General features: G+C 24.4%; 5 protein-coding genes and 1 non-coding gene across 10 annotated transcripts; 5 read left to right on the plus strand and 1 right to left on the minus strand.

Annotated features, from left to right (window-relative positions):
• Positions 1-13,476: 13,476 nt before the first annotated feature.
• TRNAN-GUU (transfer RNA asparagine (anticodon GUU)) lies at positions 13,477-13,550 on the minus strand. Its single transcript has one exon. It is a non-coding gene; the product is annotated as a tRNA-Asn (tRNA).
• A 5,628-nt stretch (positions 13,551-19,178) lies between these two features.
• On the plus strand, positions 19,179-22,973 carry LOC116414636 (uncharacterized). Its single transcript, XM_086913161.1, has 9 exons — positions 19,179-19,325; positions 19,851-19,970; positions 20,052-20,169; positions 20,408-20,669; positions 21,129-21,245; positions 21,336-21,426; positions 22,404-22,549; positions 22,625-22,757; positions 22,826-22,973. The coding sequence occupies exons 1-9, from the start codon at positions 19,185-19,187 to the stop codon at positions 22,874-22,876; spliced, it is 1,179 nt and encodes a 392-aa protein (XP_086769287.1). The 5' UTR covers positions 19,179-19,184; the 3' UTR covers positions 22,877-22,973.
• A 2,272-nt stretch (positions 22,974-25,245) lies between these two features.
• Positions 25,246-29,580, plus strand: LOC100864051 (uncharacterized). 2 transcript variants are annotated; one of them, XM_031917433.2, is made up of 9 exons: positions 25,246-25,420; positions 26,197-26,316; positions 26,395-26,512; positions 26,771-27,032; positions 27,771-27,887; positions 27,985-28,075; positions 29,066-29,211; positions 29,285-29,417; positions 29,478-29,580. In XM_031917433.2, exons 1-9 carry the CDS (start codon positions 25,280-25,282, stop codon positions 29,526-29,528), a joined length of 1,179 nt encoding a protein of 392 aa, XP_031773293.2. In that variant the 5' UTR covers positions 25,246-25,279; the 3' UTR covers positions 29,529-29,580. The 2 variants fall into 2 exon arrangements, with proteins under 2 accessions (XP_031773293.2, XP_086769312.1); XM_086913186.1 differs by lacking the exon at positions 27,985-28,075 and having other exon boundaries at positions 27,771-27,891.
• A 2,301-nt stretch (positions 29,581-31,881) lies between these two features.
• Positions 31,882-36,372, plus strand: LOC100863934 (uncharacterized). Of its 3 annotated transcripts, none has more exons than XM_086913211.1 (9): positions 31,882-32,105; positions 32,939-33,058; positions 33,139-33,256; positions 33,533-33,794; positions 34,483-34,599; positions 34,697-34,791; positions 35,799-35,940; positions 36,015-36,147; positions 36,212-36,372. In XM_086913211.1, the coding sequence occupies exons 1-9, from the start codon at positions 31,899-31,901 to the stop codon at positions 36,260-36,262; spliced, it is 1,245 nt and encodes a 414-aa protein (XP_086769337.1). In that variant the 5' UTR covers positions 31,882-31,898; the 3' UTR covers positions 36,263-36,372. The 3 variants fall into 3 exon arrangements, with proteins under 3 accessions (XP_086769337.1, XP_086769330.1, XP_086769342.1); XM_086913204.1 differs by having other exon boundaries at positions 34,697-34,787; positions 35,795-35,940; XM_086913216.1 differs by lacking the exon at positions 34,697-34,791 and having other exon boundaries at positions 34,483-34,603; positions 35,795-35,940.
• Positions 36,373-39,044: 2,672 nt separating this feature from the next.
• Positions 39,045-43,578, plus strand: LOC100869353 (uncharacterized). 2 transcript variants are annotated; one of them, XM_086913181.1, is made up of 9 exons: positions 39,045-39,185; positions 39,994-40,113; positions 40,194-40,311; positions 40,603-40,864; positions 41,637-41,753; positions 41,851-41,941; positions 42,939-43,084; positions 43,158-43,290; positions 43,355-43,578. In XM_086913181.1, exons 1-9 carry the CDS (start codon positions 39,045-39,047, stop codon positions 43,403-43,405), a joined length of 1,179 nt encoding a protein of 392 aa, XP_086769307.1. In that variant the 3' UTR covers positions 43,406-43,578. The 2 variants fall into 2 exon arrangements, with proteins under 2 accessions (XP_086769307.1, XP_086769298.1); XM_086913172.1 differs by having other exon boundaries at positions 43,158-43,578.
• A 2,595-nt stretch (positions 43,579-46,173) lies between these two features.
• On the plus strand, positions 46,174-49,884 carry LOC100863813 (uncharacterized). The gene is made up of 9 exons (XM_086912498.1): positions 46,174-46,314; positions 46,993-47,112; positions 47,198-47,315; positions 47,660-47,921; positions 48,616-48,732; positions 48,824-48,918; positions 49,414-49,555; positions 49,633-49,765; positions 49,834-49,884. Exons 1-9 carry the CDS (start codon positions 46,174-46,176, stop codon positions 49,882-49,884), a joined length of 1,179 nt encoding a protein of 392 aa, XP_086768624.1.
• Positions 49,885-54,508: the final 4,624 nt, after the last annotated feature.

Raw genomic sequence — 54,508 nt, forward strand, 5'->3', positions numbered from 1 at the left:
TTATTTTTAATTATTTAATTTAACATTTTATTCAATTTCTGTATTTATATCTTTTTCTCTTTTTTATATTTTTATATCTTAATCTATTTTTATTTAATTTAATAACTTAATAATAATATTCAAATTTAATATTGATATAGTGTTTAAATTTCAATGTTTAAAGTTAGTGTTATTTTATTAAATTAAATTAGTATAATATGTTGTCGCATAAAAAAGAACAAACAATGCATTATGAAGCATGAAATAAGCATGCAAATTATAAATGAACGAAGCCAGAAATGGTGTTTTTCTTCATCCTTTATTGCAATCAAATAATAGGATTGTTAATTATAGGATTGCCAATTTCTCAGAATCATAAATAAAATCTGCAAAATGAATTCAGATTCTAATGAATCTATAATTTCTAGGAAAGAAAAAATCTTGATACACTGAAAAAAAATTCATTGTTTTGAGCAACAAACAAATAATAGGAGATATTAGTAGTAGAATTTTGTACAGAAAAGAAATTATGTGATCAAATAATAATTCGAGAAGAAAAATCGTTTCCATGGAAACGATTTAAATTATATATTTCATTAAATAGATTTCTAATAGAGGAGGGCTAATAATCTGTGAAGAATTTTTATTGAAAAACTAAATATAACGATAAAAAAAAAAAAAGGATTTAAAAATCATTCAATATCATAGAAAAGATGAAATATAATATATCGATGAGATGTAGATGGATAATAATCTAACTTTTTGGATAATGTTGGTAAATTGGCATATTGCAAAATATTATATAAGTTTTTTCTCTATCGACCGATAATTTATTCACGTCGATAAAAAAAACGAATTTATAGAAAATGCAAATTTAATTTAAAACTAAACAACATAAATTAATATGGACTTTGCAAAAAAAAAAAAAAAAACAAGAAAAATGAAAAATGAAGAAAAGAAAAATTAATATTGAATATCATTGGTAATAATTAGTAGATAGTAAAATAATCATATCATATAGTTCAAGTTAGTTCAAAAGAATTCTAATAAATATTCCAAAAAGTAATGATTGCTAATTAATAATAAAATGCTATCAGAATTATGAATTAATAGAGGCAAATAAGCCTCAAAAAGAATGAATAAAATTTGATAAAATTTTAACTCATATGTTCAAATATTAAGACTACCATAAAGTGACAAATAAAGAATGAATTTTGTCTCTTCATTTGTTCAGAAGAGAAAGAATAGCTTCATACTTTCAAAGAATTTTTTATTTCTTTTTGAGTTTTAATTATGAAATTGATGAGACTTTTTCTATATAAATTTTGTTATTATGAGAATTATGTGAAAATTTTACACATTATAAATACAATAAATTTTGTCTTCAGAAAAGCGAGAAATAATATTAATAATAATGATAATAATAATGATATGAACAGTAATAATAAATGATAATAATTTTTAAAATACTATTTCAAATCAAAAATTATTTGCGTCAAAATATTGTACAAGAATTCAGCTTTAAAAAGAAAGTGTATATCATCAATTATCTATTCATTATAACAAACAACAAAATAAAATTCAAAAATAAGTGGGAAAGTATTCTTACTCTATTTATGATTTAAATATATCTTAATAGGGTAATATTTTTAATAAAAGATTCAGATATTAAATTATTTGATTATGATTATATTTTGTTTTCTGACATCATTTTATAATGCAACATAATGATGAAAAGTGAAAAAATACATTTAAATAAAATAAATTTCAAAGTTAGAAGAAAGAAATTTAATAATTAAATTACACAAAAATGATAAAGATCATTCTTCAGAGAAATTGATGAAATTGTGCATAAACTTCAATTAATACATTGTTAATAGATCTAAAAAGACAAAATCTATTATATTAATGATTCATAACGAAATGGAGGACATGGTTATTGGAATAAATTTAAATATGCTTCAATCACATCATGTCGATCGACCATTTTTGCATAAATTAATTTTAAATGATAAACGTTATCAATTATTCATAGCTAATATAGAAAAAAATTTGTACTGCAATTTAAATTAATAATCATCTTCAATAATAAATAAAGTTACTGCATTGAACATTTTCAAGATATATTTCTTATATTTCTCATATATTTTTTGCATGTTGTTATATTTCTCTATATATTCATATACTATATTTTTATATTTTTATATGTGTTATTTTCAATATATTTTAAAGCATAAACATCCGCAGTCTATTAATGAACATTGGTCTGGTAAACCATTGAAATTAAGTGGAAAGCATGAAAAACAGAAAATAAAAAATAACCAGTTTGAAAAAGCTTTTAATATTATAAAACAACTGAATGAAATATATGCAAATAAGATATCATCAAAGACTATTATTAATTTCCAGTTTTGATAAAAGCAAATTTAAGATATGAAAATCAGATGGATTAATGTGCATAAAAAAAAAAAATCAAAAGAATGTTTTTCTAATATGCATAGCAGTTTGTAAAATAAGAAGCTTATATAATAGGAGCATTATTATAAAATATTTTAACAAGATTAATGATCTGATATCCAAATCTTGATTAATTAAAGAATGATTATGTTAGAAATATGGCATATCAATTATTGCATTAATCTAATAAAATATGTATAATTTCAGAATTAAATGAAGAAGAGAATTAAAAAATATAAATTTTTAAATAAAAATGAATTAGAAAATACGTTGATGAAATCGACGATTCAGATTAAAATATATTAACAAACAGGTGCTCAATGAAATATTAATTATTTATTATATTTTATATTTGTTATAAATTTTATTAATTAGTAATACACTTTTTAAAAAAAACTAAATTCTTGTACAATACTTTATCATAAACATTTTCAATTTAAAATCATATTTCAAAAATTATCATCATTTAAAATCAATACAGTTGATCAATGATGTATAGATATACTTTTTTATCTCGTTATATGTATAAAAGAGGCAGAAACTATTTTTCTAGGAAATAGAAATATGTGCAATAAATTCTTATATATCATAGAAAAATAAGAAATTATCAATGAAAAATTCCTTTGTTTCATTTGAAGTTTGTATGAAAATGTTAGTAGATCAATGAATTGGCAGTTTTCGTGGCGGAAAATTAACACTTGTCAAACCTTTTGAAAGACCACTTACTTTACATTGACAGGTTGAATAGGTTGAAAATATACACGTGGTTCAGAAAATTACATACCATGTTCCAACCGTAAAAAAGAATGGAAACACAGCCTGTTATTATTCACTTATATACTCACAAATCAGAATTAAAGAGATATCATATTTTCAAATATTACAAAAAATGATATTATGATTCAATATCAAAATGGCATTAAAATAATTAAAAGAATTACTATTTTATGTTAGTATATCTTACTCTTTTGATCGAAATCAATTCTAGAAATCAAATATAAAATTTGGTATGCAAAAATTTACAAATCTCGATTAAGATTTATTTTTCAATTGAACTAAAGTTACAATTGAAGACAGAAAAAGAGTGGGATCGTTTTGTCTCCACTCTCCATTACATCATTGTAACGCAAATTTAAATTAGTTATAAATTAATAAATAAGATTCGATCGATATTTTTTTTTCTTAAGCTTCAGAATTGATTCTTTGATAATATTCTACGAATACATTAATATTCTTTTTTAGAGACATTCAGATAATTGTTTTGATACAAAGATAAAATCATAAAAATAACGAAAATTCTCATTTTCAAAGCAATATATAAATATCTATGAAATGCAATTTAATTATTATTTTAAACTTAAAATATATTTTACTTTATTAACTTTTACTTTATTCTGATAATTTTTATTGGTTATTTTAAAGTAAATCGAGTCTTAGGGATGATACAGAAATATATTTTAAAGAAATTTTATTTTAAAATTTCATTGAATCTGAAATTGTTTCTCAGCGATATCATAAGATAAAAGAAACGATTTATTCTCTTCCTTTTTTTTTTTTTTTACAATTTTCCTTTATTTTATTTCATCAATTCGACAGTTTTAAATAATATATATTCATTATTATCTTGGAAATTATAATTTCGAAAAAGTTAAATTTTAATTGAGATAATATTCAATCTATAAATTATTTTATTAAAAAAAAAAAAATAGTAAAAGCAATACAGGTGTTTAAAGAAAAATTATTTATTCATAATTGATTGCAAAATAAAGTAGTCAATTTTTTTTTACTAAATTTACTTTATATGTAAAAAAAATTGAAAGTCTGAATGGAAAGATTGAGAGAATTAATTGAACAGTGATGGAGAGAAGCAAACTATGTATCTGTTGAATAAATCATCCACAAGATAATTATCAATAGTTTGAATATTTGAAAGTATATGCAAAGAAATTGAAACTAAAAACATTCTAGAAACAGCTATAGAATTCCTGAAAATAGAAAATTGTAGTTGCAAAAAGATGTAAACTTCTTATCCAACTCAAGAAACATCGAGACTGAAGAAAACAAAAAAGGATGGATTGGACTTGAGTTTCAAATTTTAAAGAAACGAATAAGAATAAGAATAACGAAAAAAAAAAAACAAATGAAGAAAAAGCAGATGAAATTTCACGATAGCAAAACATTGAATCGTTGAATTCTTTTAAATGTATCATAAAAAAATCCTTTGAATTGAATTTATCGAAATAGAATTCGAAATAGCAAATAGGACAAATCTTTTCGTTATTAAAGTTACAAAACAAAAGAATTTTATATTTAATAAATAACTTCGTGTTAATTTTTTGCACTCCAATATTCATTATTAAAATAATATTGTTGGAGTACAATATGAAATTAATTGATAGATATGATAAATAATATATCAATGATAATTATTGATCAAATGATAGTTAGAAAAGAATTAAGGCACTGCAACGAAAATAAAAAAGATCGAAAATAAATAAAAATAAAATGAAAATATTATTTATGAGATTTAAAACTTCATGTTTTGTAAAGTCGAATAATATTCTTTCTAAGAGTGAGAAATTGATTATTTGAAAATTAATACTTTGTGCATCTTGAAAAAATTAATCTAACGTTAGAATCCGCGAAGAGAATAAAAATTTAATGCTACTTTTGTTCAATTTTCTTTATTTATTTAAATCTACATAAAATAGATTATTATAAAGACTATTGTAAAATTTTCTATTATAAACTTTATTATTAATAAACTTCTCATTAGTCTACATTGAATATTACATTTATGTTATTATCTATAATCTTGAACATTATAATTTATTCATTGTTATAATTCGATATAATTTTTTATCGATAAAAATATTTATTATATTCAACACTCCTTCTTCGACATCTTTTTCTGTAGTCAACGCTACCAACGCAGTTCTCCTAGCTTACTCGCTTCGTGATTGGCCAGTATTTTTTGTTAATAATTCGTTAACAAAGCTGTAACGAAAATTTTTGCAAAGAAAAATGTTGCTTAAAATTAAAACTTCTATTAACCTTTGTTTTCTATATTTTTTGAAACACTCTGTATAATTTATGTATATTGTTACGAAGCATAAGATCATAAAATCAATTCTATAATAAATCTTTCGAATTATGTAAGCAACGATTGCCTTTTGCAGCTACGGGATAAGCAATAATTTTATAACATATTTTTCTTAAAAATGATTAACAAATTACACGTGTCTTCACAACGAAGATCACCATCCTTCTTTCGCCATCTCTCTAACTTGAAATTTTAATGATTTTATCGATCATAAAAATGCCCTAATTTTCAAGCTCCTTCGTTTTTAATTTTATTATTAAATATAACAAGGCAGAAATTAATCTGATAATTAATGGCAACAGAAAAATAAAAATTCCGTTAAATAACTTATAAAGTCATGCGACATTAATATATTAATGTATTATATTAATATTATTATTATTTTATATATATGGTATGATATATTATATAATATAAAATAAAATAACATAGAGTAATATTGTTAGGAATATTGACAATCATAGTGTGGTATGTCATGGCAGTGGTATAGGAAATTATAACATCAATATCAGAAATATTGATTAAACGAAGTATCGCGTTTCTCTCTACTCTTCGAACGAATATCGCTTAGTAAAGTATAATGTAAACAATTAATAAGTAAATCAGTTATAAAAAAAAATCTGTAAATAAAGAAACATTACGAAAGAATGTCGAATGCAGCAATATAAAATAATATAAAAGTATAGTATAATATGATATAATATAATATATAAATTGTTATATCAATATAAAATAATATAATATCATAAAAATTCATAAAAAAAGTATTCCTTGCATTATATTTGAATACTTTATTATATTTACACATTGGACACAAGTCATTATAATATATAATTATAAAACAAAAGTTTACTGGATTTTTAAATTCTTCTTATATTATCTATTGATGATATAATTAAATTTTTATATTGTAATATTAACAATTAATTATGTGTGATATTAAGTATTTAAAAAATATTTAAAATTGTATATAATAATATGAAGAATTGTATTTTATCTCTAATATTTCATTCTGGCTAAAATGCAATATAATCTTGAGATCTGGAATGACATTCTCTAATTATAACAACTTCAATGGCAACCAATATCAATATTTTTTGTAAACGTTCTTATACTTATCCCGATGGAAATTTTACCGATGTCTTCTTTTTTCTGCTTCCTGGTCTCGCTATGTTTTTTTAGATTAGCTAATATAACTTGTCTCGAAGCAGATGACTAATTGCTTGGCCAAATTTTCTGATAAATTGAAAAGATTATAGAATAAAACTTCGTCTGATATTAGAAATAAATAGAAAGATCTTAAAAAATTACAAAATACAAAAATTCGTAACATAGATATAATATGTTTGGTTTCATTTCATTAAATTAACAAAATCTTTAATAAAAAAGTTAATAAGAAATTTTACAATATTCGTCTATTTTATATTATTATAATTTTTAAACAAATAGATATTTTAAAATAGTTCAATACACAATTATATTTTCTTTTTTAAAACAAATAGTTCCTATTTACAGCATATTTTTGCTATGAAGAATTTTCAAGCTATTGAAAAAAATTCTTTTTTCAACTTCGAAGGCTATTTTCATTCTTCAAATATGGATGATTGCCAATAAAAAAAAGTACAAGTCAAATATATTTTCGAAAATATACTTTCTTTAAATTTCAATCAAAGAATCTTTTTGATAACAGAATATCTCATCCTATCTATTTCCTGACATTCGTCGTTACAACAAATAGGTCAATTTTATTCTAAATTAGGCATCAATTTTTGGTGCAACATGCGGATATCCGTTGGGAAGCCACTTGCACCCTTAATAGTAGCACTATTATATTCTTCTTCTATTCTGATAGCCAGTCTCTAACAATTTTGCCTTGCGCCATACTCTCCTGTCTTCCTCTTTTAATTTTGATCTTCAAAAAATTAACAAACAAGACCGATGCATCTTTCTCCTTCTCACTAAACTCTAGATGAACGAATGATTCTTGCCTGGCTTTTCTTCTTAATTCTCTGCATTCTTGGATGACCAGTAACAAAATGTGCCTCATGGAGATTCTGTAGCCATCTCCTCTTCCCGTCTTATCTCTCTTCTCGTTATTATTTTTGTTTTTCTAAAAAAAGAGCATCCATGTTCGTTGCCACGAGTCGAGAAGTCAACTAAATAGAGCCATCATCGAACAGGACTGGTTACACTGACGAGATGGCGCTCGTGACTCGTGCACTTATCGATCCATCTTGCTATCGATTAGAGAATGTCCTCTTCGCTGCGCGCCATTGTTTGGGGTTAAGAACTTTTTATAGAGATTGTCATCCTCGCGATACGATCGGTTAAGGCAAAACCTTCTGTAAAACGTGATCACAACATTTTCGTAGCGGTTTTTGGCCAACTCGAGTGTGCTAGACCCGCAATCAATAACGATTGCAACCTTTGAGAGAGTTTTTTCCATGCGATTTTTTTTTAATTTGCATTATTTTTTGATGACACGTTCTTCGAACTTGTTGCTTTTTGCAATAATTATCGTTGAGAACGGTGTGTTATACCAATTTTTTTCATTCTCGAATACTTTTAAATATATGTGGAAATGCATAGAATATTTATTTATCAATTTATTGATCTTCAATGGCGCAAGCTTCGATTTCAATTTGAGATTTTTCCTCGAAAGAAAAAAGTTTTTTCATTATGTCGATGGATGCTCCTTGTTCTTTTCTTAATTTTCTTCTTTTTTTTTAATTTTTCCATTAATATATTTTTCTGATATACTATGTACTCGAACCTTTTATTTTTAAATCGAGAGTGCAGTAATATCGCAACATTTATTGTCTCATTCGTTGCGAGAGTGAAAAATTTCATACTTCGTAAGAGAAATTGGTTCTCTTATATCCAATTTTCACCTTACTGTTAAAATACATGGTAGCAAAGTAGCTTCTCAGTAGCTATTGCGATTGGTGACATATGTTTTAAACGTTCTTCACACGACACATTATGTCGTTTTAAGTCGAGAACTTTATGTGTAATTCAGTTATATTTTCTTTGCACGATATAGAAATTATACATACATTTGTTCTTCTTGTTGCCTTCTACAATGGGTTACATTTTTTTCATTACATTATTATATATTTGGAAAAGTATTTTATTTGTTTGGATGTGTTGCGTTCCAAGTTCAATAAATTTTTTTTTTGTAAGATGATCAAAATGAAGATATCATGGAAGAAGGAGATTGAGAAATGTTTTCTCTTTTTCTTCATTCTTTAAAGATTCTTCTATTTTTTAGTTGACTTTGATACGTCGTGTATTTCAAATATTTTTTTTCGAATGTCTTCGAGAAATTAATCGCATCATCAGTAATAGTAGCGATAGTTTTTTGTGAATTTTAATAAAATTTCGCTTTGTAATAATTCCCCAATTCCATTGAAGGAGTGCCTACAAAGCGATGATATGCAAGGAATCATGTGAAATCCAGTGTGCTATTTTCATATTTTCAAGAAGTTTCGTTTCCAACCTATCATATTTTAAATGTCTGTTGTGTAAAGTTAAGAAGAAAGAGAGGAGGAAAGTTGAATTCTTTTTGAATTGCTTTTTAAATTTTAATTATCATTTATACGGATTATTGAATTATTAGAAAGTTGGAGTTAATAAGAGAGAAAGAGAAAATTAAATTTTTGAAGATGTCAACCCATTCAAAGTTTTGATAGATATTGATCAAGAAAAAATCTAAGTGGAAGAAAAACAAGTTGCACAATTGAAATTTGTCAAATAGTCATCCAAGACTTTACCATTTCTATTAATTCAATCAGAGTGTTTCAATCAGCATTCAGATCAATGTCAATAAGATCAGGATGAGAAAAACTATGAATAATTTCAAGACCAAGGCCATTATTATTATTATTATTATTTTTGTGTTAGATTCCATGAAGGCAAGCAGCTCTCTCGTCCCAACTCATCTTTGCATTCGTCTCTTAGGAGGTCTCTTTATTATTGGCTCAGTCACAACTCGGTTATCACGCTGCAGCACGAGGACTTTCGTCAAAATTCTTTTTCCTTGGCTTCATTCTACAATTGCTCATTATCTCCCTTTTGTGATCAAAAAACCCTTTTTGCCTGTTAGATCCCCGATTAGAGATCAATTTGACAGATACTCTTTTTGTCCTTAAGGCATGGCATGCTGTTCTGTTGTCGGGCTAAGTTCCAAAAAAGACATCTCCGAAATTTTTTCTAGTTTGTCATTTTTGCGTTCCATCTGAGGATTTCACCACGTTACGAATTTGACAGATGCTCTTTTCGTTCTTAAGGCATCATTGTATACGCTGATGACATAATCTTGCAGGATTGCTACGCTCAGGAGAGTTCACAATTCCAGGAAACATCTCCGAAATTCATTCCAGTTTGCTATCGTTGCGTTACATCCGAGGATTTCATCCACCGCGTTACCAATTTGACATGTGTGCTTTTTTTGTCCTTAAGGCATGGTTGTTGATCTGTTGTTGGACTAAATTGCGAGAGATATCTCCGAAATTTTTTCCAGTTTGTCATTATTGCGTTCCATCTGAGGATTTCACCGCGTTATCAATTTGTCGTGTGCTTTTTTCGTGCTTGGGGCATGGTTGTATGTGCTGATGGTGTAATCTTGCAGGAATTTACTTGCGTTACATCTGAGGATTCCATCCACCGCGTTACCAATTTGACAGGTGTTCTTTTTGTTCTTAAGGCACGGTTGTTGATCTGTTATTGGACTAAGTTCCAAGAGATATCTCCGAAATTTTTTGTCATTTCTGAGGATTTCATCCACCACGTTACCAATTTGATATGTGTGCTCTTTTCGTCCTTAGGGCACGGTTGCATAACTCTGTGATCCTGCAAGGCTGAATTCTCCGGAATTTTTTCCCTCTTTCCGTTCCATCTGAGAAATCGCCGATGGGCTTTTTTTTCAGCTTTATCTTTATTCTTTCTTATTATGTTTTCAAGATGAACTTCGATGAAATTCTAAAAATACAATTATCATTTATAAAATTGAATAATATATTTTAATGCCAGGAAATCATTTTATCAAAAATTTTAAATATTTAAACATAAATATCGAATCTTTTCTTTACCCAATCGTCGAGAGGCGATGGTTAATTTCAGAAGCTGTTTGACTTCTTTTCTCAGCCGTTATGAACAGTATAGTTCTGATAGCGTTCGCTACGAGTAAAAGATTTCTATATGCATGCGTTTGACTATAACGTGATAAGTGCATGATAAATGTCTTCTCTCCTCTGTTGACTTTGTTACGAGAGGAAAAAAAGATGAAAAAGATCCCAATAAAATTAAAACAATTTTGTTCATCTATGATTTCAACTATCATTTCAATCAAGGGAATTTATAATTTATAACACAGATGGGAGTAGCTTCAATCTTGAAATAAAATTCTGTATATTGTCAAAATTACAAGAATCTGCAATAAGTTAATTCAATATCTGTGAAATGAACTATGGAATACTTTATATAAAAAAAAAAAAAGTGCCTCTCCTGCCTACATTTGCCTTTTTATTTTATTTCGATGTAAAACAAACTTGTCGTAGATTTGATAACTGACTTAGCATTTTTTAACTGTTTATATAAATATAATTATATAAAAATATTATATAAAATAATATTTCGAGACAGAATAGAGTTTCAGCTAAGTTCCAGCAAGTGGAATTAAAATTTATGAAAATAATTTTAGTATTGCAGCAAATGGCGAATCAATGTACTAAAGCTTGATACTATGATATTAGTGAAAGTTGACAATCTTATGAAATGATAGCTGGAAAATCGAAAAATCAGTGGACAAGAAAAGATCTGACAATTATATAATATAGCTATATATATTAATTGTACAATGATTTAATCAAAAAATTAGATATAAGCTTTTTCCTTTTCTTATTATATTTCACATTCCCACATATATATATTTGAAATTATTCATTATACAAATTGAGAACAAATAGAAAATGTTTTATTTGTATATATAGAACATTTTGTATATCTTTTAGATTCTTAATAAAATATAATCAAAAAAAATTTGATTTATTTTTTCAAGAGCATTTTACTTGTCAGCTGATAACTGTAATGATTATTACAGTTAATTTATGAGACAGAGATTACTTTATTGTTTGCTCATCTTGAATGCAATATTGAGTAATGATTTGATGTACAATTAATTGAAATAATTAATATTAAAGTTTATAACACATACCTCACTGATAAAGAATTATAATGTTGATCTATACATTGAATCCATATGTATATATATTCATAGAAAATATCAAAATCTTTGTGATCATTGTTTGATAATTTTGACAATGATTGTCATCATTATTGCCACTCTACCATTGATATTAGGATGTAAAGCCACAATTCTGCTTAAATTTCATTGTAGAGAAGGTGCTGATTAATATCTCCTTTATTATTTTCTTACTCTATTATTATTATATCTTTGTTGAAAATATATGTGTTCCTTTTGCCATCATCTTCGCCACAAGTGTTGAACTTCTTATGAGCTAATTATCAATTAGAAAATGATTAAAAAGAGAGATTTGTTGGATCTTATGAAACGGGTTTGTTCCAAACGTTACAATTTGTGCCTTAATTCTTTCTAGAAATTATAATGAATGAACTCTTAAAAGAAATTATAATGCATAACTTATTTCTAAAGAAGTGGTGTATTTTTTTGGATTAGAAAAATCAAAAATAGGATAAAATTTTTTTTAGAAATGTTATAAATGTTACAAATGAAGGAAAAAGGAAGAATTAGAAAAAGAGGTAAAAATTTTGCACTTAAATTATTAACTGAATATTATTCATTTTTTTCATAATCATGGATAATTCAATCAAAATTGTTCCCTGAGAAAGCATCATCTTTAATGATATTTCTGAATTTATTATAAGAGACATACAAAATTTCACATTTACCAGCATTCACAAAGGAAATTTTTAAAAGGAATTTCGTGAAAATTTATGAAATAAAATTCAATTAAATCGATAGTTAATATAATATCTTTATAGAAATATCATTCTCTAACTGATTATGAAAAAATTTTAACTTTATTTATTTATCATATAGTATTTCGATTATAGCTTTTCAATTTATAAATAAACAAACATATATGATTTTAAAAATGTCCAATCTATTTTTATTTTTTCATTTTAATTTTGTTTCAATTAGATAATAAAAGTAATAAAAAAGATATATTGAGTTTTACAGTCTGAATTAGATACGATGCAATTGTGTTTTCAATGCATTCCAGCAAGAACTCGTGTTAATTTTTACATAATACAAAGAAATTCTAGCAAACAATATTCAAAAAGTGAAGGAATATCGTGTTAAAATTTACTTAAATATATTTCAATTTTAAAATTGCAATTTAAACAGCAAATTGTAACTACTTTTTACGCGTATATTCAAAAACAACTAATTGTATTTATCGATAAATATCTTATATTATATTTCAAGTAGCACAAAATGAACCGAGACAAAGATTTATCTTATATTTGCTATTGTGTTCAACAGATATGTGAAAAAATTTTAACAGTTAAATAATAATAATAATATTATTATTATTATTTTAATTCAAAGTATTAAATTAACGTTGCTCAAATATTTTAAATAAAATTGTGACTTAAAGTAACTTTATTCAAAATTTTAACTAGTTATTTTTTTTTTTTTCCAAACCACGAATCGTATACAAATTTTTTAATATCAATACAATATCAATTTTTAATTCAACGACCTTCGAAAGTTCTTGCACCGGCAAATTTGTTGAAATTTACAGTGATTTAATCGTATCTTGATATTGTGAACAGAAGAGGCCTTGATGGGATTCGAAAAATTGTGACAAGTATCGTCAATCAAAAGAGGGGCGCCATTTATCCACGTTTCCATCTTTATCTCGAGTCTCTCCCTTCGTAAAAAGTAAATCCGCCCCCGGGTGGGCTCGAACCACCAACCTTTCGGTTAACAGCCGAACGCGCTAGCCGATTGCGCCACGGAGGCCACGTGGATCGGTGATCGAGGAAAACGAGGACATTTTAAAAGAAGAAACAAATGTTGAATGAATGAATAAAAATTAAATGACAAGGGGGGAAAAAACTTTTAAAACAATATCGAAATAAAGTATGCCACGACGCTTACTGTGATAATAAAATATACAATTTCATATATTGAAAATATCTCGTTTAAGATGTGATGCCATGTTAATATCTATTATTGTATTCGTCAAGCAACAGCTGTCGAGATGAATAATGTAGTTTTGTAATTCATTTGACATGCCTTTATCGTATACGTGGATTTTTAAATGGTTGTTGTTATTACATTTAACAAATACAATTTATCATTCAAGATAATTGCAAAAAAATTTAAAGAAAAAGTGAGATTGTACGTTTTGTTAAATGATAATATTGACGTTGATTTTCTTCTAACGTTAGACACCCTTGAATTAACTGGAATATGATGGCGTGTTAATCGAAATAATTTGTAGAATAATTTCTTCGATACATCGAATCTATGTCGATAATAAATTTTAACAGTACATGCAAAAGATTTTATAAATATTCTATTATAATTCTATCAAATGGATTATGAAAAATAGGAATTAATGTTAATTATAAAATTTCATATAACAGATTATTTCATATCTACATACAGATATAATGAAATATTTTGCACGTATTGTTAGCTAATATTATATATATATCACACATTCATAAAATACTGACTCATAGTGATAAAGATTTTAAGAAATTTAATCGAGAAAACTTTTAAAATTTGAAATGAAGATTTAGAACAATAATATCAATTGAAATTTATTTATTAAATTATAAGCAATTCAAATTTTTTATTAAATAGAGCAAATGAATTGATATAAAATTATATTATTGACTATATACATATACTTCATTCTACGTGTCTTGTTTTGTCTCGATTGTTTATAAATAAAATCTTCAATATTTTTGTATACAACTTGAGTAAAATCTGATTAATGATTGAAAATTACGATTATAATATAAAATCCAATTATTAATCGTAACTATTGATCACTAAATAATTGATAATCGTTGATTAACGAATAAGAAAGGAATCAGAAGTTGTGATCATTAATTATTAATCATGAAACTATTACATTTTTGGTTATACTATACATTTTGAAACTATACATTTCTTTAGAAGCATATATATTTTTTACATAATTTTACATAGAAAATCCCTAGAACAAGTTACTTATTTATTTCTAGTGTAATTTGTTTTTAATAAAACTCGCATCTCAAACATCTTGTAAATGTATTACGCGAAATAAAAACTTTTAAACTCATAAAATAAAAACAGCTAGAGCAAACATCAACAATAATATTCATCCGAATCGCACAGCACTTGGCAATAATCACGAAGAACTTTATAAACTTTATCGATCGATTGCATTAAATAATCGATTACAAAATAATTAATTATTAGCCAATTGAAGACAACAGAGCTTGTGAAGTAATCGGTTCTGCCCTTTATTTTCAACAGTTCGAATACCTCCAATAGTCTAACATTAATTTATGAGCGAGCATAGTTTTCCAGATCTCGATTTAAGCAAAGACACCACAGCAGCAGTGGCCATCTTACAAGTCACATTTGCACGCTATGCATCATGGAAACGAGTCCAAAGATCCTGATCTCCACGCACTGCGAGGATCCATCCTTCGAAACAGTCCAACCCTTCCCTGTATTTTCACGAAAAGACAGATAGATTTCAGTCAAAATACAGTTCAGAATCACACAGCGACAAAGAGTTAAAGTACCATCATTCGTTCACTCAGAGCTTATAATAAAACGATTATACATTTCATAAGTGCAGGCACTACATTTGTGCAATATCCAAAGTCGTTCACGTTTTAACATTCGGTCCTTGGATACAGTCAAAGAATGAATATTCGAAAGTGAGCTCAATTCAGTAATCAATGAATAGCAATCAAGAATCCTTGTTCCATTATTGTTCATTGATTTCTTTAAATGTAATTATTATAAATCGCTTGTTCTGATTATTATTTATGAAGATTAATTTCATTTTAAACATTCGAATGTTGTTGGCACTTTCTGTAAATCTTTTGGAATTGACTTAGCTGATGAAGTACCAATTAAGTTTTTTTTAATAACTAATTCAAGAAACTGTTTCAAATTGAAAAAATAAACAAGTTTATTAAGTATCAAGTATTAGTACCAGCATCAAGATTCTAGTTGTGCGAACTCTATTTTTCTAAGATCTGTCTAAAATGACTCCACTAAAAGTCTATTAACTTTAACTACGTTTCACACTATGTTTCAATTAGTACGTTCGACTAGGGTAAAACTATTACGATTGCGCCTCGACTCTTCTTTCCCTCTCTTCAAACTTGTCAAGAGTAGAGCTCGAGAGGAGTCATTTGTTGAGAGATAAGACCAATCCTGAATCACTCCCCTCCAAAGAGCATGCGCGGAATTAGCTGCGCAGTGGTTCGAATGATGCACATTTAACCGATTACACTCGAAGCCTTTTTCGATCTTCGATGAGTTTCTCGCGGAAAACCTAAAATGATTTCACACAAATTAACGTATAAAACTTTTATATTTTAATATTTTATGCATCTTTGCATATAAAGAAGGAAAATTTGTTGAATATTAAACTATACTATATTCGTGTTGTTTTGTGTGATAATTTATAAAGCATCCTCGATTTGTCAGGACAAGTATCACAATAAAATGCCTTTCTTATTTCGTTGAGAGTAATCTTTTTTAACTCTTGTAACTTATGCTTTCACATTCGTATATTATTTTTATTTTTCGCTTTTTTTTTTTTACATCTCTTCATCTCTATCTTCATCATTGCTTTCTCTCTCTTCTTTATAATAAATAAAAGTAATTTCGTCGTTCAATAACGAAAAATCGAATCATATTGTATTCTATGCTTACAAAACTCAAAAACTTTGAAAATAATATTCCATAATTGTCAAACTTGGGCTTATTAATGCCGAAGATGCAATCCGATCCACGATCTAATTTGAGATAAGAAAATCTAGTTACTTGAGAGTATATTATTCCACATTTCATAAGATTATACGTAAAAAGCTTAGGAATCTATTCATGAAGCGATATTCTAAAAAAAATTAAACATAAATAAATGTTTTATTATGTCTCGTTTGAATCCAAATGGTGCATGAGAGTCATTTCTCGAATGCAAAGGAACTGGACAAAGTTAAATGTATAAGAAATAATTGTTTCAATGTAAATAATAAAAACGGATTATAGAATTGATCGGTCACAAATTTCAAAAATTTTGCAAAAAAGCATTTTATAAAGGAAAATATTTTGTAAATTAGAATATTATACTTTTAATTTCTTTAATATACTTATTATTAGATAACGCACAAAACGAGAATAATAACAATGTGGCATAGTTTTCGAAATGGCACACACGTATAAATTGAAGAGTAACGAAGAAAATATAACAAACGTAACCACGTATTAACATCCTTTTAAATATAATTCCTGTTTCAATTTAATATAATATAGAAGAATATAGAATATGATTGCAAGTATGTAATATAACTATATTATGTTTTTCTAAAACGAAATTAATTATGTATATTAAATTTTGATTTATTATTCAAAATTTACTTCTTCAGCTTACAATTTTTAATAATCTAGCAGTAATTTACGAGCAGATATAATTTTCTAACGGTTTTCAAATTCTCAATCAAAAAATTCTCAGAGATATGAGAGTAATAGCCATTTTACGAGTCACACTTGCGCGCCTAGCCTGCTTTGCAATTTAACCGCGCATGCGCCACTTCGCAAAGATCTATTCTTCGAAACCGCCCTCCAATGCGACTATTGGTTGCTCCAATCCCCTCCTAGTTGGCGTTTCATAATAATGATTGGAGAAAAAGCCAAGATCCGCGACAGCCTTCTAGATCAGATCAGTTAGAAAAAAAATAGAATTTAGATCAGATAGATGAAAGTACAGAATTAAAATTATTATAATCAGTGATCAATTAATCGTAAACAGTTAAAAAAATAATTAAACCACTATTCCTTCACACAATATAAAACATACGACATTTATATATAATGTCATATAATGCTACTATCCTGGAATTTGTTATAATTCGATATATAATTAATAATTTTCGTTTTTAATAATATACATATATTGCATGATATCAAAATATCAAAATATTGTATTATATTAAAATTCTCTATAGTTTAACAATGATGGTATGTTGTTTCACAATAGATGTTTCCGAGATTATCAATTCCAAATTTTAAGAATTGAAAAATCAAAATTTTTCTGTATATGATTCATTTTCGTGTAATATATTGAAGATTTTTAGTAGAAATTCAAAAAGGTTTTTTCAAAATTCAGAAGATTAAAAAATTTTTCTCAGATATTTAATGATTAGAAATGAATTCTTTAAAAAAATTTTTTTTTCTTGATATTTCTATTTTATATGCTTGATAGTTTATATTTACAATTTATAATACTAAAAAACACTAAAATGTCAAAAATTTCTTTCTTTGCGCCTTTAAAAATTAAACAATTAACTAAAAAATAAATAGTTGTATTTCTTTCTATTCGATGCAATTAATTCGTATTTTTCCGCTTGAAACTTTTATTAAACTATTTTAAAAATTTTATAAACTTTTTTCCAACTTGTCCTACAAATTTATTTGTTTCTTGTTATAAATTTACATTCATAATTATAAAATTATATAATCAATATTTATCATTCATATTCTCAATTGATTTTAAGATATTTATTTTATGATCAATCCTCAATTTTTATAATAAAAGATTATAAAAAAATAGACATGTTTTCTATCATGCATTATCCTAATAAAATTATATTGGGTTTTATTGAAATATTTCATAGTATATTTCAAGTTACATTATATAAATTACAGTAGTGTACAATCATTCAAAATCAAAGTAAATATAAAATATAAAAATTCGTTCAAGTATTAATAATTAATAACGAATAATTATAAGTATTTGAAATAATAATTATTTTTAAAACATAAGCATAATGTACAACATATAAAAATTACTACAAGCAATAATTAGTTGAAGTTAATCTTTTTCTTACCATTTTATTACCATTCGAACAAACCTTCTTTATTGATATCTTCTTGCAATATCTTCTTGTTACTCCCATTGAATGAAATATTGATATAAAGTATTCGTAACTGAATGTAACGATATAAGTAAAAAAGAAGTTTTCTTGTAGAGTAACTATTACGAAAAATACTATTCATCGTAACAAACTTTCATTCTCTCAACGCTTAGAACAAGAGAAGAAAAAGTAAAGAAAAGACTGAAGAATAAAAAAAAAAAAAACGACAATAAAAATTCATAATATAAACGAGAAACTTGAAAGCTATAATTTTCTCGAAATCAATACCTATTATGAAAAATCTCCTTGCAGAAAATATGCATAAAATCGATCGATCGTAATTTACTGCAATTACTGCACATTAAATTGTTACCACTGTAAAAGAATAACACTATAAAAATACTAGATACAAAAATACTCGTGTAAATAATATATCGAGGCGAGGTGTAGTCGAATGATTCTTCGAGTTCTATACGACAGTCGATATCTGACTAGAAATATGGACGTATTCGACAAACACTATCATACCTATCGTACTGTGTTGAAAATCGTAGGATTATGGCCGTATAATAACTCAGTCTATGTATGGATTCAGAGATTATTATTATTGACACTCTATCTTGGAAATGTAATATTTCAGGTGACGAAAATTATCATTTTTCTTTCTGTAATTCGTTGTATTTTTGCTTAAATAGTTCATAGGATATTGTCTATTTAGTTCAGCACATTAATGTTCTCTTTCTTGAAACAATAATGTATATTTATTGTATTTGTATGAAATAATAATGTGTTGATACCATGTATTATGATTTAGTTTGTGAATAATATGCTTTTCCTCCAAATATATACAATAATACAATTTTATATCATTTAAAAAGAAGAAGACTTAAAATTTAATTCTACAATTTTTGCATAATTTCAGATATAGAAGAATTTTCTTTCATTATTTATAAAGAATATATTAAAATCAATGTTTTTATCTCCACATCTCTATTTTTGCTTGCAATTTTTGAATATATTTTTGTTCTACGATCAACCGTAACATTATAACATATTTTAAAACCTATTAAATGATAATAACGATAATGTATTTATAAACGCGATTGAAATACTGTATAATCATTATAAAATCCAATAATTTAAACCTATTCTAACAAATTTTTAGATTGTGTCACTTTTAAGATCCGAAATTACCTTACGAAATTGTATTCTAATATTGTCTACGACTTGTCCATTTATAATAGTTTTGTTACGATACGTAAGTTTTATAATATTTTTTCCTATGGTGAGTAAAAATTAAAATTATTTCAGACCTTTTCATGAAAAAATATTGTTTTCATGTTACTTTTTTTTTTTTATGACATAGCTAAAATATTTATTTCATCATATGAGTATGGAGGAAAGTATAATACGAGATTCAATAGAAAGACGGATACAAACGAAATACATCGCTGATTCTTGTCACATGATCGAAATACTTTTGCGTAAGAAATATATAAATTTCATTGATGATATAAATATATAATATTACCGTTCATCATTCAAGATATAATTAAATGTTCCAAAATATTTCTATTATATTTAATTCTTTATTACATATATATATATAGCTATAATCTTTGCTCGTTATTTTTTAACAAAAATATCAAATTTTCAACGATAATATTATATAAATATTTCAATTTGAGCATAAGCTACATTGAATGATTTTTTAAATTTTAGGGGTAACTTATGGAACTGTTATATCGTACGGTATGTTTTTATTGTATCTTATAACATCGGATTTCACAATGCCTTTGAACGAATTTCATACACGTGTCCTTCATTATTTTACATTATTTTCTGTCAATCGAACCGTATATTTTTATATTTTATGCTTGGATTTTTTATTTGTTGTCACATTTGGATTATTATCTATAATATGTACGGAATCGATAATCGGACTTTGTAGTTATCACGTAGGCATATTGTTCAAAATTATTAGGTAAGTAAAATTATCATATATTCATCTCGCATAATACTTATTATATAATAGATATTAACAATTGTTGTATTTATATAACATATCTTACAATATGAATTCATAAGATTATAATTAATTCTGAGATCGCATAATCTTCATAAATTTATTACTATTTGAAATATTTTCCTTACTTCTTATATAGAATATCAATATTCAGTATGTGTTAATGTTAGTGTTAAGCATTAATGTCTTAATATATAGTACAATTTTTGTAGAAATTTTTTTACATATTATACATACAGCAGATTAATCCAGAAATTAAAATTTCCAAAAATAAAAAAGAAACTTAACTTACAATTTTTAAAAACGTTATCGTGTTCTAAAGAGTGTATTTTCTTGATCAACCAATCAAACAAATATATACAAAACAATAATTTATAAAGTTCTTTCTTAAACAGTGTTTATTTTAAAATGTTTCAGCCATCGAATACAAAAGATTATTAAGTATTTAACTATGTTTAATCTCTCATCGAAGCAAATCGACTCGAAACTCACGGAGCTTTATCGCGTGGTGGATATCCATAATCAAGCTATCGAGTTGGTAAATTAAAATTTGATTGTATTATAAATCAACCTCGCATATACTTGTCTTATATATAATATTTTGTTCGCGACTTTCATGTGAAGATTTATCAGTATCGTGATAAATAATTTAGGAAAACAGTTCATGATACCTTCTCTTCTAATTGTAATTTCAATGGCTGTAAATCTGCATCGAGTAAGTATCTTTTCTTTGTTGTTCATGATAATAATAAACGAATGTCAGAATTCCCAGTTATACCGTGTGTTTTATTTCAATTTATTCACACAATTAATCTTATAAATTATGTATTATTCAAAATAATATTTTATACAAAACTTGTATATTCGAGAAGAAATATGTTTTGATAGCACTTCGATTTATCTAGACTTTTTCAAATCATCTTTATTCTGTATTTTTTTTTTCTTTTTTTAAATAAAATTATATGTTTCTATTTAATGAGAATCATGGTCCAAATTGAATTACGATTTTTGAACATTATTCAAGATTATTCCTATTATTTTATATTTTAAAGAAGAGATCAATACAGTGATTTCTTTTATACGTAAATAACAATTCTATATTCTCAAAAATGTCATAATTAATCGCGCCAATCACTTATGCAATTCTTCATACAATGATTGATTCTTCTCGAAACTTTTTCATTCGTGTAATTTTAAAAAAAATTTAAATGTCATGGAATAGCTTCGATAAAATATTTACGTAGATTAATTATATTATTCATCACGTTAATAATTTATTTCAATCAGAAGAATCTCCTAATCCATAAAGCAAAATTTTAACGATTATAAGTGATTTTGAACGATTTTCATAGATCAACGTAATTGGGACAATGGATTCAAGAAACAATTTAACCATATTTAACGATCATCATAAGATAATTTCTTGGAAAACAAGTTTTACGTGCAATTTTTTTTTTTAAATAATGCAGAATATAGAAAATAATTGTGTGAATATAAATTAAAATGAGACATACGCAAAGATTATCTTGCATACAATTTTTTTTGAATTACTTTGACGTTATGAAACGTATTAAATGAGACTCAGAATTTATATATATTGAATAATTATCTAATAAATAAATGTACTCAATAAATGTAATTAATTTAAAAATTGATTGAAATCGTATATAATATTTTTTTAATATTAAACAGCTAGTAAGTGCGATTATAGCTAATAAGGATCAATTAGAAATTTTAATCTCTCTTATCTTTTTTGCCAATCAATTGGTGGTTGTATTTTTAAATAACCACAATTCTCAGATATTTATAAACAACAATGAAGAATTTTTTCACGAATTGTAAGTTCGAATGTTTTTATTCGTGAAATTAATTACAGTAACAATAAAAAAAAAAAAATATCATTCATTGAACAGATATATATCTGTATGGTACTTCGTACCGTTAAAAGTACAAAAGATTTTATTACTGATCATGACAAGAAGCTCGACGACATGTATGTTTCACATCTTTGGAGTGTTCTTTCCATGCTACGCAGGATTTACATCGGTAATTTGTTTAATAATAAATGTCATCAACATTTTGATTCAAAATTAATAAAAATTGTTTCGTTTCAGATGTTAAGTACCTCGTTTTCATATTTCACTTTGATGTACTCGACACAATAGGATTGATAATGACATGTTAAATATAGTAGTATTGAAATAAACAATTATTATTACTCTATACTTCATTTTTCTTCTTTAATTTGTTCGTTTCTTGTCAATATTTTCTGTAATCAAAATTTCTGTAATTACTATCTGATATTATTTGTTATTGATAATTTCGATATTATAATTAATCTAGAATTATTATTATTTCGTATATTTATTTCCTAATTCTAGAAGAAAATAACCGTTTCATTATTGACATGGTCCATCAACAGCTATATCAAATCAATTATTTTATTTCATAGCATTTAATTATTCAAATATATCATTAACATAGAACAGAAATCCATATCCAAAATGAATATTCGAAATAGATAAATATAAATATTGTCCTGTCAATTTGAATTTCACAGATCAGTGCATCAATTAAAAAATCTTTACGTCCATCTGATTCGAATTCAATGTTTTTTATTCTGATATGAGATTATTCAACAGAAATTCAATATTTATATTTTAATTATATCATTAATCATATAATACGATTATTATTTTATGTCCACTAAAGAAACCATAAGCATAAATGATAATAGGGGATGGAAGTTCGTTAATGTACATATAAATGTGTCGAATGCTTTTCGAAATATATATAAGCGGTGATGTATTTTCTTAACTATAAATAGAAATATTATAAATGCAGAGAGCTACAATGTCATAGTAGATCATTGTATGCTACGGTCAGAATGCGATTTCGTCGCAACAAGTGCGTTAGACTGAACTCAAGAGTTTAGACTCTCTTTTAGCGAGGACTTTCAGAAATTTCTTCCAAGTTCAATTGGAAGGATCAACTAGGTGAGACATGATAATAACTAATAATATCGATTGAATTGAATTAGTATTGCATAAATTAAGCAGCATATATTTATTATAGATTATTCCTAATTAGGATGATGTTGCTTACCATCGAATCAGCCATATGTCATTCTTGGGATCGATTTCCACTTCAATCAGTATGTGAAAAATATATAATTGTAAGTATCTACTTAACTCTGTTCGAAAACGGTAGTCCTTTCATGTAATATTATCCTTTGTTTAGGTTTAGTGAAGATCGATAATAAGTGGATCGACAATAATGGAAAAAGATTTCCATGCGAGAAACTTTACCGAATAACATGGTTATAAATCTTTAAAGAAATAAATAATGAATTATTTTCTTATTATCGGAAATAAATAAATAAATTTTTATTTTTAGTTTTTGTAAGTATTTATATATCATGTAATACAACTAACGGGAATATATTAATGTTTTTTCGAATAGGAAAAATTTTATTGCTTTTAATTGTGCAAATTAAATTTTAATTTTATTAGTCAAACGTTACTTCTTCAGTTTATTATTTTCAAAGCTTAACTAATCTACGAGATATAAGAACAAAGTCACTTTAAACCGCCCTCCAATGCGACCATTGGTCGTTCTAACCTCGTTTTAGTTTGCATTTTCACGGAAAATAATGATTGGAGGAAAAACCAATCCGGAGAAAAATCAGGGAATATATATTTTGTGATCAATTCTCAATTTTAATAATGAAAGATTAACAGAGATTAATAAAAGAAAATAATATGATTAATAAAAGAAAATTTATATGTAAAAATTTCTATCGTATATTTCTAATAAAATTAAATTGGATTTTATTAAAATATTTCATATATGCTTCATATCACTTTACGTTAATTACAATACTGCACAATTTCGTTCAAAATTCAATTAAAAATAATAAAGTGCTCCTTAAATATGATTAATTGCATTCTACAAAATAGTTTGAAATAATTACTTAAATAACATTAATACAGCGTTCAGTGTTTAAAAATTAACATTTTAGACAATAATTAGTATAATATAGTATTTTAAGATATTACGTAAAACTTTCTCTTACATTATTATCGTTCGAGCAAAATACATCCTTTACTATTGTTCTCTTCCAATTGTTTCTCGTTGTTATTTTGTTACTGTTGAATGAAATAACGATATGAAGTATTCTAACTGAATAAAGTAACGGTATAATTAGGACAGAAGTTTTCTAGTAAAGCGACTGGAAGATACTATTCATCGTAACAAAATTTTATTCTCTCAACACTTGAAACAGAAGAAGAAAAAACTGAAGGAATAAAAAAAAAATGACGATAAAGATTAATAATACAAACGAGAAATTTAAAAACTATAATTTTCTCGAAATCAATATCTATTATGGAAAATCTCCTTGCAGAATGTATGCGTAAAATCGATCGATTGTAATTTACTCCAATTTCTTCACATTATATTGTTACTATTGTAAGAGAGAAAAATAATTGCATAAATAATTTATCAAACTGAGCTATAGTCGAATGATTCTTCGAGTTCTATATGACAGTCGATATTTGACTAGAAATATGGACGTGTTTGACAAACACTATCGTACCTATCATATTGTGTTGAAAATCATAGGATTATGGCCGTACAATAACTCAGTCTACGCATGGATTCAAAGATTATTATTATTGACACTCTATCTTGGAAATGTAATATTTCAGGTGACAAAATTTTTCTTTGTTTAATTTGTTATATTTTTATTTAAATAAATAATAAACTTATCATAGTATATTAATGTTCTCTTTCTTGAAATAATAATATGTATTTGTTGATTTACATGAAATATTAATATATTGATATGATGTATTATGATTTTAAATTTGTGAATTATATATTAAAGTATGAAAACATATTTGTATAATATTCAAGAGTTATCATATTCTAAGTTATACCAAGTGTCCAGATAATATATACATACGGCATAACTTTATTTCGTTTAAAAATTCATTTTCGAAAATTCTAGAAATCTAGAAATCGAAGATTATAGAATTGTTCTTCATCTTTAATATACATATATATATATATTTAAAAAGAAAAAGACTTAAAATTTAATTCTACAATTTTTGCATACTTTTACATATAAAAAAATTTTCATTTATAATTTATTTGTCTCTAATTAAGGGTTAAACAATTACACTTCAAAGAATTCAATTTTCTCGAATAAAAGCTTGAAATAAAAGAATTTTATTCTAATTTTTTTTTATTCGCTTGTGTACATTATTCGGCTCGATTTATTGTACATACAGCTTAAATGAATATCGTCACATGTCCATTTTATTTCTATTTTTGATTAAAAGATAATAATGTATTAAAAATGATGTATGAAAAATGTATTAAAATGATAATAATGATAATATATATGAAAGCACGATCGAAATACTATATAATCATCATAAAATCTAATATTTCAAATGTATTCTAATTAACAAATTTTTAGATCGTGTCACTTTTAAGATCTGAAATTACCTTACGAAACTGTATTTTAATATTGTCTACGACTTGTCCACTTATAATAATTTTGTTACGGTATATAAACTTTATAATGTTTTTTCCTATGGTGAGCAAAAATTAAAATTATTTTAGATTTTTTTATGGAAAGATATTATTTTCATGTTACTTTGTTTTTATGATGTAGGTAAAACATTTATTTCATCATATCGGTATGGAGGAAAATATAGTACAAGATTCAATAGAAACAGAGATACGGACGAAATACATCAATGAATCTTGTCAAAAGATCGATTTCTATTTCCGTAAGAAATATGTAAATTTTTTTTATAATATCTTTCATCGCAAATGTTTAACAATATTTGTTTATTGTTGAATTTATAAGTTTTAATACAAATTTTTTATTTTATATATATATACAATATTAAGAACTATGATATTTGTAATCTTTAGAAAAGTTGTTATTTTTTAACAAAAGCATCGGAATTTTTTTTTTCAATGCTAATATTATATTATTATTTAAATTTAAACATAATTTATTGAAAGGTTTTTCCAATTTTTAGGTGTGATTTTTTCAACAATTACATTATTTAATATATCCTTATTGTATTTTATAACAATGAATTTCATAATGCCTGTGAACCAATATGGTATACTTATTCTTCGTTACATTACATTATTTTCTGTCAATCGAAACATATATTTTTATATTTTATGCTTGGATGTCATGTTTGTTGTTACATTTGGATTATTATCTATAATATGTACCGAATCGATAATTGTAGTTTATAGTTATCATACAGGCATGTTGTTTAAAATTATTAGGTAAGTAAATTATCATATTTATTTCGCATGAAATTATGTAATAAATATTAACTTTAAATTACTTTATTTACAACATTTTTTACAATATGGATTTACATTCATAAAATATATTATAATTAATTGCAAAATAGCATAATTTTTATAAATTTAATACTATTTGAAATATTATATTTTTCTTACTTCTAATATAGAAGATTAATATATAGATTGTCCCAGTGCTCTAAATAATATGCATTAAGTGTTAATATACAACCAAATACGATATGTCTTGATTTATATTTGTGATATGATTTCAAACAACTTTTGTTTTGGCATAAATTTTCATTTAGATTTTATTATTCGTTACATATTAACGAAATAACGCTGCTAATTGAAATTTTAAATATATATAAATACTGATAAATCTACAAAATGCATTTTTTAAATTTTTATTAAACGTCTAATATATATAATAAAAACAAAAATTTTTTTAAATATATTTCATTGTTTTTTTTCAATTCAAATTGAAAAGGTTTTATATAATTCTTTTCTATATTATATAACAAATTAATCCTTCTAATTTTTCCAAGAAAAAAAACAAACTTACGTCGTTAAGTACAATTATTAAAAAAAATTATAATATTTTAAAAACCAATACTTTGTTGGCTGATCGTAAAAATAAATATAAAACAATTTTAAACGGTAAAATTATCAAGTTTTTTCTTAAGCAATGTTTATTTGCAAGTCTCGTATTTTTAGCCATCGAATACGAGAGATTATTACGTATTTAACTATATTTAATCTCTCATCGAAGCAAATTGACACGAAACTCACGGAGCTTTATCGCGTAGTGGATATACATAATCAAGCAATCGAGTTGGTAAATTAAAATATGATATCAATAAAAATTAATCTCTCATATACTTATGTTATATATAATATTTCGTTTGTGAATTTCATGTGACAATGAAAGACTTATCAATATCATGATAAATAATTCAGGAAAACAGTATATGATGTCCGCTCTTTTACTCGTAATTTCAATGGCTGTAAGTCTGCATCGAGTAAGTATCTTTTCATTATTACGTAATAATAATAAACGAATTTGAAGATGTCAGAATTCTCAGTTAATTATTACCGGGTGTTTTATTTTATATTGTTCATATTAATCACAATTAATCTCTTAAATCGTTTAAATTATTGAAAATAATACTTTATACGATACTTGTGTTTTTCTAAAGAAATATCTCTTGTTAACTCTTAGTCGTTTAAATGAAGACTTTTTCGAATTCTTAAATTTTCTGCATTTTTTAAAATAAAAATATGTTTTATTTAGTGAGAATCGTATTCAAAAATGAATTTATCATATTATTTTTGATTTTTGAACATCATTCAAGATTATTCATTATTATTCCAGATATTTATTATTATTAATTAGCAGAAATTAATCCTTACATTCTATACGTACAACAGCTGTGCACATCAATACAATGATTTATTCTGTTCCTTAATTGACATACTATTCAAAAGTATCACAGTTAATTTGGGAAACATCGCTTATGAAATCCTTCATATGATTGGCTTTTCTCTAAAAAAATTTATCTATATAACTCTGAAAAAAATTTAAATTCTATGAAATAGTAACTTTAACAAAATATTTATGTCAATAACTATACTCTTTGTATTAATAATTTATTCCAATCTTCTGACCATAAAGCAAAATTTAAACAATATGTGATCTTAGGTGAGATTTCAATGACCAACATAATAATCATAAAAAGATCTCTTGAAATACAAACTTTATATGCAACATTTTTTTTTTAAATAATGCATAATTCAAAAGATAATTGTACGAATAGAAATTAAAATGAAACATCTTGTATATTGAAAGGCAGTATAATTTTTTTTTAATTTCTTTTAATTCATGAAACATATTATACGAGACGTTTCAAATTTGTATATATTCTATAAATACATAATAAATAAATATACCATTATATGTAATCAATCTAAAAATAATATTGTATTGAATGTGTATTAATTTTTTTTCACAGCTAGTGAATGCGATTACAATTAAGAAGGATCAATTAGAAATTTTAATCTCTCTTATAATTTTTGCCAATCATTTGATGATTATGTTTTTGTGCAACCATAGTGGCCAAATACTTATAGACAACAGTGAAGAATTTTTTCATGAATTGTAAGTTGGAATTTTTATTCGTGAAATTAATTACAGTAACAGTAAAAAAAAAAAATGTCTCTTCATTGGACAGATATATTTCTGTATGGTATTTTGTACCATTAAAAGTACAAAAGATTTTATTACTCGTTATGATACGAAGTTCAACGGCATGCATGTTTCACATCTTTGGTGTGTTCATTCCTTGTTACGCAGGATTTACAGCGGTAATTTGTTTAAAAACATCATCATTTTAATTCGAATTAATAAAAATTGTTTCATTTCAGATGTTGAACACTTCATTTTCATATTTTACTTTGATATACTCGACACAATAAAATTGTTACTATCATATTAAATGTACGAAATAAACAATTGTTATTATTCTTTACTTTATTTTGTTTTTTCTTTTTTTTTTTTCTTTTTTGTTAATATTTGCTCAGTTAAGAATTCTGTAATTATATATCTCGAATTAATTATGTAATTTGTTATATTATTATTTATAATTTCGTTACCGTTATAATTAATTTAGAACAAATATTATTTTGCATATTTATTTCTCTTAATTGCGAGTGAAAATAACCATTTCATATTCGTTATTGTTCATATATGTTATATTCAACAAACTTCGATATTTGTACCGAAATGAATATTCGAAATAGACAATTATAACAAATATTGTTCTGCCATTTTGAATTTCACGGATCAATGCATCAATTAAAAAATCTTTACGTCTATCTGATTCGAATTCAATGTTTTTTTATTCTGATATGAGATTAATGAGAAATTCAATATTTATATTTTAATTATATCATTAATCATATAATATGATTATTATTTTATGTCCACTAAAGAAACCATAAGCATAAGTGATAATAGGGAATGGAAATACGTTAATGTACATATAAATGTGTCGAATGTTTTTCGAAACATATATAAGCTGACGCTTGTAAGCGGTGATATATTTTCTTAACTATATGTAGAAATATTATAAGTGCAGAGAGCTAGATCTCTTACAATGCCACAGTAGATGATTATATCTGACGATCAGAATACTAATGTGATTGCAACAAGTATGTTAGACTCAATTCAAGAGTGTAGACTTCCTTTCAGCGAGGGAAATTCCTTCCAAGTTCAATTGGAAGGATCAACTAGGTGAGACATGATAATAACTAATAATATCGATTGAATTGAATTAGTATTGCATAAATTAAGCAGCATATATTTATTATAGATTATTCCTAATTAGGATGATGTTGCTTACCATCGAATCAGCCATATGTCATTCTTGGGATCGATTTCCATTTCAATCAGTATGTGAAAAATATATAATTGTAAGTATCTACTTAACTCTGTTCGAAAACGGCAGTCTTTTCATGTAATATTATCCTTTGTTTAGGTTTAGTGAAGATCGATAATAAGTGGATCGATAATAATGGAAAAAGATTTCCATGCGAGGAACTTCACCGAATAACATGGTTATAAATCTTTAAAGAAATAAATAATGAATTATTTTCTTATTATCGGAAATAAATAAGTAAATTTTTATTTTCAGTTTTTGTAAGTATTTATATATCATGTAATACAACTAACGGGAATATATTAATGTTTTTTCGAACAGGAAAAATTTTATTGCTTTTAATTATGCAAATTAAATTTTAATTTTATTAGTCAAAGATTACTTCTTCAGTTTATTATTTTCAATAGCTTAACTAATCTAGGAGATATAAGAACAAAGTCACTTTAAACCGCCCTCCAATGCGACTATTGGTCGTTTTAACCCCGTTTTAGTTTGCATTTTCACGGAAAATAATGATTGGAGGAAAAACCAATCCGGAGAAAAATCATGGAATATATATTTTGTGATCAATTCTCAATTTTAATAATAAAAGATTAACAGAGATTAATAAAAGAAAATAAAAGAAAATAATATGATTAATAAAAGAAAATTTATATGTAAAAATTTCTATCGTATATTTTTAATAAAATTAAATTGGATTTTATTAAAATATTTCATATATATGCTTCATATTACTTTATATAAATTACAATAGTGCATGATTTCGTTCAAAATTCAATTAAAAATAATAAAGTGCTCCTTAAATATGATTAATTGCATTCTACAAAATAGTTTGAAATAATTACTTAAATAATATTAATACAGCGTTCAGTGTTTAAAAATTACTTTAGACAATAATTAGTATAATATAGTATTTTAAGATATTACGTAAAACTTTCTCTTACATTATTATCGTTCGAACAAAATACATCCTTTACTATTGTTCTCTTCCAATTGTTTCTCGTTGTTATTTTGTTACTGTTGAATGAAATAACGATATGAAGTATTCTAATTGAATAAAGTAACGGTATAAGTGGAACAGAAGTGTTCTAGTAAGGCGACTGGAAGATACTATTCATCGTAACAAAATTTTACTCTCTCAACACTTGGAACAAAAGAGGAAAAAATGAAAAAGAAGAAACTAAAGAAATAAAAAAAAATGACAATGAAGATTAATAATACAAACGAGAAGCTTAAAAACTATAATTTTCTCGAAATCGATATCTATTATGGAAAATCTCCTTGCAGACTGTATGCGTAAAATCGATCGATTGTAATTTACTCAAATTTCTGCACATTATATTGTTACTATTGTAAAAAAGTGACACTATGAATATACGAGAGAGAAAAATAATTGCGTAAATAATTTATGAAACCGAGGTGTAGTCGAATGATTCTTCGAGTTCTATATGACATTCGATATTTGACTAGAAATATGGACGTGTTTGACAAACACTATCATACCTATCGTATTATGTTGAAAATCATAGGATTATGGCCGTACAATAACTCAGTCTATGTATGGATTCAGAGATTATTATTATTGACACTCTATCTTGGAAATGTAATATTTCAGGTGACAAAATTTATAATTTTTCTTTGTTTAATTTATTATATTTTTATTTAAATAATAATAAACTTATTGTAGTATATTAATGTTCTCTTTCTTGAAATAATATGTAATGAAATTTATTGTATTTATATAAAATATTAATATATTGATATGATGTATTATGATTTTAAATTTGTGAGTAATATATATGTATTAGCGTGATATGAAAGTACGAAAACGTATTTCTATAATATTCAAGAATTATCATATTTTAAATTATATAATGTCCAGTTAGTATCGGTCAGACACACGGCATGATTTTATATTGTTTAAAAATTAATTTTTGAAAGAAGTGAATTCTGGAAGTCCAAAAGTCGAATATTATAGAATTGTTCTTCATCAACATACATATACATATACATATCATTTAAAAAAAAAAAAACTTAAAATTTAATTCTACAATTTTTACATATTTTCAGAAACAGAATTTTCTTTCATAATTTATTTGTATTTTATTGGTTCAAGAAATTACACTTCCAAAAAAATTTAATTTTCTCGACAAAAAGCCTGAAACGAAAAAAATTTTATTCGCTTATATATATTTTTCGGCTTGATTTTGTATACATATATAAAAAGAACATAAGGAATATCTACATTTTTATCTTCTTATATAAAATTTTTGTTATATTCACGTTTTTTTGTTATTTTCATTTTTGTTATACAATAAACTGTAACATTATAACATATTTTAAAATGCCGATTAATTGATAATAACGATATATTTAGAAATGCGATCGAAATACTATATCATCATAAAATTTAATATTTCAAATGTGTTATGATTAACAAATTTTTAGATCGTGTCACTTTTAAGATCTGAAATTACCTTACGAAACTGTATTTTAATATTATCTACGACTTGTCCATTTATAATAGTATTGTCACGATATATAAGCTTTATAATATTTTTTCCTATGGTGAGCAAAAATTAAAATTAATTTAGACTTTCTTATGGAAAAATATTATTTTCACGTTACCTTTTTTTCCTATGATATAGGTAAAACATTTATTTCATCATATCACTATGGAGGAAAGTATAGTACAAGATTCAATAGAAACACAGATACGAACGAAATACATCAATGATTCTTGTCAAAGGATCCATTTCCTTTTCCGTAAGAAATATGTAAATTTCTTTTATAATATTTCTCATCGCAACAACTTAAATATTCTAAAATACTCATTGAACTCATTTTATAAGTTTTAATACAAGTTTTTCATTATATATATATATAATTTTTGAATTATAATATTTGTATTCTTTACTTGTTATTTTTTAGCAAAAGTACCAGAATATTTTTCATTTTTAAAACAGAAATTTTTTTTCAATATTATATTAATTATTATTTCAGTTTAAACATAATTTATTGAATGGTTTTTCCAATTTTTAGGTATGATTTTTTCAACTATTACATTATTTAATATATTCTTATTGTATCTTATAACAATGAATTTCATAATGCCTGTGAACCAATATCGCATACTTATTCTTCGTTACATTACATTATTTTCTGTCAATCGGAATACATATTTTTGTATTTTATGCTTGGATTTTATGTTTGTTGTTACATTTGGATTATTATCTATAATATGTACCGAATCGATAATCGGATTTTATAGTTATCATACAGGCATGTTGTTTAAAATTATTAGGTAAGTAAATTATCGTTATCCATATAGCATAATACTTATTAACAATTACGATAATTGCAACATTTTTTATAATATGAATTAACGTTCATGAGATTATAATTGAGTTCACAGATTTAATATTATTTTATTAATTATATAATATTATATTTTTCTTACTCCTTATATAGAATATTAATATACAGATTAATATTATTATTATATATTAGATAATAAATGCATTAAATGTTAATATACGGACAAATATATTCCAAAAATCGATTCGAGAAATCTTGTAAAATTCTGTTCCGAGATTACTTCAAGCAACTTTTGTTCTGGCATAAATTTTCATTTCGATTTTATTATTCGTTAGATATTAACGAAATAACACTGCGAATTGAAATTTTAAATATATATATATATATATATATATGTTTTTTTTCGATTCTAACAAATTGCAATTTTTATACAATTTTTTTTATACAATATACAGCAAATTATTTCATTTAATTTTCTAAAAAAAAAAAAAAGAAAAGAAGAAAGAAAAGGAGACGTAACTCATTAGTAACTCATCACAATTTTTAAAAAAGTTATAGTGTTTTAAAGAATGTACTTTTTTTACCTACAAAAATATACAAAACAATTTTAAACAATAAAATTGTAATAATGTTCATTCTTAAGCAATGTTTATTTATAAGTCTCATGTTTTTAGCCATCGAATACGAAAGATTATTACGTATTTAACTATATTTAATCTCTCATCGAAGCAAATTGACTCGAAACTCACCGAGCTTTATCGCGTAGTGGATATTCATAATCAAGCTATCGAGTTGGTAAATTAAAATTTGATTATATTATAAATCAATCTCGCATATACTTGTCTTATATATAATATTTCCTTCGCGACTTTCATGTTGCAATGGAAGACTCGTCAATGTCATAATAAATAATTCAGGAAAACAGTTTTTGATGTCTACTCTTTTACTTGTGATTTCAATGGCTGTAAATCTGCATCGAGTAAGTATCTTTTCTTTGTTGTTCATGATAATAATAAACGAATTTGCAGATGTCAGAATTCTCAGTTAATTATTACCGGATGTTTTATTTCATATTGTTTATATTAATCACAATTAATCTCTTAAATTATCTAATCGTTTAAATTACTTAAACTAATATTTTATACGAAATTTGTGCTTAAAAAGAAATATCTTTTGTTAACTCTTAGTTGCTTAGACCAAGACTTTTTCGAATTCCCAAATTTTCTGTTTTGCGCTTTTTTTTAAAATAAAATTTATATGTTTTATTTAATGAGAATCTATTCAAAAATGAATTTATTGCCCTAATTATGATTTTTAAACATGATTCAAGATTATTCATTATTATTCTAGATAGTTATTATTATTAATTAGTAGAAATTAATCCTTATATTTTATACGTACAACAGCTGTGCACATCGATACAATGATTTATTCTGTTCCTTAATTGACATACTATTCAAAAGTATCACAGTTAATTTGGGAAACATCGCTTATGAAATCCTTCATATGATTGGCTTTTCTTTAAAAAAATTTATCTATATAACTCTGAAAAATATTTAAATTCTATGAAATAGTTACTTTAACAAAATATTTATGTCAATAACTATACTCTTTGTATTAATAATTTATTCCAATCTTCTGACCATAAAGCAAAATTTAAACAATATGTGATCTTAGATGAGATTTCAATGACCATCATAATCATCATAAAAAGATCTCTTGAAATACAAACTTTATATGCAACATTTTTTTTTAAATAATGCATAATTCAAAAGATAAATGTACGAATAGAAATTAAAATGAGACATCTTGTATTTTGAAAGGCAGTATAATTTTTTTTTAATTTCTTTTAATTCATGAAACATATTAAACGAGACGTTTCGAATTTGTATAAATTGTATAAATATATAATAAATAAATATACCATAATATATAATCAATCTAAAAATGATATTGTATTGAATGTATATTAATTTTTTTTCACAGCTAGTAAATGCGATTACAATTAAGAAGGATCAATTAGAAATTTTAATCTCTCTTATAATTTTTGCCAATCATTTGATGATTATGTTTTTATGTAATCATAGTGGCCAAATACTTATAGACAACAGCGAAGAATTTTTTCATGAATTGTAAGTTGGAATTTTTATTCGTGAAATTAATTACAGTAACAGTAAAAAAAGAAATGTCTCTTCTTCTTGGACAGGTACATTTCCGTATGGTATTTTGTACCGTTAAAAGTACAAAAGATTTTATTACTCGTTATGATACGAAGTTCAACGGCATGCATGTTTCACATCTTTGGTGTGTTCATTCCTTGCTACGCAGGATTTACAGCGGTAATTTGTTTAACTAAAAACATTATCATTTTAATTCGAATTAATAAAAATTGTTTCATTTCAGATGTTGAACACTTCATTTTCATATTTTACTTTGATATACTCGATACAATAAAATTGATAGTATCATATTAAATGTATGAATATTGAATTGAACAATTATTATTACTTTGTATTTTATTTTGTTCTTTCTTTTATTTTTTCTTTTTTGTTAATATTTGCTCAGTTAAGAATTCTCTAATTATATATCTCGAATTAATTATGTAATTTGTTATATTATTATTTATAATTTCGTTACCGTTATAATTAATTTAGAACAATAATTATTTTACATAATCCCTTTTCTAATTGTGAGAGAAAATAACCATTTCATTTTTGTTATGGTTTTCATGAACATTTATAGCAGGTGAATTGTATCAATTTTATTTCATGTAATTGATTCGAATATATCAATAATATAATGGAAATTCATATTCAAAACAAATACGAAATATGGTATCAACTAGAAGAAAATTATTATGATGGGATGAAAATGTTATTGTATTTTTGAATTTCGTTGTTATATTGTCTTATATTTTTTTTTCTTCAATTCCTTCAATAATACGTATAAATAATAGTAATTTTTAAATAGTGGCAAATTTTACGTAAATTTATATATTTTAAATTAATATTTCACGAAATAAATTAGCATTAAAGCAAACCTATATTTCGAGTAAAACTTTGCTAAAATTGATACCTTCAACGATAATTTTAATATTAATTTCATTCTTTAACCATTCTTTATTTTTTGTTGATTTCTTCTTTTCATACATCGTTCCGAAGAAAAAGACCAAAATTACCCTTTTAAATGTTTACGGAATACGAACATTGCAAGTGATTCTCAAAATTTCTTATATAATGAAAAAAAAATTTTTTTTTCGCTATTAATTATTTAATTATTTCTGTTTATTTATTATATTATATAAAAGTGTTTAATCGCTTTTTCCTCAAGAAAAGCAAAATTTCTGTATTTTATTTGGATAATATACAATAATTCTTTCCAAATTAGTTTTAAAAGAATTATTTTATTTAAGGAAATGTTATAACGAACTCTAAAATTGACTTTTAACTTAATAAGAATAGAAGAATAAATTTTGATTTGCTGTTATGGATTTCGGCAAGTTGAGTGTCACAGAATAATTTAGTTATAAATTTAAATAGAATGATATGTACAATAGTAGCTTGGTTAGGATAATATAATACTATTCTGAAGATTGCTATAACTATTTTATATAGGAAATAATTTTTGCTAATCTAGATAGATCTAAATAGATTGCATATTACGTTATGTTTTTAAATTTTAAAATTGTTAAATTATTTAGATAAAAATTCGAGTAAAAGTAAAAAAAATATCAGAATATTTGTGGAATATCTGTATCGATAGAAATAGTAACAAATAATAAGAAAAATTGTAAAATACAAAAAAAAGAACATACCGATAATTTCCTCGAGTATTTTTGAAAGAATCATGGAAAATGTCGATATAAATACGTTTACTTGTGCCTCATTATTCTTTGTCTCATTTTTTAAGACTTAATAATTCTACTATGATATATGAATTGATTTTTGTAATTTTTTTTGTCAGATATTTTTCTTTTCTCATATTTTTAAGACTTAATAATTCTATTTTGATATACGAATTGATTTTGTAATTTTCTTTGTCTTGTGCGATGAAGCAATAAATTGATGATCAGGAAATAATATCGGTTCTACGAATATAAAAATGTATTATTTCACAAGTGTTTAAGTGTTTTCGAGATTATCAATCCCAAATTTGAATCAAAAGTCAAAATTTTTCTCATTTACATGTAATACATTTCACAATAAGTGTTTTCGAGATTATCAATTTCAAATTTGTATCTAAAATCAAAATTTCTCTCATTTACATATAATATATTGAAAAGTTATTACAAAATTCCAAAAAATTTTTTCAAAAAATTTAGAAAATTTAATATTTTTTTTAATTATTGTGTGATAAATTCTTTTAAAATTTTTGTTGTTTCTATTTTTATTTTATTGTCGCTTATAATTCATATAAGTTCCCATACTGTATTTTATACATGTAAATTTATACATGTTTTCTATCATATGTATCCCTGATAAAATTGCATTGGATTTATATTCAAAATATTTCGTACATACTTCACGTTTCATTATTCTACATAAATTACATTTGCGTACAATTTTGGTCAAAATCAAATTAAAAATAATAAAATGCTCGTTCAAGTATTAATAATTTCTACAAAATAACTTGTAAGGATAATTATTCTTATAATACAGCATTTAATATATAAAAATTACTTTAGATAATAATTAATACAACACATAACACTTATTATAACACTTTATTATCTCTCACGTAAAATCATATTTTTCAAGTAAAACGCACCACTTTTTAATTATCTCTTCCAATTTCTCTTTGTTACTCCTATTAAATGAAACAAGAATATGAAATATTTGTAACTGAATAAAATAACTATGCAAGTAAGGAAGAAGTTTTCTAATAAGGTAACTGGAAGATACTATTCATCGTAAACTTTCATTTTCTCAACACTTGGAACAAAAGAGGAAAAAATGAAAAGTGACAATAAAGATTAATAATACAAACGAGAAACTTAAATACTATAATTTTCTCGAAATCGATATCTATTATGGAAAATCTCCTTGCGGAAGGTATGCATAAAATCGATCGATTATAATTTACTGCAATTTCTGCACATTATATTGTTACTATTGTAAAAAAAATGACACTATGAATATACAAGAGAAAAAAATAATTGCGTAAATAATTTATCAAACCGAGCTATAGTCGAATGATTCTTCGAGTTCTATATGACAGTCGATATTTGACTAGAAATATGGACGTGTTTGACAAACACTATTATACCTATCGTGCTATGTTGAAAATCACAGGATTATGGCCGTACAATAACTCAGTCTATGTATGGATTCAGAGATTGTTATTATTGACACTCTATCTTGGAAATGTAATATTTCAGGTGACAAAATTTATAATTTTTCTTTGTTTAATTTGTTATATTTTTATTTAAATAATAATAAACTTATTGTAGTATATTAATGTTCTCTTTCTTGAAATAATATGTAATGAAATTTATTGTATTTATATAAAATAATAATATATTAATACGATGTATTATGATTTTAAATTTGTGAATAATATATATGTATTAGCGTGATATGAAAGTATGAAAACATATTTCTATAATATTCAAGAATTATCATATTTTAAAGTATATAGTGTCCAGTTGATATACACACACACGGCATGATTTTATATTGTTTAAAAATTAATTTTTGAAAGAAGTGAATTCTGGAAGTCCAAAAGTCGAATATTATGGAATTGTTCTTCATCAACATACATATACATATACATATCATTTAAAAAAAAAAAAACTTAAAATTTAATTCTACAATTTTTGCATATTTTCAGAAACAAAAGGATTTTCTTTCATAATTTATTTGTATTCTATTGGTTAAGAAATTACACTTTTAAAAAATTTAATTTTCTCGACAAAAAGCCTGAAAACATTTTATTCTAATTTTTTTTTATTCCCTAATTGTAATATGTAATTCGGCTTGATTTTGTATACATATATAAAAAGAACATAATGAATATCTACATATATTTTTGCTTTCATTTTTGTTATACAATAAACTGTAACATTATAACATATTTTAATATATCGATTAAGTGATAATAATGATAATATATTTAAAAATACGATCGAAATACTATATAATCATTATAAAATCCAATATTTTAAACCTGTTCTAACAAATTTTTAGATTGTGTCACTTTTAAGATCTGAAATTACGTTACGAAATTGTATTCTAATATTGTCTACGACTTGTCCACTTATAGTAATTTTGTTACGGTATATAAGCTTTATTATATTTTTTCCTATGGTGAGCAAAAATTAAAATTAATTTAGACTTTCTTATGGAAAAATATTATTTTCATGTTACCTTTTTTTCCTATGATATAGATAAAACATTTATTTCATCATATCAGTATGGTGGAAAGCATAATGCAAGATTCAATAGAAACACAGATACGAACGAAATACATCAATGATTCTTGTCAAAGGATCCATTTCCTTTTCCGTAAGAAATATGTAAATTTCTTTTATAATATTTCTCATCACAACAACTTAAATATTCTAAAATACTCATTGAACTCATTTTATAAGTTTTAATACAAGTTTTTCATTATATATATATATATAATCTTTGAATTATAATATTTGTATTCTTTACTTGTTATTTTTTAACAAAAGTATCAGAATATTTTTCATTTTTCATTTTCACAAACATATTTTTTCAATAATAATATTATATTAATTGCTATACCAGTTTAAACATAATTTATTGAATTTTGGTTTTTCTAATTTTTAGGTATGATTTTTTTAAGTATTGCATTATTTAATATATTCTTATTGTATCTTATAACAATGGATTTCATAATGCCTTTGAACCAATATCGCATATTTATTCTTCGTTACATTACATTATTTTCTGTCAATCGAAATATATATTTTTATATTTTATGCTTGGATTTTATATTTGTTGTTACATTTGGATTATTATCTATAATATGTACCGAATCGATAATCGGATTTTATAGTTATCATACAGGCATGTTGTTTAAAATTATCAGGTAAGTAAATTATCATATCGCATGATAATTATTATGTAATAAATTTTAACAATTACCGTATTTACAACATTTTTTACACTATGAATTAACATTCATAAAATTACATTTAATTGGCATAATTTTTGTAAATTTGATACCATTTAAAATATTATATTTTCCTTATAGAGTATTAATAGATATTAACAGATTATTAATAGATTATTAATGGAGTATTTTATATATATATATATGTTGTTTTAATATACTTTAAGTAATATGCATAAGTGGTAATATACAACCAAATATGTTCACGATAAGTCTTGATTTATGTTTGTGATATGATTTCAAACAACTTTTGTTTTGGCATAAATTTTCATTTCGATTTTATTATTCATTAGATATTAACGAAATAATGCTGCGAATTGAAATTTTAAATGTATACAAATATAAATAATGATAAATCTACAAAATGCATTTTTTAAATTTTTATCAAACGTCTAATATATAGTAAAAAAAAATTTTTTAAGTATCTTTTATTGTTTTTTCTTCGATTCAAATTGCAGATTTTATACAATTTTTTTATATATTATATAGCAAATTAATTCTTTTAATTTTTCCAAAAAGAAAAAAGAAAGAAAAAGAGACATAACTCTTAGGTACAATTTTTAAAGAAGTTACAGTGTTTTAAAGAATGTACTTTTTTTATCTACAAAAATATACAAAACAATTTTAAATAATAAAATTATTTAGTTCTTTCTTAAGCAATGTGTATTTACAAGTCTCATGTTTTTAGCCATCGAATACGAAAGATTATTACGTATTTAACTATATTTAATCTCTCATCGAAGCAAATTGACTCGAAACTCACCGAGCTTTATCGCGTAGTGGATATTCATAATCAAGCTATCGAGTTGGTAAATTAAAATTTGATTATATTATAAATCAATCTCGCATATACTTGTCTTATATATAATATTTCCTTCGCGACTTTCATGTTGCAATGGAAGACTCGTCAATGTCATAATAAATAATTCAGGAAAACAGTTTTTGATGTCTACTCTTTTACTTGTGATTTCAATGGCTGTATGTCTGCATCGAGTAAGTATCTTTTCTTTATTACATAATAATAATAAACAAATTTGCAGATGTCAGAATTCTCAGTTAATTATTACCGGATGTTTTATTTCATATTGTTCATATTAATCACAATTAATCTCTTAAATTATCTAATCGTTTAAATTGCTTAAACTAATATTTTATACGAAATTTGTGCTTAAAAAGAAATATCTTTTGTTAACTCTTAGTTGCTTAGACCAAGACTTTTTCAAATTCCCAAATTTTCTGTTTTGCGGTTTTTTTTTAATAAAATTATTTAATAAGAATCTATTCAAAAATGAATTTATTGCCCTAATTATGATTTTTGAACATCATTCATGATTATTCATTATTATTCAAGATATTTACTGTTATTAATTCGTAGAAATTAATCCTTATATTCTATATTTCAAAGAATAGCTTTGCACATCGATACAATGATTTATTCTGTTCCTTAATTGACATTCTATTCAAAAATATCACAGTTAATTTGGGAAACATCGCTTATGCAATTCTTCATATGATTGGCTTTTCTTTAAAAAAATTTATCTATATAACTCTGAAAAAAATTTAAATTCTATGAAATAGTAACTTTAACAAAATATTTATGTCAATAACTATACTCTTTGTATTAATAATTTATTCCAATCTTCTGACCATAAAGCAAAATTTAAACAATATGTGATCTTAGATGAGATTTCAATGACCAACATAATCATCATAAAAAGATCTCTTGAAATACAAACTTTATATGCAACATTTTTTTTTAAATAATGCATAATTCAAAAGATAAATGTACGAATAGAAATTAAAATGAGACATCTTGTATTTTGAAAGGCAATATAAGTTTTTTAAAATTTTTTTCAATTTGTGAAACATACTAAACGAGATGTTTCGAATTTGTATATATTGTATAAATATATAATAAATAAATATACCATTATATGTAATAAATCTAAAAATGATATTGTCTTGAATGTATATTAATTTTTTTTCACAGCTAGTAAATGCGATTACAATTAAGAAGGATCATTTAGAAATTTTAATCTGTCTCATCTTCTTTGCCAATCATTTGGTGATTATGTTTTTGTGCAACCATAGTGGCCAGATACTTATAGACAACAGTGAAGAATTTTTTCATGAATTGTAAGTTGGAATTTTTATTCGTGAAATTAATTACAGTAACAGTAAAAAAAAAAAAAGTCTCTTCATTGGACAGATATATTTCTGTATGGTATTTTGTACCGTTAAAAGTACAAAAGATTTTATTACTCGTTATGATACGAAGTTCAACGGCATGCATGTTTCACATCTTTGGTGTGTTCATTCCTTGCTACGCAGGATTTACAGCGGTAATTTGTTTAAATAAAAACATTATGATTTTAATTCGAATTAATAAAAATTGTTTCATTTCAGATGTTGAACACTTCATTTTCATATTTTACTTTGATATACTCGATGCAATAAAATTGATAGTATCATATTAAATGTATGAATATTGAATTGAACAATTATTGCTACTTTGTATTTTATTTTGTTCTTTCTTTTATTTTTTCTTGTTTGTTAATATTTGCTCAGTTAAGAATTCTCTAATTATATTACTAATTAATTTGTTATATTTATTATTATTTATAATTTCGTTACCGTTATAATTAATTTAGAACAAATATTATTTTGCATATTTATTTCTCTTAATTGCGAGTGAAAATAACCATTTCATTTTTGTTATGGTTTTCATGAGCATTTATATCAAGTCAATTATATCAATTTTATTTCATGTAATTAATTCAAATATATCAATAATATAATGGAAATCCATATTCAAAAACAAATACAAAATATGGTATCAATTAGAAGAAAATTATTATGATGGGATAAAAATAATATTTTTGTATTTTTGAATTTCGTTATTGTATTGTCTCATTTTTTTTTTTAGATTCCTTTAATAATACATTTAAATAATAGTAATTTTTAAATAGTGGCAAATTTATATATTTTAAATTAATATTTCACGAAATAAATTAGCATTAAAGCAAACTTATAGTTCGAGTAAAACTTTGGTAAAATTGATATCTTCAACGATAATTTTAATATTAATTTCATTCTTTAACCATTCTTTATTTTTTGTTGATTCCTTCTTTTCATACATCGTTTAATTCGAAGAAAAAGTCCAAAATTACTTTTTTAAATGTTTACGGAATACGAACATTGCAACTGATCCTCAAAATTTTTTTGATTTAATGAAAAAAAAACATTTTTTTTTCGCTATTAATTATTTAATTATTTCTGTTAATTTATTATACCATATAAGAGTGTTTAATCGCTTTTTCCTCAAGAAAAGCAAAATTTCTTATTTTATTTGGATAATATACAATAATTCTTTCCAAATTAGTTTTAAAAGGATTATTTTATTTAAGGAAATGTTATAACGAACCCTAAAATTGACTTTTAACTTGATAAGAATAGCAGAATAAGTTTTGATTTGTTGTTATGGATTTCGGCAAGTTGAGTGTCATAGAATAATTTAGCTATGAATTTAAATAGAATAATATAATAATACAAGAGTATTTTGGTTAGGATAATATAATACTATTCTGAAGATTTCTATAACTGTTCTAGTAGTAAATAATTTTTGTTAAATGATCTAGATAGATTGCGTTATGTTTTAAAATTGTTAAATTATTTAGATAAAAATTCGAGATAAAAGTCCTTAAAAAAATATCAGGATATTTGTGGAATATCTGTATCGATAGAAATAGTAACAAATAATAAGAAAAATTGCAAAATACAAAAAAAAGAACATCTCGATAAATCCCCCGAGCATTTTTGAAAGAATTATCATGGAAAATATCGATGTAAATACGTTCACTTGTGCCTTTTTATTTCTTTTCTCATATTTTTAAGACTTAATAATTCTACTATGATATATGAATTGATTTTGTAATTTTTTTTGTCAGATATTTTTCTTTTCTCATATTTTTAAGACTTAATAATTCTATTTTGATATATGAATTGATTTTGTAATTTTTTTTGTCTTGTGCGATGAAGCAATAAATTGATGATCAGGAAATAATATCGGTTTTACGAATATAAAAATATATTATTTCACAAGTGTTAAAGTGTTTTCGAGATTATCAATCCCAAATTTGAATCAAAAGTCAAAATTTTTCTCATTTACATGTAATACATTTCACAATAAGTGTTTTCGAGATTATCAATTTCAAATTTGTATCTAAAATCAAAATTTCTCTCATTTACATATAATACATTGAAAAATTATTACAAAATTCCAAAATTTTTTTCAAGAAATTCAGAAAATTTAATATTTTTTTTAATTTTTATCAGAAATAAATTCTTTTAAAATTTTTGTTGTTTCTATTTTTATTTTATTGTCGTTTATAATTCATATAAGTTCTCATACTGTATTTTATACATGTAAATTTATACATGTTTTCTATCATATGTATCCCTGATAAAATTGCATTGGATTTATATTCAAAATATTTCGTACATACTTCACGTTTCATTATTCTACATAAATTACATTTGCGTACAATTTTGGTCAAAATCAAATTAAAAATAATAAAATGCTCGTTCAAGTATTAATAATTTCTACAAAATAACTTGTAAGGATAATTATTCTTATAATACAGCATTTAGTATATAAAAATTACTTTAGATAATAATTAATACAACACATAACACTTATTATAACACTTTATTATCTCTCACGTAAAATCATATATTTCAAGTAAAACGCACCACTTTTTAATTATCTCGTCCAATTTCTCTTTGTTACTCCTATTAAATGAAACAAGAATATGAAGTATTTGTAATTGAATAAACTAACGATACAAATAAGAAAGAAGTTCTCTAGTAAGGCAACTGGAAGATACTATTCATCGTAAACTTTCATTTTCTCAACACTTGGAACAAAAGAGGAAAAAATGAAAAGTGACAATAAAGATTAATAATACAAACGCGAAACTTAAATACTATAATTTTCTCGAAATCGATATCTATTATGGAAAATCTCCTTGCGGAAGGTATGCATAAAATCGATCGATTATAATTTACTGCAATTTCTGCACATTATATTGTTACTATTGCAAAAAAAATGATATTATGAAAATACGAGAGAGAAAAATAATTGCGTAAATAATATATCGAGCAGAGTTATAGTCGAATGATTCTTCGAGTTCTTTATGACAGTCGATATTTGACTAGAAAGAAAGATGGATGTATTCGACACACACTATCACAGCTATCGTACTGTGTTGAAAATCATAGGATTATGGCCGTATAACAATTCAATTTATGTGTGGATTCAGAGATTACTGCTATTCACATTCTTTCTTGGCAATGTAATATTTCAGGTGACGAAAATTATAATAATTTCTCTTTGTGTAATTCATTGCATTTTTGCTTAAATAGTTTATAGGATATCGTCTATAAATAATAATTTATTGATACGACGTATTAATATAATTATTGATTAATGTATTGATCGAATTTCAGGTTTAGTGCACGTGAATGTATAAAAACGTATTTGTATAATATTTAAAAATAATTACAGATGTTGAACTATACAGTAATATATACACATGGCATAATTTTATTTCGTTTAAAAATTAATTTTTGAAAAAGTGAAATTTATACATATTATTTAAAAAGAAAAGACTTAAAATTTAATTCTACAATCTTTGCATATTTTCATATATAGAACAATTTTCTTTCATAATTTATTTGCATCTTATCCAAGGTTAAGCAATTACACTTGAAAAAATTTAATTTTCTCGACAAAAAGCTTGAAAAAATTTCATTCTAATTTTCTTTTTATTCGCTGTTTTTGTGTGCTATTCAGTTAGATTTTATATAAAAAGAATATAATGAATATCTATATTTTTATCTTCATATGTACAATTTTTGCTTTCATTTTTGTTTTACGATAAACTGTAACATTATAACATATTTTGAAATACCGATTAAGTGATAATATATATAGAAGTGCGATCGAAATATTATATAATTATTATAAAATCTAATATTTTTAGATTGTGTCTCTTTTGAGATCAAAAATTACGTTACGAAACTGTACTTTAATATTGTCTACAACTTGTCCACTTATAATAATTTCGTTACGATATGTAAGTTTTATAATATTTTTTCCTATGGTGAGTAAAAATTAAAATTATTTCAGACTTTTTCATGAAAAAATATTGTTTACATTTATTTTTTCTTTTTTTTTTTTTAATATAGATAAAACATTTATTTAATCATATACGTATGGAGGAAAGTATAGTACAAGATTCAATAGAAACAGAGATACGGGCGAAATACGTCCATGATTTTTGTCACATGATCGAAATATTTTTGCGTAAGAAATGTGTAAATTTCTTTGATGATATCAATTTATAATATTACTATTGTCATCCCAAGAACTTAAATATTCCAAGATAATTATATATTTAAGTTTTTATTATATGCTTTTTATATAAATTAGTAAAAATTGAAATATGAAATCATATATATATATATATATATAAAACTATATTATTCGTGATCTTTATTAATTATTTTTTAACAATTTTCCAACCATTTTTTAACAATCCAGATTTTCTTCCATTTTTGCAACGAGAATGGTTTTTCAATGGTAATATTATATGAATATTTCACTTTGAGCATAAACTACTATTATTAGATGGTTTTTTTGAATTCCAGGGGTGACATGTGCAACTTTTATATTCTACAGTGTATTGCTATTGTATGTGATGATATTGGATTTCGTAATGCCTTTCAACGAATCTCGTATATATTTCCTTGATTACTTTACATTATTTTCTATCAATCGAACCGTGTATTTTTATATTTTATGCTTGAATTTTTTCTTTGTTCTTATATTTGGATTATTATCTGTAATATCTACGGAATCGATACTTGGACTTTTCAGTTATCATGCAGGAGTGTTGTTTAAAATTATTAGGTGAGTGAAGTTATTATATCCATGTCGCATAATACTTATTACTTGCAATGCGATTAATGCATTTACAACATTTTTTTAAAATATAAATTAACATTCGTAGAAATTATAATTGATCCCAAGATGGCATAATTTATGTAAATTTAATACTATTTGAAGTATTATATTTTTCTTACTTCTTATATAGAATGTTAATATATAGATTGCATTAATATGCATTAAATGCTAATATAACAAATATTTTCTTGATTTAAAATTGTGAGATGACTTCAAGCAACTTTTTCGTTTTGGCATAAATTTTCATTTCTTTCGGTTTTATTATTGGCTCTATGATTGGCCACAGTTTTTCAATAATAATTCAAAATGAAAATTTTCAGGAAGAAAAAGTTGTTTGAAATCCTTCGATATATATTATCATACCACTTGTCATTATTAAAAATCTAAACGATCGATTTTTCGAATTTCGAAATTTTAAACATACGTATATAAATATCGATGAAAATTTACAAAATGTATTTTTAAATTAATCCTTTTAATTTTTTCGAAAAGAAGAGGAACTTATTTCATTAAGTATAATTTTTAATAAAAAGTTATAATGTTTAAGACCAATACCAATTGTTGTTGATCAATCGTAAAAATATATATATAATAAAATAATTTTAAACAATTTTTTCTTCCACAAATCTTATGTTTTTAGTTATCGGATACAAAGAAATATTACGTATTTAACCACGTTTAATCTCTCATCGAAGCAAATTGACACGAAACTAGCAGAACTTTATCGCGTGGTGGATATTCATAATCAAGCTATCCAGTTGGTAAATTAAAATATCATAACATCTTAATTTGATCTCGCAGATACTCGTATTAATATTTTATTTGGAAATTTCATATGGCAATGGAAGACTTATCAACATCCTGATAAATAATTCAGGAAAACAATTTTTGATGTCTACCCTTTTGACTGTGATTTCAATAGCTGTAAATCTGCATCGAGCAAGTATCTTTACTTTATTGCACATAATAATAATAAACGAATTCGCAGAATTCTCAGTTATGTTTTAATTTAATTTATTTCCACAATTAATTTCTCATTAAATTATGTATCGTTCAAAAAAATTTTATATAAAACTCGTGTTTGAAAAGAAATATCTTTTGGCACCACTTTGAAGACTTTTTCTCAAACTCTCTATTTTGTGTTTTTTTCTTTAAATAAAATTATACGTTTTTATTGATTGGGAATCATAGTTTATATAAAATCCACTCTTCAAGTACAAATTTTATATGCAACACTTTTTTTTTTAAATAATACATAAATCAGAGGATAATTGTGCGAATAGACATTAAAATAAGACATCCTGTACATGCAAAGGATATAATTTTGCATAAGATTTTTTTGAATTTATCGAATAAATACCTAATAAATAAATCAATTTAAAAATTAAATATATCATATTAAATATACTTATTTCTTTTTTAAATGTTTCGCAGCTAGTAAATGCGATTATAGCTAAGAAGGATCAGTTGGAAATTATCGTCTCTTTCATCTTTTTTGTCAATCAATTGGTGTTTATGTTTTTTTGTAACCGTAGTGCTCAGATACTTATAAACAACAGTGAAGAATTTTTCCACGAATTGTAAGTTGGAATTTTTATTCGTGAAATTAGTTGCACTAATTGTTCATTCAAAAAGAATGTCACTACTCTTTCTACAGATACATTTCCGTATGGTATTTTGTACCGTTAAATGTACAAAAGATTTTATTACTGATCATGACAAGAAGCTCGACGACATGTATGTTCCACATGTTTGGCGTGTTCTTTCCATGCCACGCAGGATTTACAACGGTAATTTGTTTAATTATCATCATCATCATCATTTTGATTCAAAATTAATAAAAATTGTTTCATTTCAGATGTTAAGTACCTCGTTTTCATATTTTACTTTGATGTACTCGATACAATAAAATTGATAGTGATCGTGTTAAATTAGTATTGAAATAAACAATTATTATTACTCTATATTTTATTTGTTCGTTCTTCTTGTTAATATTTTCTCAATTGTTTACGTTACTTGTTATTCACCATCGCGATATCATTATGATTAATGTAAAATAATTAGTATATCACACTATTGTGAGAGAAAACTTTCATTTTTGAACAAGTATGTTTACAGATAAATTGCAAGTGATCGAAATTGTAAATTTAGTCGCTCTTCTCTGAAAAAAGCAAAAATTCTGTATTTATTATTTATACCATAATTTTTTTCAAATTAGTTTCACTTGATTTATAATGTTAAATTATTCTATTCGTATTGCTGAAATCAGGAAATTTATAAGTAAAGTTGATTAGTTTGGTTTTTAAAGAAATTATATTTTAGATTCTTCTTATTATAGTTTATTTTCACAAAAATGTGGGAGTCCACGTTTGAAGAGTGGATGCTAGATATAAAAACAAAATTATAAATATTAAAAAAGAATATATATGTCCAATAAGATTTAAGATTTAATGAATTATTAGCATTTTAAATTTGTATCAAACGGAATAGCGACATTTAACCGATTGTATGACAAAAACGTATTGCAGTATCGCCTGCGTAATGGTGTCCCTTAATAAATGTGAATTCACTGATATTTCTCTATACACGAAAAACTGTTTCTGTATCTTATTAACACAATCTATGTGTCATGCAACTTCTTGTTCAATAAGAATTTACCTCGAATAAGTTTTAATAAATTCCAGAATATTGACAGTACACATTCTTTTATTCAAATACATTGCACATAGGTAAATGTTGTATCTGCCTACTTATCCATATCATAAAATGCATAAGAATAAATTAAAATACATTTCCATATGATTTCAGATTAGGAAGGTTGAATATGTGTTTCTACACACAAACTTGTTTCTCAAATGACTACAAAAAACTCAGGAATGACATTTGAATTTGAATTACACAGATCATGGAAGATCAATTGAAAAATCATTACTTCTATCTGGTTCGAATTCAATGTTTTTTTTGTTCCAATGATCTAAGATTACTGAACAAAAAAGACAATAGTCAAAATTATCTTTATTAGTCGTATATTAATCGTATCGTTATAATACACAATTTTATATCCACTGAAAAAACTATAAGCACTGTATTTTTCTTTTTCACATTATTATTATTATCACATGATTTAATTTTATATGAAGATAGAGGATGGAAGTTTGTTAGATGCATATATGTATCGAGTGTTTTTTAGAAATGTGATAATATTTTCTTAACTATAAATAGATATATTACAAGTGCACGTGTCTATATGAGAGTTAGATCTCATACAATGTCACAGCAGGGTGATTATATAGATAATTATAACGCATACATAGTCGCAACAACTGTCAGATTCAACTCAAGAGTCCAGACTTCCTTTCAGCGAGGACTTTCAGAAATTTCTTCCAAGTTCAATTGGAAGAATCAACTAAGTGAGGCACGATAATAACCAATAATATCGATTGAATTGAATCAGCATTGCTTAAATTAAGCAGCATATATTTATTATAGATTATTTCTAACTAGGATGATGTTGCTTACCATACGAATCAGCCATATGTGTGCGAAAAATATACAATTGTAAGTATGGATATTTAACTCTCTTCAAAAACGACAGTCTTTTTACATAACATTATCCTTTGTTTAGGTTTAATGAAGATCGACAATAATGGAAAAATATTTCCATGCGAGAAACTTCAGTGAATAAGTTGGTTATGAATCTTTAAAGAAATAAATAATGAATTAATTTTTTTTATTATCGAAAAATTATAAATAAATTTTTATTTTTAATTTTTGCAAGTATATGTAATATAAATATGAAATATATTACATGTTTTTTAAAATTTTATTGCTTTTAATTATGCAAATTAAATTTTAATCTCTTAGTCAAAAGTTACTTCTTCAGTTTACTATTTTCAATAGCTTAACAGTAATTTACGAGCAGATCACAGTTTTCAGATCCTCAATCTAAACAGAAATGTAAGAACAGTGATTATTTCACGAGTGTACTATTTGCACGAGTAGTTTGCGATGGACAATCATGGATTGCAAGGGTTTTAACCGCGCATGCGCTGCGACGCCCTCCAATGCGGCTATTGGTTGCTCTAATCCCCTCTTAGTTGGATGGAAAATAATGATTGAAGGCGAACCCAGATTTCGAAATCAGATCAAAATAGAATTTAAGTTACGGATAGAACGATACAGATCCAAGTACAGAATTAGAATTATTATAATCAGTAGTGAATTAGCCGTAAACAGTTAGAAAAAACAGTTAAATTACAATTCAGTCGATGTAATCAATTCTACGACAGTAAATGGTCCTTCGGTTTATTATAAAAATATCAGTTCAGGCATTTTATTTGTGCAGTATTCAAAATCACTTAGTTTAGACTTCAACAGATATCGAATAATCGAAATTTAATATTTTGGTCGCATTAGTACCACGTTTTACGCCCATTAATAATTCGTATAAGAATTACATTTTTCATTATCACATTGATATTGCATGTTGATGATATTTTTATTCTTCGAATAAAATTATTTCGAATTACTAGTTATAATAAAGAAAAATATATTTATCTTTAATAATTTGAAACCTTATAGGAATTTTTGATTTGTTCCAACAGATTTAGGCAGATTGAGTGAATCATAGAATAATTCATCTATGGATTTGAATAAAATGTTTAAATACAGTGTTATGTGATGCTACTATCCTAAAATTTGCTATATTTCGATATATGATTAATAATTTTTATTAAACAATATGTTATTAAAATATAAAATAATTGTATTGTATTGAAATTCTCTCATAATGTATACAATGATTTATACAATGTATGTTATTTCATAATTGATGTTTCCGAGATTATCAATTCGAAATTCTAAGAATTGAAAAAGCAAAATTTTTCTCTGCATGATTCTTTTTCATGTAATATTGAAGAGTTTTTACAGAATTTCAAAAGAGTTTTTCAAAAAAATTAAGAAGATTACAAAAAGATTTTTTTCGACTATTTAGTGATTAGAAATGAATTTTTAAAAAAATTTGATTTCTTAATATTTCTATTTTATGTATGTTGGAGAATTTATATTTGAAATTTATAATATTAAAAAAATAATATCTTTTAGTTTTTTGCGTCCTTGAATATTAAACAATTAATTAAAAATATTAAAAAACATAAATACTTGCATTTCAACTCGATCCAATTGATTTGTATTATATATTTTTTCTCTTCGACCTTATTAAGCTATTTTAAAAATTTTATAAACTTTTTTTCAAATTTCAAATCTTACAAGTTTATTTGTTTCTTGTTATAAATTTACATTCATAATTAAAAAATTATAATAATAAAAGATTATAAATTTACACGTTTCCTATCATATATAATTAATAAAATTATTAAATATCTTTCATACATATTTCATATTGCGTTATAGAAATTACAATAATTTCATTGCAAATTAAATTAAATTAATAAAATTACTCGTTCAAATATTAATAATTATGTTTTACGGACAATAATTATTTAAAATATAACTACAATATACAACATATAAAAATTACTATAACCAACAATTAGTTTAAATTAATTAAATATTACGCAAATCTTTCTCTTACATTATTATCATTCGAGCAAAACATCTTGTTAAAATTTCTTCTTGTTATTCCCATTGAATCAAATAACGAATGTGAAGTATTCATAACTGAATAAAGTAAGGGTACAAATGAGAAGTTCTCTCGTAAAGTAACCGAAAGATACTATTCATCGTAACAAACGATTTCATTCTCTCACGCTTGGAACAGAAGAGAGAAAAATAAAGGAGATTAAAAAAAATGACAGTAAGGATTAATAATAGAAACAAGAAACTTAAATACTATAATTTTCTCGAGATCGATATCTATTACGGAAAATCTCCTTGCAGAAAGTGTGCATCGAAAATCGATCGATCGTAATTTACTACGCAATTGTTACACATTATACTATTACTATTGTGAAAAAAATAACACTATGAAAATACGAGAGAGAAAAATACTTGCGTAAATAATATATCGAGGCGAGGTGTAGTCGAATGATTCTTCGAGTTCTATACGACAGTCGATATCTGACTAGAAATATGGACGTATTCGACAAACACTATCGTACCTATCGTACTGCGTTGAAAATCCTAGGATTATAGCCGTACAATAACTCGGTCTATGTATGGATTCAGAGATTGTTATTATTGACACTCTATCTTGGAAATGTAATATTTCAGGTGATGAAAATTTTACTTTACTTAATTTATTGTTATATTTTTACTTAAATTATTTATACGATATTGTCTATTTATCACATAGCATAAAAATATTCTCTCTCTTGAAATAATATGTATTATTGTATTATATGAAATAATAATATATCGATATAGTGTATTATAATTTTAAATTTTTGATATATATATATTTATTCTACAATTTTTGTATATTTTCACGCATAGAAAAATTTTATAATTTATCGTACGTATCTAATTGAAGGTTAAGCAATCATAAATCAAAAAATTTAATTTTCTCGACAAAG

The sequence above is a fragment of the Apis florea genome, unplaced genomic scaffold (genome assembly GCF_048593485.1).
Source record: "Apis florea isolate Af1SG1 unplaced genomic scaffold, ASM4859348v1 contig_1794_pilon, whole genome shotgun sequence".
Taxonomy (NCBI): domain Eukaryota; kingdom Metazoa; phylum Arthropoda; class Insecta; order Hymenoptera; family Apidae; genus Apis; species Apis florea.

Excerpts from the sequence above, each read along its gene's own strand:
- LOC116414636 (XM_086913161.1), top strand. The coding sequence starts at position 19,185 with ATGGACGTATTCGACAAACACTATCATACCTATCGTACTGTGTTGAAA. Across the intron at positions 19,971-20,051 it reads TTATAATATTTTTTCCTATG|CTAAAATATTTATTTCATCA; the intron begins GTGAGTAAAAAT and ends TTTATGACATAG. Across the intron at positions 22,550-22,624 it reads GAAGAATTTTTTCACGAATT|ATATATATCTGTATGGTACT; the intron begins GTAAGTTCGAAT and ends TTCATTGAACAG.
- LOC100864051 (XM_031917433.2), top strand. The coding sequence starts at position 25,280 with ATGGACGTGTTTGACAAACACTATCGTACCTATCATATTGTGTTGAAA. Across the intron at positions 27,888-27,984 it reads ATACATAATCAAGCAATCGA|ACTTATCAATATCATGATAA; the intron begins GTTGGTAAATTA and ends TGACAATGAAAG. Across the intron at positions 28,076-29,065 it reads TGGCTGTAAGTCTGCATCGA|CTAGTGAATGCGATTACAAT; the intron begins GTAAGTATCTTT and ends TTTTTTTCACAG.
- LOC100863934 (XM_086913211.1), top strand. The coding sequence starts at position 31,899 with ATGAAACCGAGGTGTAGTCGAATGATTCTTCGAGTTCTATATGACATT. Across the intron at positions 33,257-33,532 it reads AAGGATCCATTTCCTTTTCC|GTATGATTTTTTCAACTATT; the intron begins GTAAGAAATATG and ends TCCAATTTTTAG. Across the intron at positions 34,792-35,798 it reads TGTAAATCTGCATCGAGTAA|TAAATGCGATTACAATTAAG; the intron begins GTATCTTTTCTT and ends TTTCACAGCTAG.
- LOC100869353 (XM_086913172.1), top strand. The coding sequence starts at position 39,045 with ATGGACGTGTTTGACAAACACTATTATACCTATCGTGCTATGTTGAAA. Across the intron at positions 39,186-39,993 it reads TTGGAAATGTAATATTTCAG|ATTGTGTCACTTTTAAGATC; the intron begins GTGACAAAATTT and ends ACAAATTTTTAG. Across the intron at positions 40,865-41,636 it reads ATGTTGTTTAAAATTATCAG|CCATCGAATACGAAAGATTA; the intron begins GTAAGTAAATTA and ends TCATGTTTTTAG.
- LOC100863813 (XM_086912498.1), top strand. The coding sequence starts at position 46,174 with ATGGATGTATTCGACACACACTATCACAGCTATCGTACTGTGTTGAAA. Across the intron at positions 47,316-47,659 it reads CATGATCGAAATATTTTTGC|GGGTGACATGTGCAACTTTT; the intron begins GTAAGAAATGTG and ends TTTGAATTCCAG. Across the intron at positions 48,919-49,413 it reads TGTAAATCTGCATCGAGCAA|TAAATGCGATTATAGCTAAG; the intron begins GTATCTTTACTT and ends TTTCGCAGCTAG.